This window comes from Oncorhynchus gorbuscha, linkage group LG19, assembly GCF_021184085.1.
Source record: "Oncorhynchus gorbuscha isolate QuinsamMale2020 ecotype Even-year linkage group LG19, OgorEven_v1.0, whole genome shotgun sequence".
Lineage (NCBI taxonomy): Eukaryota > Metazoa > Chordata > Actinopteri > Salmoniformes > Salmonidae > Oncorhynchus > Oncorhynchus gorbuscha.
In genome coordinates, this window is record NC_060191.1 from 15,277,440 (window position 1) to 15,349,528 (window position 72,089).

Consider the following 72,089-nt stretch of genomic DNA (forward strand, 5'->3'; position numbering starts at 1 on the left):
AAGCCTAAGAAATAGTCTTGTTGTTGTGCTTGTGAATGGAAAGGTTTTTTGACTGTCCTTCCGGTTGAATTTGACATACTAAGTGCACACTTGAAGAGGCATTTCCCTCTGTGTTCATGAGCTTTGATGCTTCAGGTTTCAATAGGACTTTTGCATTTCTAATTGAGTGTTGAACTCTTGCTATGTACTATTACAGTCATTGACTTCATGTCACCTCAAATCAACCTTTCTGAGCATGGGGTTCTGAATGAATGAAGGTCAACAACTCAGAGGAAGTTGGCCAAAGTAGTTTGATGTGTTGCACATCTTGACATCTAGAAGTCAGCGAGGGGAAACCTGGCTAAATGACATTTGGGTTTATTTATCTGGTCGTCGTGAGGAGGACTGCCATAATGCAATGAGAAAAGCTATAGGTTGTCAAAAGATCTGAACTGCGATAAGTTCAAGACATTGTGATGAATAGTCTGATCAAGCTGGAGACTGTTCTCTTTTTATCCCCGTCTTTCTCTCTCTCTTTCTCTCTACCACTCTCACTCTCCCTCTATCCATCTGTCTCCCCCTCTCTCCCTCTTCTTTACCCCATGACCCCCCTCTCTCACTCTCTCTCCCCCCCTCCCCCCTTCTCCCCTCTAACTGGCCTGTCAGTAAACGTTACCACACTACTGGGAGCCTCTCATCAGGAGTCTTGTGTGCGGCTGTATCATCATCCCTGTCAGAGGAGGGGGAACCTAAGGAGCAAATCAAATCGAATTGTATTGGTCACATACACATGGTTAGCAGATGTTAATGCGAGTGTAGCGAATTGCAGGCGCTTCTAGTTCCAACCATGCAGTAATATCTAATAAGTAATCTAACAATTTCACAACAACTACCTTATACACACAAGTGTAAACGAATGAATAAGAATATGTACATATAAATATATGGATGAGTGATGGCCGTGCAGCATAGTCAAGAAGCAGTAGATAGTATAGAGTACAGTATCTACATATGAGATGAGTAATGTAGGGTATGTTAACATTATATAAAGTGGCATTGTTTAAGTGACTATTGATACATTTATTACATCATTCTTTGTATTATTAAAATGACTAGAGATTTGAGTCAGTATGTTGGCAGCAGCTACTCAATGTTAGTAATGGCCTTGAGACAGAAACTGTTTTTCAGTCTCTCGGTCCCAGCTTTGATGCACCTGTACTGACCTTGCCTTCTGGATGCTAGCGGGGTGAACAGGCAGTGGCTCGGGTGATTGTTGTCCTTGATGATCTTTTTGGCCTTCTTGTGACACCGGGTGGTGTAGGTGTCCTGGAGGGCAGGTAGTTTGCCCCCAGTGATGCGTTGTGCAGACCGCACTACCCTCTGTAGAGCCTTACGTTTGAGGGCGGAGCAGTTGCCGTACCAGGCGGTGATACAGCCTGACAGGACGCTCTCGATTGTGCATCTGTAAAAGTTTGTGTGTTTTTGGTGACAAGCCAAATTTCTTCAGCCTCCTGAGGTTGAAGAGGTTGTGGTTGCGCCTTCTTCACCACACTGTCTGTGTGGGTGGACCATTTCAGTTTGACCGTGATGTGTACGCCGAGGAACTTAAAACTTTCCACCTTCTCCACTACTGTCCCGTCGATGTTGATAGGTGGCTGCTCCCTCTGCTGTTTCCTGAAGTCCACGATCATCTCCTGTGTTTTGTTGACGTCGAGTGGGAGGTTATTTTCCTGACAACACACTCCGAGGGCCCTCACCTCATCCCTGTAGGCCGTCTTATCGTTGTTGGTTATCAAGTCTACCACTATAGTGTCGATGAGCGTCATGTCATTGTCCTGGTGAGAGGAGGGGGAAACTAGGGGGAAACTAGGGGGGAGCAGCATCAAATGACTAATCAAAAAGAGTCTGTGAGCAGCAAAAACATGAAACAAAACTCCCCCCTCGCCAGCCACCATACCACCCCAAAGATTCTTCCATTCAATCAACTGTGAATCAGGGGGGTAGAAATTAGAAATGTGCGTGGCAGAGATGTGGTACAATGCAGAGTTGTTGCTGGTTTCCACAGCTTCACTCCACACTCTCCTGCTGAGTTAATACATCTGACCTCTGCTTGATTAGAATAACAGACTATCCTCCACTGAGAGAAAAGAGACAATTTGAGAATGATTCCAACTAATCGCTAATTAACATTCAGGAAAACAACAAGAAACCCATCATGAAAGATATATCTATTTTTAGTCATGCAGAGAGGGAGGGAGAGAGGGAGGAACCGTCAGAGAGTTATTCTGGCTAACCTAATAATGAACAAATACACTGTAAAACTCATGAAGCTAAGATCTGTTCTTGCTCTTGTGATGAGATGTTATCAAACACATAAGAAAGAGCTTGTAATGGATTCTAAACCAATTAACAATCATAAGGACCTAATATAGTAGTATGCATAGGAGCTAGAAGCAGAGCTTCTATGTCTATCGGCTCCGTTTTACAAACATATTACTTAAATACAGTTTAACATTCAACAGTATTTCATCATGAAAAAATGATCCTCTGTAAGGTTTTAGTTCATTATTGTTGTCACCATGTTCATTATAATGTTACTATTCTTGAGAAAACAACGGAAGGTGAATTGAGAGGGAGAGAACAATGGTCTCACGGCTCTAATTGTTGTTGTTGTTTTCTGCCATCTTGAATGCTGGCTGCCGCTGCCATGAGGACTGTAATACGCCAGTGTTCATGGCGCGTTAAGAGGATATCATTATCGTGTGTTTTAGGGAGTAAGCCGCAGATTTGGTTAAATATGGTCGTTTTCTTTGTTTCCTCTTCTTTTCATGGGTGTGTTTAAGCTGGGTCAAGCTGAAACCTCCCATGACAGTTCTCTCACATCAAGCCGCCAAAGCGCCTCCTCTTGCCACAAACACAGCCAATATCGATGCTATGCTCGAAAACTGATTGAAAAGAGACTTACATGTTTCAAAGCATGCTGGGAATTGGGGGCCAGGCGACAACCCAAAGTATTAAAGATTAGATACTGTAGTCACCAGTATGCTATAAAAAGACAGCATATGCCCACTTTGTACAGACTGACTGGTAGCCTACACACAAACCACTACATGTCAACTTTCCTTCCAAACAACACATCCAGAAAGTCTTTACAGAGAAATACACAGACACTGTAGTCCAGAGAACATTTTTTAGCTTCTGTCCTGTACTATGGCAAAATAACAGCAGACAGACAGATCTCCATATTCATGCACTAATAAAAGAAATGCTAAATAAATTAAGCTCCAAAATTGTCATAATTGAACTATTTAACTGTATCACAATTTTTAAAAACAGTCTCTCAGCTGCACTGAATTACACTGTAAATGTGGAGTATGTGATGCAATGTATTCTTCAACACCTCTCTTTACAACACACCATAAACATTTTATAAATCCTGTATTTTACATCCCCTCTTCACAGGTAAAAAAAAAAGTACCTCTCCAGAAATGAGGGAAGACAGCATTGCATCCACTTGTTATGTGGAAAGTCATGTGATGTACTTGTTGAAATGCTGTGATTCTATAGGGCTGCCTTTTTAAAACAGGACAGGGAGGACAGAAGGACAGGGAGGACAGAAGGAGAGGGAAGACAGGGAGGACAGAAAGACAGGGAGGACAGAAGGACAGGGTGGACAGAAAGACAGGGAGGACAGAAGGACAGGGAGGAAAGGGAGGACAGAAGGACAGGGAGGACAGAAGGATAGGGAGGACAGAAAGACAGGGAGGACAGAAACACAAGGAGGACAGGGAGGACAGAAGGACAGGGAGGACAGAAAAACAGGGAGGACAGGGAGGACAGAAAGACAGGGAGGACAGAAGAACAAGGAGGACAGGGAGGACAGAAGGACAGGGAGGACAGGGAGGACAGAAGGACAAGGAGGACAGAAGGACAGGGAGGACAGAAGGACAAGGAGGACAGGGAGGACAGAAAGACAGGGAGGACAGGGAGGACAGAAAGACAGGGAGGACAGAAGGACAGGGAGGACAGAGGGACAGGGAGGACAGAAGGACAGGGAGGACAGAGGGACAGGGAGGACAGAAGGACAGGGTGGACAGAGGGACAGGGAGGAAAGGGAGGACAGAAGGACAGGGAGGACAGAAGGATAGGGAGGACAGAAAAACAGGGAGGACAGGGAGGACAGAAAGACAGGGAGGACAGAAGAACAAGGAGGACAGGGAGGACAGAAGAACAGGGAGGACAGAAGGACAGGGAGGACAGGGAGGACAGAAGCCCAAGGAGGACAGAAGGACAGGGAAGACAGAAGGACAAGGACGACAGGGAGGACAGAAAGACAGGGAGGACAGAAGGACAGGGAGGACAGAGGGACAGGGAGGACAGAAGGACAGGGAGGAGGACAGAGGGACAGGGAGGACAGAAGGACAGGGTGGACAGAGGACAGGGAGGAAAGAAAAACAGGGAGGACAGGGAGGACAGAAGGATAGGGAGGACAGAAAAACAGGGAGGACAGGGAGGACAGAAAGACAGGGAGGACAGAAGGACAGGGAGGACAGGGAGGACAGAATGACAAGGAGGACAGAAGGACAGGGAGGACAGAAGGACAAGGAGGACAGGGAGGACAGAAAGACAGGGAGGACAGGGAGGACAGAAGGACATGGAGGACAGAGGGACAGGGAGGACAGAAGGACAGGGAGGACAGAGGGACAGGGAGGACAGAAGGACAGGGTGGACAGAGGGACAGGGAGGAAAGGGAGGACAGAAGGACAGGGAGGACAGAAGGATAGGGAGGACAGAAAAACAGGGAGGACAGGGAGGACAGAAGGACAGGGAGGACAGAAGGACAGGGAGGACAGAAAGACAGGGAGGACAGGAAGGACAGGGAGGACAGAGGGACAGGGAGGACAGAAGGACAAGGAGGACAGGGCGGACAGAAGGACAAGGAGGACAGAAGGACAGAAGGACAAGGAGGACAGGGAGGACAAAAAGACAGGGAGGACAGAAAGACAGGGCGGACAGTAGGACAGGGAGGACAGAGGGACAGGGAGGACAGAAGGACAGGGAGGACAGAGGGATAGGGAGGACAGAAGGACAGGGTGGACAGAGGGACAGGGAGGACAGGAAGGACAGGAAGGACAGAGGGACAGGGAGGACATGGAGGACAGAAGGACAGGGAGGACAGAAGGACAGGGAGGACAGGAAGGCCAGAAGGACAGGAAGAACAGAAAGGACAGGGAGGACAGAAAGGACAGAAAGGACAGGGAGGACATGGAGGACAGAAGAATAGGGAAAAGCCAGCAGACATGACAAGAAGTTTTGATTTTTAACACCAGAAGGTGTACATATGAATAATTGTGAATAGCTAACTATCAGTAACCAACACACCCAAATAACTATAACAGAAATATATTTAAAACACTGAATTATAATAAAAGTTATATATATATATTTCATGTGATATATCTACATCTCCAGATATTCTAACTGTGATCCCAAAAGACTTTCAGTCAGAGTATCTCCGAGGGAATCTGTGGTGCAGAGTGTATTAGTGGAGCAGTGCAGTAATATGATGGCATACTTATTCATCACATCACATCCATCTGTGCACATCTTCAGTAATGATCAACTAAAAGGAGCAGAGTATTATCATTGGGGGGGGGGGGGGTTCACTGAGGGTGTGAAATGATTCAAGTATATTCCTGAAATGCCTGAAAATGTATAAACATTAGTAAACAAAAGTATTCAGATTTGGCAGAAGTCATTGAATTCTTAACAAAAAATGTGCTGTTGGAAATGTGGATATGACTGAGCACTGTACCTCAATACAAATTAGGGTAACAAAACACAACAGTAAATTAAATCATTTAAAAAAGCTATTTAAAAATGTGAAATCACTTTTAATGGTGTAAGTATATAGTCATTGTTGGACAACTTTAACTTGTCCTTCCTTGACATATACACTGAGTGTACAATACATTAGGAACACCTTTTAGGAACACCAGCCTCAACTTGTCGGGGAATGGACTCTCCAAGGTGTTGAACGCGTTCCACGGGAATGCTGACCCATGTTGACTCCAAAGCTTCCCACAGTTGCGTCAAGTTGTCTGGATGTCTTTTGTTTGGTGGACCGTTCTTGATACACAAGAAAAACGGTTGAGCGTGAAAAACCCAGCAGCGCTGCAGTTCTTGAGACACTCAAACCGATGCGCTTGCCACCTACTACCATACCCCGTTTGAAGACACTTAAATATTTTGTCTTGCTCATTCACCCTCTGAATGACAAACATACACAATCCACGTGTCAATTTTCTAAACGCTTAAAAATCCATCTGTAACCTGTCTCCTCCCCTTCATCTACACTGATTGAAGTGGATTTAATAAGTGACATCAATAAGGGATCATGGTTTTGACCTGGATTCCCCTGGTCAGTCTATGTCATGGAAAGAGCAGGTGTTCCTAATGTTTTGTACACTCAGTGTATATAGAATCAATATGTTGGGAATTCACATTTGTGGGAATTTTACTCTGAAGTATTTAATACTGCATGGACTAAATCAAATAGAGTGCTCTGCTCAGCACTACCAATCCTTTGTGAATATTTTCCTGGAGAGAACAAACCCTGTGACATTTATAGAGGAAACGTGAGCTCATGTTTCACACCTCACGGAGAAAGCAGATGAAATATTATGTCAACTTAATGGCACTGGGAAATGTCCTCTTTGATTTCCACATGATAAACATGTAAATGTCAGTCTTTCTTTTTTAAACAGGGTGTTATTGCTCTTGACACTGTCTGGTTGAGAAGTCCATCGACCTCCACATCATCATTACTTTGGTTGCCCATCAATGTAAAGACAAGTAGACATGTATCTGTAACTGCATGTGTCATAAAGGTCCCCATATATCTTACATCAGCCTATACATATGTAAACTAACTCAATAAGGACACGAGGACTGCAAATTGTGTGGATATTCAAGTTGTGACAGACAGAGGACGAACCAGTTGAAACGTCACTCAATGGTGCCATCTAGTGGTTGGAATAACACCCTGTTTGAGACAGACGAAGATCCAAACCCTCTGGTAACATAGAAGTTTGAACAACAATCATCGGTTATATTTGCTGCATTAATTTGATTGCTTTGTCTACGGATTCATCTGCCTTGCAATTATAAGTGTAGCATTAAAACACTAATTAATTAACTCAATTGTGGGTACATTGATTAATTCTAAATAAACATGAGATTTGCTGCAGCAAACGAGCTCTGCGGCAGTGCGGAGACATCTGGGACTGAGAGGAGAAGACATTTTGATTATCTTCAGACACGTGTAGTTGCAAATCTTTTAATTAACATGAGTAGATAGTGAGGTTGTTGAACATCTACAGTAGCTGTCTGTTATGTGTTCTCATATTTGGTCACTTTATCAATGAGAAATGAGACAGTGGATTTAAAATGCAGTGGTACTAGTGAAGGGGATCGATCTATACTGGGGGCATATCCATCATCACCCTTCAAGATTACGATTTTTTTGAGTGGGGCCTGTATATGCAAATTCAGCTACCCAAAAATATAATTAAATTAAGACCAAACAAAGCAGATGGTCACATAAATCATCTTTTCACATGTTGGAATGTTGCCCTGATTACAGAACAATGACTCACATGATGTTTTGGAATAGTTTGGCCATTCTGCTCTTTATCAAATCTGACTATCAATAAATGTGTTGAAATAGAATTGGTTTGAAAATACAACAATTATTATAAAAATAGGGTGGTTAATAAGGTTATATTCAAGCTGAAGAAAACATATCATAACATAACATATCATGCTAGAATATTATGCTTTTTTCCCTTGACTTCTACCTACAGTACAGTGCAGCATCACATGCATCATTTCTCATGCCACAGAGTAGACTAACTAAGCTTGGTTCAGAACAGGGGTTCAGTGGAGGGCTTTGAACACTCTGTATCAATACAATCCAAGCCCTGGAATAGAGAGAGCAGTCAGTCAAAAAGCTCTCCTTTCTGAGGCTCTGTCAGCATCTGCACATACAGAAAAGCCTCATCAGAGAGATACTGCTAAAGTGCATGTAATACTTTAGAGATTTAATGCAGGTTTTTAATTGGATAGAGGCCCATTATTTTTCAATACAGAAGGGGCAGTGAGGCACATAAAGCTCTTGAATATTTTTGCAAATCGTGTTCAACAGCATAATGATTAACCATGGCACTAAATGTGCCTCACAAAATGAAAAGCAAACTTCATGCAAGGCGTAATTTAATTGTTTCCCTTCACATTTTCTGCCTCTCCATTGTTGGAAGCTTAACATTTTTAGAGTCTGCTTAACAGCTGCCTGCCTTGTGATGCTTGAGCTGCAACAATGTGGTTGACAAATGTTTTGAAGTACTGTTGTCGCAGTGCGTTTTCACCTCCAAACAGTCCCATTTTTTTCCACTTAGTTCTATTGATTACAGATCATCTACAGATAATTGATTGATCATTATGTATGGAGGACTGATCATTGGAAATCTCTATTTCAGTATCTGTGTGTTTCTAGGATTATGAAAGAATGAGACAAATGTATATTAGTCCTTTCAATGTCTTTGCAATCTGAAGAGAACACTGCCATCTGGGGCAACAATTAGTGGGAATGCAATCTACCAGTCTGGGTCTTATGGATGTCTGTGTTTCCTTAACACTTCTGAAACCTTACGGGGCAACGAACATACAACAAAAGATGAATCAGATTGAGAATGCACATATGCTTTCCCTGTAACGTGCATTCTTTCAAAATACTTTTTTGTAGACATCTGTTCGCATAAAAAAAGATGCTAAAGAAGTAGAAAAGATACTGCAGTACCAGGAAGAAGCAGGATCTCCCTTTATTAGAGCGCACAGAGGGAATGAAGGGGATCAATAGGATTAGGAAATAGTTTAAAGCATTTTCTGTTTTGCCACAACATTTTAAATTGAAATGGGAAAAGTGTAACTGTTATACCGGTAAATAATAAGTAAGTATTACAAAGATTGGAAAAATTAGGACATTCTGAGCTAAAACTAAGCACAATCAAATCACTTTGACGAACAATGGCCATTTTGGCACTTTTTAATTCATATCACCTTCTGCTCAGTTTAGCATTCCCAGGATATATTTTTTTTACAGATACACCTGACCTGTGTAGTACAGGGAACAAACAACAAGGCTCAACGGCAGCTTTCTAAATCCACCCTGAATCGGAACTTTCTTAATGCCGCATCGAGAGTTTCTGTTAGTAACAAGATGCCACTGCTGCCTCATTGGTTTGTCTCCTACTGATTAGGGCTCTCATCTTATGTAAATCCTCTTAAGTCACATGTTATTGTGTATTGCAGTACTGTGAAGGTTAGGTGTTTCCTAAGCCCTGTGCGCTGCCTTATCTCCCGGCCACATGCATCTTTGTCTCTCCAATTTCTCTTTTTTTTATTCTATTTTTAATACACTAATGGATGAAAAAAGTTGTGGGAACTGAACTGATGTGATGTTCTTGTTGACAATCAATCCACTGCACTGAAATGCTAATCTCTCCCAGTGGCTAACAACAAAAACAGTTCAGGAGACAAAGAGATGTGACGTGCTCCAGGAACATCACAATGTTATCTGACAGTCTGTGGTTTTAGTTTACCTACTGAATGCAAGTTTTCTGTCATTCTAAACATTTTGCCATGGGGTGGAGAGACATTTTTGCCATTTTAAAGCTAATTTCCTGAAATTCTACAACTTTTGCCATGACTTATGTTAATTTGATATCCGAATGAGAGTAACTAACAATATCAATGTGATCCCTCTGGAGATCAGGGTCCCATCATGCCTGGTCGGTAATTCAGCCAACTACAAGTTTAGATAGCTGCTGGGTAGACTATTTAACAATCTAAAAAATGTTAGCTGACGTGCTAATTGCGTGACAGTCGATGACTGACATAACAAGAGGAAAACTGCTGATGCACAACCAAATTTCCACCCTGTCTATTCTACTATTTTAACTCTCAACAGTAAGTTGAGACCCCAGCTGAGTTCCTAGCAGCCGGCATGAGGCCCTAGGCAACCGCCTATGTTGCTTAAGCACAGGGCTGGCTCTGGCTGTAACCTCAGACTAACCTCATGTCCTGGGAATGTTGGAAAGCAAGAAGTCAGCAATCCATTAATCATTTGCCTATTTGTGGGATGGGCCGACCGCCCAACATAAAATGAGTGGTCCCTGGAGCTTCATGGAAACACACTTTAGGCCTACTGCAAGTTAATTTCTTTGTCACTTTCTACCAGACAATTTTAACTTGCTCATGCTTGCCATCTGTGATCTGGATAAATTGAGTGATTTTTTTATAGTAGTAATGTCCTTGGAGACCACGGCCCTGCAAGTCTGGTCAAGTTTTCTAAATAGTGTGAAATCTAGGCTACTTCCTGGCAATGTCTTTTTTTCTTTTTCTCTTTTTGTGAGAGGTGTGTCTACTTGTGAAATATTTGTTTGTTGTGTAACCCATACCAAAGTGAAATTCTAGACCTACGCCCAGTGTGTCCCATACATAAGTGACATTTTAGACCTATGCCCAGTGTGTCCCATATCTAACTGACATTATAGACCGATGCCCAGCGCTTCTAAAAGGGAAAGAAACGATGTTAAACCAAAGCAGGATCCTTATAAAAGGAGGTAAAATTGTGAACGAGGATTGCTCCATTATCAGCGATGTCTACATTGAAGACGGAAGAATTAAAGAAGTCGGATTAAACCTCCATATCCCGGCTGGAGTTGCCGTTATAGATGCCACAGATAAACTGGTGATACCGGGTGGTATCGATACCCATACCCACATGGAGTTGGCATTTATGGGCACCAAAGCAGTAGATGATTTCCATATTGGAACTAAGGTGAGAATACTTTTGTGTTGCACTGTGTGTAGGATCTGGGTTAATTGAGCTTGCTTGATTTCATTGCATCAGGAAAATGCACAAGTAAAATCTGACAAAAATAATTACAGTTCCTCTGTCAAATTTGTTGTTAATCATTGCTAGACAACCATTTATAGGTATTGCTATAGATTTTCAAGTAGATTTAAGTGAAAACTGCAACTCAGGAATGTTCACTGACTGCTTGGTAAGCAACTCCAGTGTAGATTTGACTGTTTTAGGTTATTGTCATGCTGAAAGGTGAATTCATCTCCCAGTGTCTGGTAGAAAGCAGACTGAACCAGGTTTTCCTCTAGGATCTTGCCTGTGCTTAGCTCCATTCAGTTAGTTATTTATCCTGAAAAACTCCCCAGTTCTTAATTATTACAAGCATACTCATAACATGATGCAGCCACCACTATGCTTGAAAATGTTGTATTGGATTTGCTCCAAACATAACATTTTGTATTGAGGGCAAAACGAGGGTGAATTGCTTTGCCACAAGTTTAGCAGTATTACTTTAGTGCCTGGTTTCAAACAGGATGCATGTTTTGGAATGTTTTTATCCAGTATATAGTATTTAGGCTTGTCATAACAAAGTGGTTGAATACTTATTGACTCTATCAGGTTTCAGGTACGACCCAGATGCAGACAGTGTAGAAGAAACAAAAGTGTACTTCTAATGGAGGGGCAGGCAAACGACAAATCAAAGTCAGAGAGGATGCAAAAGGTCCAGAAAGGCAGGCAGTCTCAGGGTCAGGGCAGGCAGTCTCAGGGTCAGGGCAGGCAGTCTCAGGGTCAGGGCAGGCAGTCTCAGGGTCAGGGCAGGCAGTCTGAGGGTCAGGGCAGGCAGTCTGAGGGTCAGGGCAGGCAGTCTCAGGGTCAGGGCAGGCAGTCTCAGAGTCAGGGAAGGCAGTCTCAGGGTCAGGGCAGGCAGTCTGAGGGTCAGGGCAGGCAGTCTCAGGGTCAGGGCAGGCGGTCACAGGGTCAGGGCAGGCAGTCTCAGGGTCAGGGCAGGCAGTCTCAGGGTCAGGGCAGGCAGTCTCAGGGTCAGGGCAGGCAGTCTCAGGGTCAGGGCAGGCAGTCTGAGGGTCAGGGCAGGCAGTCTCAGGGTCAGGGCAGGCAGTCTCAGGGTCAGGGCAGGCAGTCTCAGGGTCAGGGCAGGCAGTCTCAGGGTCAGGGCAGGCAGTCTCAGGGTCAGGGCAGGCAGTCTCAGGGTCAGGGCAGGCAGTCTCAGGGTCAGGGCAGGCAGTCTCAGGGTCAGGGCAGGCAGTCTCAGGGTCAGGGCAGGCAGTCTCAGGGTCAGGGCAGGCAGTCTCAGGGTCAGGGCAGGCAGTCTCAGGGTCAGGGCAGGCAGTCTCAGGGTCAAGGCAGGCAGTCTCAGGGTCAGGGCAGGCAGTCTCAGGGTCAGGGCAGGCAGTCTCAGGGTCAGGGCAGGCAGTCTCAGGGTCAGGGCAGGCAGTCTCAGGGTCAGGGCAGGCAGTCTCAGGGTCAGGGTCAGGGTCAGGGTCAGGGTCAGGGCAGGCAGTCTCAGGGTCAGGACAGGCAGTCTCAAGGTCAGGGCAGGCAGTCTCAGGGTCAGGGTCAGGGTCAGGGTCAGGGCAGGCAGTCTCAGGGTCAGGGTCAGGGTCAGGGTCAGGGTCAGGGTCAGGGCAGGCAGTCTCAGGGTCAGGGCAGGCAGTCTCAGGGTCAGGGTCAGGGTCAGTCTCAGGGTCAGGGCAGGCAGTCTCAGGGTCAGGGCAGGCAGTCTCAGGGTCAGGGTCAGGGTCAGGGTCAGGGTCAGGGCAGGCAGTCTCAGGGTCAGGGCAGGCAGTCTCAGGGTCAGGGCAGGCAGTCTCAGGGTCAGGGCAGACAGTCTCAGGGTCAGGGTCAGGGTCAGGGCAGGCAGTCTCAGGGTCAGGGCAGGCAGTCTCAGGGTCAGGGCAGGCAGTCTCAGGGTCAGGGCAGGCAGTCTCAGGGTCAGGGCAGGCAGTCTCAGGGTCAGGGCAGGCAGTCTCAGGGTCAGGGCAGACAGTCTCAGGGTCAGGGCAGACAGTCTCAGGGTCAGGGCAGGCAGTCTCAGGGTCAGGGCAGGCAGTCTCAGGGTCAGGGCAGGCAGTCTCAGGGTCAGGGCAGGCAGTCTCAGGGTCAGGGCAGACAGTCTCAGGGTCAGGGCAGGCAGTCTCAGGGTCAGGGCAGACAGTCTCAGGGTCAGGGCAGGCAGTCTCAGGGTCAGGGCAGACAGTCTCAGGGTCAGGGCAGGCAGTCTCAGGGTCAGGGCAGGCAGTCTCAGGGTCAGGGCAGGCAGTCTCAGGGTCAGGGTCAGGGCAGTCAGTCTCAGGGTCAGGGTCAGGGTCAGGGTCAGGGTCAGGGCAGGCAGTCTCAGGGTCAGGGCAGGCAGTCTCAGGGTCAGGGTCAGGGCAGGCAGTCTCAGTCTCAGGGTCAGGGCAGGCAGTCTCAGGGTCAGGGTCAGGGTCTCAGGGTCAGGGTCAGGGTCAGGGTCAGGGCAGGCAGTCTCAGGGTCAGGGCAGGCAGTCTCAGGGTCAGGGTCAGGGTCAGGGTCAGGGCAGGGCAGGCAGTCTCAGGGTCAGGGCAGGCAGTCTCAGGGTCAGGGTCAGGGCAGGCAGTCTCAGGGTCAGGGCAGGCAGTCTCAGGGTCAGGGCAGTCTCAGGGTCAGGGCATGCAGTCTCAGGGTCAGGGTCAGGGTCAGGGTCAGGACAGGCAGTCTCAGGGTCAGGGTCAGGGTCAGGGTCAGGGTCAGGGTCAGGGCAGGCAGTCTCAGGGTCAGGGTCAGGGTCAGGGTCAGGGCAGGCAGTCTCAGGGTCAGGGTCAGGGTCAGGGTCAGGGTCAGGGCAGGCAGAGGTCAGTAATCCAGAGAGGGTACAAAAGGTCCAGGCAAATTTTTTAGTACATTTTTACTCCTGAACTTATTTAGGCTTGCCATAACAAGACATTTAAGCTATTCATTTTTAATTCATATGTAAACATTTTGAAAAACATAATTCCACTTTTATATTATGGGGTATTGTGTGTAAAAATCTAAATGTAATCCATTTTAAATTCCGGCTGTAACACAACAACATGTGGGTGTGAATACTTTCTGAAGGCACCGTATGTCTTTTCTGTATTTCAGGTGGGCTACATAAAACCCCATTTAATGAAGTTTAAAACATACGGTACCTTTACATAATTAAAAACATGTAGTATATTAAACAAAAAAAGCATTGTAAGTTGCAGTATATGCTGCAGATACTGTAAATAAAGTTATACCTGTGGATGTATTTCAAGGCATACCTTCAAACTCAGTGCCTCTTTGCTTGACATCAAATCAAAAGAAATCAGCCAAGACCTCAGAAACGCCTAAAGGTACCACATTCATCTGTACAAATAATAGTACGCAAGTATAAACATCATGGGACCACGCTGCTGTCATACAGCTCAGGAAGGAGACGTGTTCTGTCTCCTAGAGATGAACATACTTTGGTGCGAAAATTGCAAATCAATCCCAGAACAACAGCAAAGGACCTTGCTGGAGGAAACAGGTAAAAAAGTATCTATATCCACAGTAAAGTCCTCTATCGACATAACCTGAAAGGCAGCTCAGCAAGGAAGAAGCCACTGCTCCAAAACCGCCATAAAAAAATCCAGACTACGGTTTGCAACTGCACATGGGGACAAGGAGGCCTACAAACCTGACTCAGTTACACCAGCTCTGTCAGGAGGAATGGGCCAAAATTCACCAAACCTATTGTGGGAAGCTTGTAGAAAGCTACCTGAAATGTTTGACCCAAGTTAAACAATTTAAAGGCAATGCTACCAAATACTAATTGAGTGTATGTAAACTTCTGACCCACTTGGAATGTATGAAAGAAATAAAAGCTGAAATAAATCATTCTCACTACTATTATTCTGACATTTCACATTCTTAAAATAAAGTGGTGATCCTAACTGACCTAAAATTTTTACTAGGATTAAATGTCAGGAATTGTGAAAAACTGAGTTTAAATGTATTTGGCTAAGGTGTATGTATACTTCCGACTTCAACTGTATCTTTATCCATGGAACCTAAACCCTGTTCTGTGCATCTTTATCCATGGAACCTAAACCCTGTTCTGTGTATCGTTATCTATGGAACCTAAACCCTGTTCTGTGTATTTTTATCCAGGCTGCCCTAGAAATTGGCAGGAGGCACTATCATGATCCTGAACTACACTCTAAACCCCCTCCCCCCTATCCACCCCTCTCTAAACCCTAACCTATCTACAGTATACCCTATCCCTGCTCTCTGTACCCAGGCTGCACTGGTAGGAGGGACCACCCTACTGGATATACCCCATACCACCCCCTAAACCCTAACCCCCTCTCTAAACCCTAACCCTGCTCTCTGTACCCAGGCTGCCCTGGTAGGATGGACCACCCTACTGGATATACTCCATACCACCCCCTAAACCCTAACCCCCTCTCTAAACCGAAACCCCCTTTCTAAACCCTAACCCTGCTCTCTGTACCCAGGCTGCCCTGGTAGGAGGGACCACCCTACTGGATATACCCCATACCACCCCCTAAACCCCAACCCCCTCTCTAAACCCGATCCCCTCTCTAAACCCGAACCCTGCTCTCTGTTCCCAGGCTGCCCTGGCAGGAGGGACCACCATGATCCTAGACTTTGTGATCCCCCAGAGAGGCACGTCTCTGCTGGAGGCCTATGATAGGTGGAGGGTCACGGCTGACGCCAAGGTCTGCTGCGACTACTCCCTGCATGTGGCAGTCACATGGTGGAGCGACAAGGTAGTGCCCCCTGTTATATATATCATCTATTTTCTATCCTGAAAAAAAGTGCACATCAGACTCATGCTCATGTGTGACGAGGTAGCTTTCCCTGCACCATGTATTGCTTTACCAAGCGAGAGACCGGGGTTCAGATCCCACGGGTTACATTTGTGTAGATATTTACAAAAATGATTAAACATTCCTGTCTCAGACTGAAATGTTTCATTTATTTGTCTTGATCTGTGAATGCTTGTGAGATTGGGCAGGGTTTAGAACTTTGTTTGTTCTGGCCTGATGCCATCAAATCGACAGGGATTTTATAAAAGAGCAGACTTGTTTTAAAAATGAGGGACACTGTTACTGTAGATTCAATCCGATCAGTGTTATAGCACAGTTGACATTTAAAGGTAATTTCCGTTTGAGACAAAAAATGTGTTTATGGTGAATGCTGCCTCCTTCAATGTGGGAATGTTGCCTTTAAAAGGTGCATATCTGACAAATCCCAGCCTTATCCTCTGTAAAATCTACCTTAATTAAAAACTGAGTGGTTCGAGCCCTGAATGCTGATTGGCTGACAGCTGTGGTATATCAGACCATATACCACGGGTATGACAAAACATGTATTTTTACTGCTCTAATTACGTTGGTATACAGTTCATAATAGCAATAAGGCACCTCAGGGGTCTAAGGGCTGTATCCAGGCACTTCGCGTTGCATTGTGAGTAAGAACAGCCCTTAGCCGTGGTATATTGGCTATATACCACACCTCATCAGGCCTTATTGCTTAAATAACATCCCAACAGAAAATAGCATGTGGTAATAGACTCCATGGAGACCTGGGATGGACAGTATGTCAATACATGTTTTTTACAGAAATGTTAACAGTCTTATCTCTCAGCATTGAAAAGAAAAGCACGCTAAACTAAATGGCTTTTTGCTAAACCCATTCTAGGTCAAAAAGGAAATGGAGACGTTGGCCAAAGAGAAAGGTGTCAACTCCTTCAAGATGTTCATGGCATACAAGGATGTGTTCATGCTTCAAGACCATGAGCTGTATGCTGCGTTTTCCCAATGCAAAGAGATTGGAGCCATAGCCCAGGTGCACGCTGAGAATGGAGACCTTATTGCAGAGGTATTCCAAAACATTTCTGACCACAACACAGTCAATATGCCACATTGTGTAACGGTTTGTATTGATCCACACATTGCCTCCAAATGGTACACACCATTCATCAACAGCATTTGAGGTAAGTTTGCTACCGTGAGATGTGCCCTGATCAATTTAAGTGTGACCATTTGAAATCGTAAAAATCGTGCAGCAAACAATCCGGTAATTGCCATCTGGGTCACCATATTCACAATACTCTTCTACTGGTCGTTATGTACATTACTGCTTCTGTTGAATTTCTGTTCTGTCGCACCCGAGAAAAGACTATGGGTGTGTTAAAAAGGGACCATGGAGCCTTGTGGGTAACAATGTACCAATCCAATATCCCATGAACCAGGACAGAACAAAGGTTAACTAAACAACTGTTGGTGAATACATTATTTTTAAAGGGTCAGTCACGAGTTCCTATTAACTGTCCGCTTTGGTTTAGGTTAATATTTAACCCTGATGTAGCCTAATAGAAGACTAGACTAAAGATACACAAGCCAGGCAAATCGAACCCTATCCAAGCCATGTAAAACTAACCCTATCAAAGCCATGTAAAACTAACCCTATCCAAGCCATGTAAAACTAACCCTATCCAAGCCATGTAAAACTAACCCTATCCAAGCCATGTAAAACTAACCCTATCCAAGCCATGTAAAACTAACCCTATCCAAGCCATGTAAAACTAACCCTATCCAAGCCATGTAAAACTAACCCTATCCAAGCCATGTAAAACTAACCCTATCCAAGCCATGTAAAACTAACCCTATCCAAGCCATGTAAAACTAACCCTATCCAAGCCATGTAAAACTAACCCTATCCAAGCCATGTAAAACTAACCCTATCCAAGCCATGTAAAACTAACCCTATCCAAGCCATGTAAAACTAACCCTATCCAAGCCATGTAAAACTAATCCTATCCAAGCCATGTAAAACTAACCCTATCCAAGCCATGTAAAACTAACCTTATCCAAGCCATGTAAAACTAAACCTATGAAAGCCATGCAAATCTAACCTTATCCAGGCCATGCAAATCTACCCCTATCCATGCCTTGCAAAGCTAACCCTATACAAGACATGTAAAACTATGTCCAATCCATGTTAAACTAACCCTATCCAAGCCATGCAAAACTAACCCTATCCAAACCATGCAAAACCAACCCTAATCGAGCCATGCAAAACTAACCCTATTCAAGTCATGTAAAACTAACTCTGTCCAAGACATGCAAATATAACCCTATCCAAGCCATGTAAAACATACACTATCCAAGCCATGTAAAACTAACCCCAATCAAGCCATGCAAACCTAACCCTATCCAAGCAATGTTAAACTAACCCTATCCAAACCATTCATAACTAACCCTATCCAAGCCATGCAAAACTAACCCTATCCAAGTCATATAAGAGTGACTCTGTCCAAGCCATGCAAAACTAATCCTATCCAAGCCATACAAAACCAACCCTAATCAAGCCATGCAAAACTAACCCTATCCAAGTCATGTAAAACTAACTCTGTCCAAGCCATGCAAATATAACCCTATCCAAGCCATGTAAAACTAACCCTATCCAAGCCATGTAAAACTAACCCTATCCAAGCCATGTAAAACTAACCCTATCCAAGCCATGTAAAACTAACCCTATCCAAGCCATGTAAAACTAACCCTATCCAAGCCATGTAAAACTAATCCTATCCAAGCCATACAAAACCAACCCTAATCAAGCCATGCAAAACTAACCCTATCCAAGTCATGTAAAACTAACTCTGTCCAAGCCATGCAAATATAACCCTATCCAAGCCATGTAAAACTAACCCTATCCAAGCCATGTAAAACTAATCCTATCCAAGCCATACAAAACCAACCCTAATCAAGCCATGCAAAACTAACCCTATCCAAGTCATGTAAAACTAACTCTGTCCAAGCCATGCAAATATAACCCTATCCAAGTCATGTAAAACTAACTCTGTCCAAGCCATGCAAATATAACCCTATCCAAGCCATGTAAAACTAACCCTATCCAAGTCATGTAAAACTAACTCTGTCCAAGCCATGCAAATATAACCCTATCCAAGCCATGTAAAACTAACTCTGTCCAAGCCATGCAAATATAACCCTATCCAAGCCATGTAAAACTAACCCTATCCAAGCCATGTAAAACTAATCCTATCCAAGCCATGTAAAAGTAACCCTATCCAAGCCATGTAAAACTAACCATATTCAAGCCATGTAAAACTAACTCTGTCCAAGCAATGTAAAACTTACCCTATCCAAACCATGCAAAACTAACCATATCCATGCCATACATGAAAGGCACTTTTAGGTATTTGCTGTATGATCGATGAGAAACTCCATATTGCAAATGTACGATCCCTTACTAGACATCCGCAAATGTTTCTAAAATTCGCAGACGGCGGTAGGCCGTGCACCGGGGCCAGATCTTCCGGGAAGTCATCGAACAAAGTCTCTTGGACATTCCATGTTATACATTTTTAAAATTTTGGCCATTTTTCCGCTGTCCCGGTAAATTCCACCAGATGGCGAATATAATCTTATTGCAAATGTACAAAACATAACCAATCACGACATGGCCATTTCTCCTAAACGGAAAAGACTTCAAAGACTTCAAAGACTTTGTGAGCATAGGTTTGGCATAATGGGTAGTTAGCCCAGAAACAAGATGGTGTCGAGGCCTCAACACTTTTTGAGTTAAGGCCATTTTCCTGGGATTAAAGGTCAAAAACAAAAATAGAGCTCTAATTTGATCACTTCACTTCAAAGTACATTACATTTATATTTTACATTTAAGTCATTTAGCAGACGCTCTTATCCAGAGCGACTTACAAATTGGTGCATTCACCTTATGACATCCAGTAGAACAGTCACTTTACAATAGTGCATCTAAATCTTAAAGGGGGGTGAGAAGCATTACTTATCCTATCCTAGGTATTCCTTAAAGAGGTGGGGTTTCAGGTGTCTCCGGAAGGTGGTGATTGACTCCGCTGTCCTGGCGTCGTGAGGGAGTTTGTTCCACCATTGGGGGGCCAGAGCAGCGAACAGTTTTGACTGGGCTGAGCGGGAACTGTACTTCCTCAGTGGTAGGGAGGCGAGCAGGCCAGAGGTGGATGAACGCAGTGCCCTTGTTTGGCTGTAGGGCCTGATCAGAGCCTGGAGGTACTGAGGTGCCGTTCCCCTCACAGCTCCGTAGGCAAGCACCATGGTCTTGTAGCGGATGCGAGCTTCAACTGGAAGCCAGTGGAGAGAGCGGAGGAGCGGGGTGACGTGAGAGAACTTGGGAAGGTTGAACACCAGACGGGCTGCGGCGTTCTGGATGAGTTGTAGGGGTTTAATGGCACAGGCAGGGAGCCCAGCCAACAGCGAGTTGCAGTAATCCAGACGGGAGATGACAAGTGCCTGGATTAGGACCTGCGCCGCTTCCTGTGTGAGGCAGGGTCGTACTCTGCGGATGTTGTAGAGCATGAACCTACAGGAACGGGCCACCGGATTGATGTTAGTTGAGAACGACAGGGTGTTGTCCAGGATCACGCCAAGGTTCTTAGCGCTCTGGGAGGAGGACACAATGGAGTTGTCAACCGTGATGGCGAGATCATGAAACGGGCAGTCCTTCCCCGGGAGGAAGAGCAGCTCCGTCTTGCCGAGGTTCAGCTTGAGGTGGTGATCCGTCATCCACACTGATATGTCTGCCAGACATGCAGAGATGCGATTCGCCACCTGGTCATCAGAAGGGGGAAAGGAGAAGATTAATTGTGTGTCGTCTGCATAGCAATGATAGGAGAGACCATGTGAGGTTATGACAGAGCCAAGTGACTTGGTGTATAGCGAGAATAGGAGAGGGCCTAGAACAGAGCCCTGGGGGACACCAGTGGTGAGAGAGCGTGGTGAGGAGACAGATTCTCGCCACGCCACCTGGTAGGAGCGACCTGTCAGGTAGGACGCAATCCAAGCGTGGGCCGCGCCGGAGATGCCCAACTCGGAGAGGGTGGAGAGGAGGATCTGATGGTTCACAGTATCGAAGGCAGCCGATAGGTCTAGAAGGATGAGAGCAGAGGAGAGAGAGTTAGCTTTAGCAGTGCGGAGCGCCTCCGTGATACAGAGAAGAGCAGTCTCAGTTGAATGACTAGTCTTGAAACCTGTCTGATTTGGATCAAGAAGGTCATTCAGAGAGAGATAGCGGGAGAGCTGGCCAAGGACGGCACGTTCAAGAGTTTTGGAGAGAAAAGAAAGAAGGGATACTGGTCTGTAGTTGTTGACATCGGAGGGATCGAGTGTAGGTTTTTTCAGAAGGGGTGCAACTCTCGCTCTCTTGAAGATGGAAGGGACGTAGCCAGCGGTCAGGGATGAGTTGATGAGCGAGGTGAGGTAAGGGAGAAGGTCTCCGGAAATGGTCTGGAGAAGAGAGGAGGGGATAGGGTCAAGCGGGCAGGTTGTTGGGCGGCCGGCCGTCACAAGACGCGAGATTTCATCTGGAGAGAGAGGGGAGAAAGAGGTCAGAGCACAGGGTAGGGCAGTGTGAGCAGAACCAGCGGTGTCGTTTGACTTAGCAAACGAGGATCGGATGTCGTCGACCTTCTTTTCAAAATGGTTGACGAAGTCATCTGCAGAGAGGGAGGAGGGGGGGAGGATTCAGGAGGGAGGAGAAGGTGGCAAAGAGCTTCCTAGGGTTAGAGGCAGATGCTTGGAATGAACCCTACATGAACCTACGGTGTCAGGAAAAAAAGGACCAGCCATTTATCTATCGGAATTTAAGAGAAATTGTACAATGTACAATTGGTGATGCTCAAAGAAATGTGTTTTTTCCCCAAAAAAGTTACAGATCCAGTTGTGGCGTGTTCAGATGAATCCGTTAAGGTGGGTTTCAGAGCTCTGTGAGATTTCTGTGATTTTCTGAATTCACACACACTCATTCAACCCTCTGTAAATCAGTAAATTCTTAACGTAAAGACTTAAAACTCAAAATTCTGTAAGAGCCTACCCCAAGGACGATATGTGTTTCACTTTCAGCTTCCTGTGTCAACTGGAAGTGCCTTAAATTGGGAACATAGAGGCAGTTTCGAAGGGATAAAAAGGTCAGATCTTACAAAAACATCATATGTGTGATTAAGGAACCCTCATGAAGTGTAAATCAGTCATGTCTTCCATCAGATTTCCAAGAAAAACTCACTCACACACACACACACACACACACACACACACACACACACACACACACACACACACACACACACACACACACACACACACACACACACACACACACACACACACACACACACACACACACACACACACACACACACACACACACACACACACACACACACACACACACACACGCAGCAAGGACGATGTGACACAGTGTGGGACTTGCAGACACACAAAGCCTGCAATAGTTACCTTCATTCTAACTATCAAAGAACCGTCAGACCTAGAGTTCTGAAACTTTAGAAACCTGTTCTTGAGCTCACGTCAATAGTGTGTGGTGAGTTATGTGGCTCTAGAAGGTTCTCAGACCAAGAAACAGTCTTGTACATTTGCAATAACTTCAATTCATTTTGAAAATCACGAAAATTACAACATTTAGAAAAGTCCCAGAGTCGCAAGACTCGGTGCATTGAAACCGCCTCGGGCCCATAGAGACGGAACGTTTCTGTCGGTTAGCTCATTCAAGGACCCCGTAGAACCGCACGGAAAATGTGGATTTTCAGTACCAATTAAGGTCGCAGCTTGAGCCCCAAATGACCTATCGAACCGAAACCGAAACTTGGCATTCAGGGTCACCTCAGCTAGGCCTACACTTTAAACAATGCCACTTAATATAATGTTTAAATACCCTATTACTCATCTCATATGTATATGTATATACTGTACACTATATCATCTACTGCATCTTGCCATCTTTATGTAATACATGTATCACTAGCCACTTTAAACTATGCCACTTTTATGTTAACATACCCTACATTACTCATCTCATATGGATATACTGTACTCGATACCATCTACTGCATCTTGCCTATGCTGTTCTGTACCATCACTCATTCATACCTCTTCATGTACATATTCTTTATCCCTTTACACTTTTATGTATAAGGTAGTAGTTGTGGAATTGTTAGGTTAGATTACTCGTTGGTTATTACTGCATTGTCGGAACTAGAAGCACAAGCATTTCGCTACACTCACATGCTAGCCATGTGTATGTGACAAATAAAATTTGATTTTGATTTTTATTTTTTGTTTTGTTTTGATTTTACACACAATGTCAGAACTGGACCCGCAGCTCGAACATGTTTTATGTTTTTATTATGTGAAGGGCCTGCTCTGAAATATGTGATAGTTGGCTTCTAAACGAGTTGGAAAAAGTGGGTGTGGTGTTAGAATGCTATTTAGTTGACCGATGGGTGGTGACTTGCTGGCTGACTTTTTTCCATTTGCAATATGTTTAAAAAGTGATAGACCATCACCAAATGGATATTCTGAAATCAACACCAATGAGCAGTGGAGAGGAACCAGAATCAATGCCCGGCCATCCCGAGTTCATCGGGCCAGTCAATATCGCATTCCTGCAGTATTTTTGAGCACGTCAAATTCGTGATGGTAAATACCCATTGAAACATATTGCAAATGGACAACCGTGTGCCTGGTGATTGGAACGGGTTACCAAGAGCACTTAAAAATAAAAAAATGTATGCCTTTAAGGGGGTGCAAGTGGTTCACGGTTGGGTAGAGAGCACCCCCCACCCACGCACATCAAATAGGGGGTGCCCCTGGTCATTTTGTCATGTTTTGTCATTTATTATCTTGTCTTGTCCCTGTGCTTCCCATTCTATTCGTTTCCCTCTGCTGGTCTTATTAGGTTCTTTCCCTCTTTCTATCCCTCTCTCTCCCCCTCCCTCTCTCACTCTCTCGCTCTCTCTTCTCTCTATCGTTCCGTTCCTGCTCCCAGCTGTTCCTATTCCCCTAATCATCATTTAGTCTTCCCACACCTGTTCCCGATCCTTTTCCCTGATTAGAGTCCCTATTTCTCTCCTTGTTATTCGTTTCTGCCCTGTCGGTTCCTTGTCTAGAATTCACCGTGCTGTGTTTGTGTATCGCCCTGTCGTGTCGTGTTTTCCTCAGATGCTGCGTGGTGAGCAGGTGTCTGAGTCTGTTTGGTTCAAGTGCCTTCCCGAGGCAACCTGCTGTTCACCTGCTGTTCAAGATCGAGTCTCCAGTTTGTCCTCGTCATTTCGAGTGAAAGTTGTGTTTTTTGATTGTATTTACTTTACTGGATTAAAGACTCTGTTTTCGCCAAGTCGCTTTTGGGTCCTCTTTCACCTGCATGACAGAAGGAACCGACCAAGGAATGGACCCAGCGACTTCAGACGCTCGTTACACTGCCGTCGAGATCCAAGGAGCCATGCTCGGCAGACACGAGCAGGAATTGTCTGCTGCTCGCCATGCCGTGGAGAACCTGGCCGCTCAGGTTTCCGACCTCTCTGGACAGTTCCAGAGTCTTCGTCTCGTGCCACCTGTTACTTCCTGGCCTGCCGAGCCTCCAGAACCTAGGGTTAATAACCCACCTTGCTACTCCGGGCAGCCCACTGAGTGCCGCTCCTTTCTCACGCAGTGTGAGATTGTGTTCTCTCTCCAACCCAACACATACTCTAGAGAGAGAGCTCGGGTTGCTTACGTCATTTCACTCCTTACTGGCCGGGCTCGAGAATGGGGCACAGCTATCTGGGAGGCAAGGGCTGATTGCTCTAACAAGTTCCAGAACTTTAAAGAGGAGATGATTCGGGTTTTTGACCGTTCAGTTTTTGGTAGGGAGGCTTCTAGGGCCCTGGCTTCCTTATGCCAAGGTGAACGGTCCATAACGGATTATTCTATTGAGTTTCGCACTCTTGCTGCCTCTAGTGAGTGGAACGAGCCGGCGCTGCTCGCTCGTTTTCTGGAGGGACTCCACGCAGTGGTTAAGGATGAGATTCTCTCCCGGGAGGTTCCTCCAGATGTGGACTCTTTGATTGCTCTCGCCATCCGCATAGAACGACGGGTAGATCTTCGTCACCGGTCTTGTGGTAGAGAGCTCGCATCAACGGTGTTTCCCTGCTCCGCATCGCAACCATCTCCCTCCTCTGGCTCAGAGACTGAGCCCATGCAGCTGGGAGGGATTCGCATCTCGACTAAGGAGAGGGAACGGAGGATCACCAACCGCCTGTGCCTCTATTGCGGAGTTGCTGGACATTTTGTTAATTCATGTCCAGTAAAAGCCAGAGCTCATCTGTAAGCGGAGGGCTACAGGTGAGCGCAACTACTCAAGTCTCTCCATCAAAATCCTGTACTACTTTGTCGGTCCATCTACGCTGGACCGGTTCGGGTGCTACATGTAGTGCCTTGATAGACTCTGGGGCTGAGGGTTGTTTCATGGACGAAGCATGGGTTCGGAAACATGACATTCCTTTCAGAGAGTTAGAGAAGCCTACGCCCATGTTCGCCTTAGATGGTAGTCATCTTCCCAGTATCAGATTTGAGACACTACCTTTAACCCTCACAGTATCTGGTAACCACAGTGAGACTATTTCTTTTTTGATTTTCCGTTCACCGTTTACACCTGTTGTTTTGGGTCATCCCTGGCTACTATGTCATAATCCTTCTATTAATTGGTCTAGTAATTCTATCCTATCCTGGAACGTTTCTTGTCATGTGAAGTGTTTAATGTCTGCCATCCCTCCCGTTTCTTCTGTCCCTACTTCTCAGGAGGAACCTGGCGATTTGACAGGAGTGCCGGAGGAATATCATGATCTGCGCACGGTCTTCAGTCGGTCCCGAGCCAACTCCCTTCCTCCTCACCGGTCGTATGATTGTAGTATTGATCTCCTTCCGGGGACCACTCCTCCTCGGGGTAGACTATACTCTCTGTCGGCTCCCGAACGTAAGGCTCTCGAGGATTATTTGTCTGTGTCTCTTGACGCCGGTACCATAGTGCCTTCTTCCTCTCCGGCCGGGGCGGGGTTCTTTTTGTTAAGAAGAAGGACGGTACTCTGCGCCCCTGCGTGGATTATCGAGGCTGAATGACATAACGGTTAAGAATCGTTATCCGCTTCCCCTTATGTCATCAGCCTTCGAGATTCTGCAGGGAGCCAGGTGCTTTACTAAGTTGGACCTTCGTAACGCTTACCATCTCGTGCGCATCAGAGAGGGGGACGAGTGGAAAACGGCGTTTAACACTCCGTTAGGGCATTTTGAGTACCGGGTTCTGCCGTTCGGTCTCGCCAATGCGCCAGCTGTTTTTCAGGCATTAGTTAATGATGTTCTGAGAGACATGCTGAACATCTTTGTTTTTGTCTATCTTGACGATATCCTGATTTTTTCTCCGTCACTCGAGATTCATGTTCAGCACGTTCGACATGTTCTACAGCGCCTTTTAGAGAATTGTCTCTACGTAAAGGCTGAGAAGTGCTCTTTTCATGTCTCCTCCGTTACTTTTCTCGGTTCCGTTATTTCCGCTGAAGGCATTCAGATGGATTCCGCTAAGGTCCAAGCTGTCAGTGATTGGCCCGTTCCAAGGTCACGTGTCGAGTTGCAGCGCTTTTAGGTTTCGCTAATTTCTATCGGCGTTTCATTCGTAATTTCGGTCAAGTTGCTGCCCCTCTCACAGCTCTTACTTCTGTCAAGACGTGTTTTAAGTGGTCCGGTTCCGCCCAGGGAGCTTTTGATCTTCTAAAAGAACGTTTTACGTCCGCTCCTATCCTCGTTACTCCTGACGTCACTAGACAATTCATTGTCGAGGTTGACGCTTCAGAGGTAGGCGTGGGAGCCATTCTATCCCAGCGCTTCCAGTCTGACGATAAGGTTCATCCTTGCGCTTATTTTTCTCATCGCCTGTCGCCATCTGAGCGCAACTATGATGTGGGTAACCGTGAACTGCTCGCCATCCGCTTAGCCCTAGGCGAATGGCGACAGTGGTTGGAGGGGGCGACCGTTCCTTTTGTCGTTTGGACAGACCATAAGAACCTTGAGTACATCCGTTCTGCCAAACGACTTAATGCCCGTCAAGCTCGTTGGGCGTTGTTTTTCGCTCGTTTCGAGTTTGTGATTTCTTACCGTCCGGGTAGCAAGAACACCAAGCCTGATGCCTTATCCCGTCTGTTTAGTTCTTCTGTGGCTTCTACTGATCCCGAGGGATTCTTCCTTATGGGCGTGTTGTCGGGTTAACAGTCTGGGGAATTGAAAGACAGGTTAAGCAAGCACTCACGCACACTGCGTCGCCGCGCGCTTGTCCTAGTAACCTCCTTTTCGTTCCTGTTTCCACTCGTCTGGCTGTTCTTCAGTGGGCTCACTCTGCCAAGTTAGCTGGTCATCCCGGTGTTCGAGGCACTCTTGCGTCTATTCGCCAGCGCTTTTGGTGGCCGACTCAGGAGCGTGACACGCGCCGTTTCGTGGCTGCTTGTTCGGACTGCGCGCAGACTAAGTCGGGTAACTCTCCTCCTGCCGGTCGTCTCAGACCGCTTCCCATTCCTTCTCGACCATGGTCTCACATCGCCCTAGACTTCATTACCGGTCTGCCTTTGTCTGCGGGGAAGACTGTGATTCTTACGGTTGTCGATAGGTTCTCTAAGGCGGCACATTTCATTCCCCTCGCTAAACTTCCTTCCGCTAAGGAGACGGCACAAATCATTATCGAGAATGTATTCAGAATTCATGGCCTCCCGTTAGACGCCGTTTCAGACAGAGGCCCGCAATTCACGTCACAGTTTTGGAGGGAGTTCTGTCGTTTGATTGGTGCGTCCGTCAGTCTCTCTTCCGGGTTTCATCCCCAGTCTAACGGTCAAGCAGAGAGGGCCAATCAGACGATTGGTCGCATACTACGCAGCCTTTCTTTCAGAAACCCTGCGTCTTGGGCAGAACAGCTCCCCTGGGCAGAATACGCTCACAATTCGCTTCCTTCGTCTGCTACCGGGTTATCTCCGTTTCAGAGTAGTCTGGGTTACCAGCCTCCTCTGTTCTCATCCCAGCTTGCCGAGTCCAGCGTTCCCTCCGCTCAAGCGTTTGTCCAACGTTGTGAGCGCACCTGGAGGAGGGTGAGGTCTGCACTTTGCCGTTACAGGGCACAGACTGTGAGAGCCGCCAATAAACGCAGGATTAAGAGTCCAAGGTATTGTTGCGGCCAGAGAGTGTGGCTTTCCACTCGCAACCTTCCTCTTACGACAGCTTCTCGTAAGTTGACTCCGCGGTTCATTGGTCTGTTCCGTGTCTCCCAGGTCGTCAATCCTGTCGCTGTGCGACTGCTTCTTCCGCGACATCTTCGTCGCGTCCATCCTGTCTTCCATGTCTCCTGTGTCAAGCCCTTTCTTTGCACCCCCGTTCGTCTTCCCTCCCCCCCTCCCGTCCTTGTCGAGAGCGCACCTATTTACAAGGTACATAAGATCATGGACATGCGTTCTCGGGGACGGGGTCACCAATACTTAGTGGATTGGGAGGGTTACGGTCCTGAGGAGAGGAGTTGGGTTCCGTCTCGGGACGTGCTGGACCGTTCACTCATTGATGATTTCCTCCGTTGCCGCCAGGATTCCTCCTCGAGTGCGCCAGGAGGCGCTCGGTGAGTGGGGGGTACTGTCATGTTTTGTCATTTATTATCTTGTCTTGTCCCTGTGCTTCCCATTCTATTCGTTTCCCTCTGCTGGTCTTATTAGGTTCTTTCCCTCTTTCTATCCCTCTCTCTCCCCCTCCCTCTCTCACTCTCTCGCTCTCTCTTCTCTCTATCGTTCCGTTCCTGCTCCCAGCTGTTCCTATTCCCCTAATCATCATTTAGTCTTCCCACACCTGTTCCCGATCCTTTTCCCTGATTAGAGTCCCTATTTCTCTCCTTGTTATTCGTTTCTGCCCTGTCGGTTCCTTGTCTAGAATTCACCGTGCTGTGTTTGTGTATCGCCCTGTCGTGTCGTGTTTTCCTCAGATGCTGCGTGGTGAGCAGGTGTCTGAGTCTGTTTGGTTCAAGTGCCTTCCCGAGGCAACCTGCTGTTCACCTGCTGTTCAAGATCGAGTCTCCAGTTTGTCCTCGTCATTTCGAGTGAAAGTTGTGTTTTTTTGATTGTATTTACTTTACTGGATTAAAGACTCTGTTTTCGCCAAGTCGCTTTTGGGTCCTCTTTCACCTGCATGACACATTTTGGATGTTTTTCAAAGAATCGTTAAAAAACAAGAGTCCCACTTCTCTCTCATGACAAATAGACCATCTAGGTTAATTTATGGCTTAAAAATATGACAATAAAATATGACAAAAGTTTGTTCATACAGTTGTTATAAGTATAATTGACAAAAAAAATCGAAAGAATTTCAAAAAAAGGGAGCACTTTTTAAGGGGGTGATCAGTATTTGATTTTCAAAATTTGACCCTAGGGTATTGACTTGATGTGCATTTGCAATATGAAAATTTACAGTGGAGCGCGCTTGCCATCTATTGGATTTTTGCTGTGTGACACTTGGCATTTGCCATATGACATTTGCAACATCGTGTATATGTCTGTTGAAAGTGAGTCGGACCAAATGCAGCGTGGTGGTTAATCATGTTCTTTAATCAAATAGAACGATACATGAAATAACTAAGTAACAAAACAACAAACGGAACGCAAAAACCTATACAGCCTATCTAGTGAAAACAAACACAGAGGCAGGAACAATCACCCACAAAACACACAGTGAAACCTAGGCTACCTAAATATGGTTCCCAATCAGAGACAACGAGAATCACCTGACTCTTATTGAGAACCGCCTCAGGCAGCCAAGCCTATGCTAGACACCCCTACTCAACCGCAATCCCAATGCCTACAAAACCCCAATATGAAACACAAAATAAACCCATGTCACACCCTGGCCTGACCAAATATATAACGAAAACACAAAATACTAAGACCAAGGCGTGACAATATGTTTCATACGGTGCAAATAAGTTCCCATTCATTTTTGTCCATTTCAGGGGGGTATTCCCTTACACGCAAAACTAATCCTATCCAAGCCATGTAAAACTAACCCTATGCCAGCCATGCAAAACTAACTCTGTCCAAACCAGGTAAAACAAACTCAACCCAAACCATGTAAAACTAGCCCTATCTGTCAGGATTTGGCCAGGGTTGTTCCGGTTTTTGGTCACTAGATGCCCCCATTGTGCCTTTTGACCTTTTGTTTTCCCTTGATCCCCATTATTATTTGCACCTGTGCCTCGTTTCCCCTGATTGTATTTAAACCCTTTGTTTTACTCAGTTCTTTGCTCTGTGTTTGTATGTTAGCACCCAGCCCTAGTACTCTGTGAGCTGTTGTTGATGCCGGTGGACTCTCTTGTGGAGTTCTGTTTTTTTGTTCTTGTTTGTTTGTTTTTGAGTATCTTTTGAGGCTTTTTGTGCTGTGCCTTCCACCTTGTGGATTTGCCTTTTTGTCTTGGAGGATTGCCTTTGTTCTTTTGGAATTCATTTTGAGGTTGTGGAGTTACATGTTTTCAAGTACTGCTGTGTCTGCCTCATCTTCTGGGTTCTGCTGACTATTCGTGGCTCAGTTGGTTTAGTGACTGTTTCTCACTCCGGAGACCCGGGTTCGTAACCGGGTCCTGACACTATCCAAGCCATGTAAAACTAACCCTATCAAAGCCATGTAAAACTAACCTCATCCAAGCCATGTAAAACTAACCCTATCCATGCCATGTAAAACTAACCCTATCCAAGCCATGTAAAACTACCTCTCAAAGCCATGTAAAACTAACCCTATCCAAGCCATGTAAAACCAACTCTATCCAATCCTAGTCTAGATGATGAAGTTCTACTCTTGGTGATGTAAGATTTGACCGTTGGTTATAAAATACTTTGTCCCATGAATGTGTGAAATACCTAATGTGGGCTAAGGTACTGGTAAGAAATGTTTCCTCTGCGATTAGTAGAGTACCTATATTTTCATCTATCTATGCAGCACAGTATGTGCTTGAACTAGTTAACATTGTTTTCAAATCTTCACAGATGTGGATAGCTATCGATGTCTAGTTGTGTCTTTGAGTCTTTGAGACTCTTTGCCCATGTTGGTAAATAAGGTGCCCACACATTGATTCTATTGCAGCACCAACATAACTATGGAATGTCAAATCACATAATGTCTGACAGTAACATATAACACATGAAGATGTTTCACCATACATGCTGGTATTACAAAACCCACAGCAAACAGACACACAAGTCTTCTTCATCTTTATCTATCCTGCCCCCCCCCCATTCATCTCATGTACCTTATGTGTGTCATCAAGGTGCTTCCTGGAACACAGCCAACATACCCTTATCATTGGCGGTCATTTGGTCATGTCATTTATATAGGAGTATAAGAGTACCATTTACGTGTCATAGCCTACATAAAGGCACATGAACAGTAGCTCATTTCATTCGTCCATATGAGGTACGGGAACCAAACCAAACTTGTTTTGCAGTGTCATGTTTTGCAATCTCATGACACTGGAATTACAGTTCATAGCTTTCATTGTTGATCATTTTATAATTGATCATTTTACCCCTCTGTCATTCATTCTTTCGCGCATTTGAAAATGAAGTTATGTTGCCGAGAATGTTTTTATGTTGCTGCAATGTGGAAGCAAAGAGCACAATAAATGATTAACTAAGGGGGAACTATTTGACTTATTACTTAACTCTTATTTTGTTTGTTCCTTGTCAATTCTGAGGGGGAAAGGTTCATTACAGTAACTGTCCTCTGTTTTAGCTGAACAGGTGGGTTGGTGTTAACCTGAAATGATACTCAAAGCAGTGTTCCCTCAATACAATATCAGTTACACAAAAAGTCCAAGGATCAACACTGAGTTCCGTTTGATTCAGGTTGGAATGTTCCAGCTCTGGATTGTTAACTTTCTTTTCCAAGGTGAGGTCTGCAGAATAACCAGTAGAGGGCAGCAGATGACCAATCTGTAGTCTGTTTGTGGTGACAAAATATTCAGGAGATACATTTATTGTGAGCATGTTTAGAGTGAGTTTACAGATAACTTTTATGTAAACGATTAGCAACTAAACTTCCATAGAGTAGTATTCGTAATAAAACCATTGTCTGTTTTCAAAAAGCATGTAACATGTCAGCTTCCTCCCTCAACACTAGCTGAGGAAATCCTGTGTGCGTCATGGTGTAATATTCTTGGCTAATCTGCTCATGCTTGTATAACCTTTTGAAACTAAAGTTTATCTGAGTCACACAGGCAGTTTTTATTTTATTTGCCATTTAGGGGGCATTTTTTAAACTGACCTTCTCTCACTTGGCAGGGGGCTAAGAAGATGCTGTCCCTGGGCATCACAGGTCCGGAGGGTCATGAGTTGTGTCGTCCTGAGGAGGTGGAGGCTGAAGCCACCCAGAGAGCCATCACCATCGCCCACGCTGTCAACTGCCCGCTCTATGTTGTCCACGTCATGAGCAAGTCTGCCGCTAAGGTGGTGTCCAACGCACGCAGAAATGGTGAGGGGGGCCTGACAATGCCTGCTGGGAGGAACTGTAGGTGTGAAAGAATGACAGAGACAGAGAGAGTGAGAGAGAATGAGAGAGAGAGAGAGACAGACAGAGACAACGAGAGTGAGAGAGAGGCTCAACATGACATGGATGGTGTTCTGTGTTATGTGTGCATGTTTTTGGGATGTTTTTGCCACAACAGGTCGTGTGGTGTTTGGAGAGCCCATAGCAGCAGGACTGGGTACAGATGGCACCCACTGCTGGCACAAAGACTGGGCCCACGCTGCCAAGTTCGTCATGGGCCCACCTCTGAGGCCCGACCCCAGCACCCCGGGATACCTTATGGACCTACTGGCAAAGTATGTGGAGCCTTATACAATATCAACCTGCTCTCACTGTCCCTCTTCTGCCCTTTTCACTGAGTAAAGCATATTAGATTACACCTTCCATGCACCCTCTGTCACAAAAGTGCTCCATAACACTGTCATAACAATGACATAACAGATGTTATAAGCAGTCATGTCTAGTGCTATCAGCATATGATCCCAACAGTCATGACTGTTTATAACATACATCTCATAATATATGTCAGAGTGGAGTGCATGTAACACAGTGTTACCAACCAGCCAGGAACACAGGAACTGGGAAGGTGATCAACAGTGGAAAACACAGTGGAATCTTTGAAAAACAAAGGAAAGTGAAGTGAAACTGCTTATTGTCGGTGCAATAGAATGAATGACAGGCAGTAAAGATGGCTGCCTTACCGTTTAGTGATGTAGATGCTTCTGTTTCATTCTTCCAGTGATGACCTCAGCGTGACTGGGACAGACAACTGCACATTCTCTGTGTGTCAGAAAGCCCTGGGCAAAGACGACTTTACAAAGATCCCCAATGGAGTCAACGGAGTGGAGGACAGGATGTCTGTCATTTGGGAGAAGGGCGTTGTCAGTTAGGCCTCTCATTCTTCATATCACATCATTCTTTATTATACACACTAAAGGCCAGTTTCCCGGACAGATGAAGCCTATAGCCCTACACCAAAAAGCTTTACTCATGGAGATTCTTCACGGAAAGGGATGTTTTTGTTGTTGTCCAGGACAAGGATACAGGTCCTACAAAAAATGAGTGGTACTATTTTTAGACGGTTGATTAAGTTCTATTGTAGGACTTAAAAGGTGACAAGTGACATTTCTGCTGTGAGAAGAGAAGATAACAATTTAATGTTATGCTATTTATTATGTGCATCAAGGAGGTTTTTATCAGTCAGAATAAATCCAAACTGTCATAGTGGATGTAGCAGCAGGCTAGTTTTCTTTCTGTCCTTCTCTTTCCATTTCTTTCTTCCTCCTTTACTTCTTTCTGCCCTTCTCTCAGGATCAGTTGACCGGGAGGCCATTGCAAAAATTAACATTGTAAAACGCTGGCAAAAAATGACACGTTTTGATATTTGGAGTGAAACTTTGAATCGCTTACTGCACCGTTAAGCATTGACCTTTGGTAAATATGGAATTTGTCATTCATATCCAGAATATTGAAACTCAGTATTTTGTGTAATTACTTTCCGCAGCATAGCGGGAAAATGGACGAGAATCGATTCGTAGCTGTCACCAGCAGCAATGCAGCAAAAATCTTCAACTTCTACCCCCAGAAGGGAAAGATCGCTAAGGGATGTGATGCTGATGTGGTCATATGGGACCCTAAAGCAACCAGGTGAGACAAGGATAAAGACGGTTCTCGTTAAACACATAGTGAAATACTGATGTTTAGCTAAATAATGAATTGTTTCGATGATGCTACATTTGAAATCTTTGTGTATGCATATTATCCAACGAGTAGCATTCCATCACTACTATTAACGATGTCGTACACTGCAGATTGTGCAGACAAATCGAGCTTCCCACAAAGCCTGTTTTCAGGGTGAAAAACATTTGGCTAAATATGAAAATAGGTTCATGTTAACTAGCTATGGTACAGCCTGAATACAACGAGCTATGGTAGTACTACAGCCTGGATATATCTAGCTATGGTAGTACTACAGCCTGGATAAAACTAACTATGGTAGTACTACAGCCTGGATATATCTAGCTATGGTAGTACTACAGCCTGGATATAACTACCTATGGTAGTACTACAGCCTGGATATAACTAACTATGGTAGTACTACTGTCATGCAGGTGAAAGAGGACCCAAAAGCGACTTAACAGAAACAGAGTTTATTCAAGTCCAAACAGGGAATAACAGAAATCCTCTAGTCTGTAGAGGGGAATAACAGGAGAAGCGGCCACAGACTGCAGGTCGCTTCGGGTAGGCGCAGGCCGTAGTTGACAGAGACACCTGCTCACACGCAGCATCTGATGAAGGCAAAAAACACGACAGGACAGGGCGATACACAATCACAGCACGGTGAATTCTAAACAAGGAACCGACGGGACAGGAACGGAACACAAAGGAATAAATAGGGACTCCAATCAGGGGAAAGGATCGGGAACAGGTGTGGGAAGACTAAATGATGATTAGGGGAATAGGAACAGCTGGGAGCAGGAACGGAACGATAGAGAGAAGAGAGAGCGAGAGAGTGAGAGAGGGAGGGGGAGAGAGAGGGATAGAAAGAGGGAAAGAACCTAATAAGACCAGCAGAGGGAAACGAATAGAATGGGGAGCACAGGGACAAGACATGATAATAAATGACAAACATGACAGTACCCCCCCACTCACCGAGCGCCTCCTGGCGCACTCGAGGAGGAATCCTGGCGGCAACGGAGGAAATCATCGATGAGTGAACGGTCCAGCACGTCCCGAGACGGAACCCAACTCCTCTCCTCAGGACCGTAACCCTCCCAATCCACTAAGTATTGGTGACCCCGTCCCCGAGAACGCATGTCCATGATCTTATGTACCTTGTAAATAGGTGCGCTCTCGACAAGGACGGGAGGGGGGAGGGAAGACGAACGGGGGTGCGAAGAAAGGGCTTAACACAGGAGACATGGAAGACAGGATGGACGCGACGAAGATGTCGCGGAAGAAGCAGTCGCACAGCGACAGGATTGACGACCTGGGAGACACGGAACGGACCAATGAACCGCGGAGTCAACTTACGAGAAGCTGTCGTAAGAGGAAGGTTGCGAGTGGAAAGCCACACTCTCTGGCCGCAACAATACCTTGGACTCTTAATCCTGCGTTTATTGGCGGCTCTCACAGTCTTCCCCGCAGACAAAGGCAGACCGGTAATGAAGTCTAAGGCGATGTGAGACCATGGTCGAGAAGGAATGGGGAGCGGTCTGAGACGACCGGCAGGAGGAGAGTTACCCGACTTAGTCTGCGCGCAGTCCGAACAAGCAGCCACGAAACGGCGCGTGTCACGCTCCTGAGTCGGCCACCAAAAGCGCTGGCGAATAGACGCAAGAGTGCCTCGAACACCGGGATGACCAGCTAACTTGGCAGAGTGAGCCCACTGAAGAACAGCCAGACGAGTGGAAACAGGAACGAAAAGGAGGTTACTAGGACAAGCGCGCGCGACGCAGTGTGCGTGAGTGCTTGCTTAACCTGTCTTTCAATTCCCCAGACTGTTAACCCGACAACACGCCCATAAGGAAGAATCCCCTCGGGATCAGTAGAAGCCACAGAAGAACTAAACAGACGGGATAAGGCATCAGGCTTGGTGTTCTTGCTACCCGGACGGTAAGAAATCACAAACTCGAAACGAGCGAAAAACAACGCCCAACGAGCTTGACGGGCATTAAGTCGTTTGGCAGAACGGATGTACTCAAGGTTCTTATGGTCTGTCCAAACGACAAAAGGAACGGTCGCCCCCTCCAACCACTGTCGCCATTCGCCTAGGGCTAAGCGGATGGCGAGCAGTTCACGGTTACCCACATCATAGTTGCGCTCAGATGGCGACAGGCGATGAGAAAAATAAGCGCAAGGATGAACCTTATCGTCAGACTGGAAGCGCTGGGATAGAATGGCTCCCACGCCTACCTCTGAAGCGTCAACCTCGACAATGAATTGTCTAGTGACGTCAGGAGTAACGAGGATAGGAGCGGACGTAAAACGTTCTTTTAGAAGATCAAAAGCTCCCTGGGCGGAACCGGACCACTTAAAACACGTCTTGACAGAAGTAAGAGCTGTGAGAGGGGCAGCAACTTGACCGAAATTACGAATGAAACGCCGATAGAAATTAGCGAAACCTAAAAAGCGCTGCAACTCGACACGTGACCTTGGAACGGGCCAATCACTGACAGCTTGGACCTTAGCGGAATCCATCTGAATGCCTTCAGCGGAAATAACGGAACCGAGAAAAGTAACGGAGGAGACATGAAAAGAGCACTTCTCAGCCTTTACGTAGAGACAATTCTCTAAAAGGCGCTGTAGAACACGTCGAACGTGCTGAACATGAATCTCGAGTGACGGAGAAAAAAATCAGGATATCGTCAAGATAGACAAAAACAAAGATGTTCAGCATGTCTCTCAGAACATCATTAACTAATGCCTGAAAAACAGCTGGCGCATTGGCGAGACCGAACGGCAGAACCCGGTACTCAAAATGCCCTAACGGAGTGTTAAACGCCGTTTTCCACTCGTCCCCCTCTCTGATGCGCACGAGATGGTAAGCGTTACGAAGGTCCAACTTAGTAAAGCACCTGGCTCCCTGCAGAATCTCGAAGGCTGATGACATAAGGGGAAGCGGATAACGATTCTTAACCGTTATGTCATTCAGCCCTCGATAATCCACGCAGGGGCGCAGAGTACCGTCCTTCTTCTTAACAAAAAGAACCCCGCCCCGGCCGGAGAAGAAGAAGGCACTATGGTACCGGCGTCAAGAGACACAGACAAATAATCCTCGAGAGCCTTACGTTCGGGAGCCGACAGAGAGTATAGTCTACCTCGAGGAGGAGTGGTCCCCGGAAGGAGATCAATACTACAATCATACGACCGGTGAGGAGGAAGGGAGTTGGCTCGGGACCGACTGAAGACCGTGCGCAGATCATGATATTCCTCCGGCACTCCTGTCAAATCGCCAGGTTCCTCCTGAGAAGTAGGGACAGAAGAAACGGGAGGGATGGCAGACATTAAACACTTCACATGACAAGAAACGTTCCAGGATAGGATAGAATTACTAGACCAATTAATAGAAGGATTATGACATACTAGCCAGGGATGACCCAAAACAACAGGTGTAAACGGTGAACGGAAAATCGAAAAAGAAATAGTCTCACTGTGGTTACCAGATACTGTGAGAGTTAAAGGTAGTGTCTCAAATTTGATACTGGGAAGATGACTACCATCTAAGGCAAACATGGGCGTAGGCTTGTCTAACGGTCTGAAAGGAATGTTTATGTTTCCGAACCCATGCTTCGTCCATGAAACAACCCTCAGCCCCAGAGTCAATCAAGGCACTGCATGTAGCACCCGAACCGGTCCAGCGTAGATGGACCGACATAGTAGTACAAGATCTAGATGAAGAGACCTGAGTAGTAGCGCTCACCAGTAGCCCTCCGCTTACTGATGGGCTCTGGCCTCTTACTGGACATGAATTAACAAAATGTCCAGCAACTCCGCAATAGAGGCACAGGCGGTTGGTGATCCTCCGTTCCCTCTCCTTAGTCGAGATGCGAATCCCTCCCAGCTGCATGGGCTCAGTCTCAAAGCCAGAGGAGGGAGATGGTTGCGATGCGGAGCAGGGAAACACCGTTGATGCGAGCTCTCTTCCACGAGCCCGGTGACGAAGATCTACCCGTCGTTCTATGCGGATGGCGAGAGCAATCAAAGAGTCCACATCTGAAGGAACCTCCCGGGAGAGAATCTCATCCTTAACCACTGCGTGGAGTCCCTCCAGAAAACGAGCGAGCAGCGCCGGCTCGTTCCACTCACTAGAGGCAGCAAGAGTGCGAAACTCAATAGAATAATCCGTTATGGACCGTTCACCTTGGCATAAGGAAGCCAGGGCCCTAGAAGCCTCCCTACCAAAAACTGAACGGTCAAAAACCCGAATCATCTCCTCTTTAAAGTTCTGGAACTTGTTAGAGCAATCAGCCCTTGCCTCCCAGATAGCTGTGCCCCATTCTCGAGCCCGGCCAGTAAGGAGTGAAATGACGTAAGCAACCCGAGCTCTCTCTCTAGAGTATGTGTTGGGTTGGAGAGAGAACACAATCTCACACTGCGTGAGAAAGGAGCGGCACTCAGTGGGCTGCCCGGAGTAGCAAGGTGGGTTATTAACCCTAGGTTCTGGAGGCTCGGCAGGCCAGGAAGTAACAGGTGGCACGAGACGTAGACTCTGGAACTGTCCAGAGAGGTCGGAAACCTGAGCGGCCAGGTTCTCCACGGCATGGCGAGCAGCAGACAATTCCTGCTCGTGTCTGCCGAGCATGGCTCCTTGGATCATGACGGCAGTGTAACGAGCGTCTGAAGTCGCTGGGTCCATTCCTTGGTCGGTTCCTTCTGTCATGCAGGTGAAAGAGGACCCAAAAGCGACTTAACAGAAACAGAGTTTATTCAAGTCCAAACAGGGAATAACAGAAATCCTCTAGTCTGTAGAGGGGAATAACAGGAGAAGCGGCCACAGACTGCAGGTCGCTTCGGGTAGGCGCAGGCCGTAGTTGACAGAGACACCTGCTCACACGCAGCATCTGATGAAGGCAAAAAACACGACAGGACAGGGCGATACACAATCACAGCAAAAACACGACAGGACAGGGCGATACACAATCACAGCACGGTGAATTCTAAACAAGGAACCGACGGGACAGGAACGGAACACAAAGGAATAAATAGGGACTCCAATCAGGGGAAAGGATCGGGAACAGGTGTGGGAAGACTAAATGATGATTAGGGGAATAGGAACAGCTGGGAGCAGGAACGGAACGATAGAGAGAAGAGAGAGCGAGAGAGTGAGAGAGGGAGGGGGAGAGAGAGGGATAGAAAGAGGGAAAGAACCTAATAAGACCAGCAGAGGGAAACGAATAGAATGGGGAGCACAGGGACAAGACATGATAATAAATGACAAACATGACAACTACAGCCTGGATATATCTAGCTATGGTAGTACTACAGCCTGGATATAACTACCTATGGTAGTACTACAGCCTGGATATAACTAACTATGGTAGTACTACAGCCTGGATAGAACTAACTATGGTAGTACTACAGCCTGGATATAACTAACTATGGTATTACTACAGCCTGGATATAACTAACTATGGTAGTACTACAGCCTGTATATATCTAGCTATGGTAGTACTACAGCCTGGATATAACTACCTATGGTAGTACTACAGCCTGGATATAACTAACTATGGTAGTACTACAGCCTGGATAGAACTAACTATGGTAGTACTACAGCCTGGATAGAACTAACTATGGTATTACTACAGCCTGGATATAACTAACTATGGTAGTACTACAGCCTGGACATAACTAACTATGGTAGTACTACAGCCTGGATATAACTAACTATGGTAGTACTACAGCCTGGACATAACTAACTATGGTAGTACTACAGACTGGACATAACTGACTATGGTACACTGCAGATTGTGCAGACAAATCGAGCTTCCCACAAAGCCTGTTTTCAGGGTGAAAAACATTTGGCTAAATATGAAAATAGGTTCATGTTAACTAGCTATGGATATAACTAGCTAACTATGGGACAGCTTGGATATAACTAACTATGGGACAGCTTGGATATAACTAACTATGGTACAGCCTGGATATAACTAACTATGGTACAGCCTGGATATAAGTATGGAACAGCCTGGATATAACTATGGAACAGCCTGGATATAACTAACTATGGGACAGCTTGGATATAACTAACTATGGGACAGCTTGGATATAACTAACTATGGTAAAGCCTGGATATAAGTATGGAACAGCCTGGATATAACTAACTATGGGACAGCTTGGATATAACTAACTATGGTAAAGCCTGGATATAAGTATGGAACAGCCTGGATATAACTAACTATGGTAAAGCCTGGATATAAGTATGGAACAGCCTGGATATAACTAACTATGGGACAGCTTGGATATAACTAACTATGGGACAGCTTGGATATAACTAACTATGGGACAGCTTGGATATAACTAACTATGGGACAGCTTGGATATAACTAACTATGGTACAGCCTGGATATAAGTATGGAACAGCCTGGATATAACTATGGAACAGCCGGGATATAACTAACTATGGGACAGCTTGGATATAACTAACTATGGGACAGCTTGGATATAACTAACTATGGTAAAGCCTGGATATAACTATGGAACAGCCTGGATATAACTAAGTATGGTACAGCCTGGATATAACTAACTATGGGACAGCTTGGATATAACTAACTATGGGACAGCTTGGATATAACTAACTATGGGACAGCTTGGATATAACTAACTATGGGACAGCTTGGATATAACTAACTATGGGACAGCTTGGATATAACTAACTATGGGACAGCTTGGATATAACTAACTATGGTAAAGCCTGGATATAACTATGGAACAGCCTGGATATAACTAAGTATGGTACAGCCTGGATATAACTAACTATGGGACAGCTTGGATATAACTAACTATGGGACAGCCTGGATATAACTAACTATGGGACAGCCTGGATATTACTAACTATGGGACAGCCTGGATATAACTAACTATGGGACAGCCTGGATATAACTAACTATGGGACAGCCTGGATATAACTAACTATGGGACAGCCTGGATATAACTAACTATGGGACAGCCTGGATATAACTAACTATGGGACAGACTGGATATAACTAACTATGGGACAGCCTGGATATAACTATGGAACAGCCTGGATATAACTAACTATGGGACAGCTTGGATATAACTAACTATGGGACAGCCTGGATATAACTAAGTATGGTACAGCCTGGATATAACTAAGTATGGTACAGCCTGGATATAACTAACTATGGGACAGCTTGGATATAACTAACTATGGGACAGCCTGGATATAACTAACTATGGGACAGCTTGGATATAACTAACTATGGGACAGCTTGGATATAACTAAGCATGGCACAGCCTGGATATAACTAAGTATGGGACAGTCTGGATATAACTAAGTATGGTACTGCCTGGATATAACTAACTATGGTACAGCCTGGATATAACTAACTATGGTACAGCCTGGATATAACTAATTATGGCACAGCCTGGATATAACTAACTATGGTACAGCCTGGATATAACTATGGTACAGCCTGGATATAACTATGATACAGCCTGGATATAACTAGCTATGGTACAGCCTGGATATAACTAGCTATGGTACAGCCTGGATATAACTATGGTACAGCCTGGATATAACTAGCTATGGTACAGCCTGGATATAACTAACTATGGTACAGCCTGGATATAACTAGCTATGGTACAGCCTGGATATAACTAACTATGATACAGCCTGGATATAACTAACTATGGTACAGCCTGGATATAACTAACTATGGTACAGCCTGGATATAACTATGGTACAGCCTGGATATAACTAACTATGGTACAGCCTGGATATAACTAACTATGGTACAGCCTGGATATAACTAACTATGGTACAGCCTGGATATAACTATGGTACAGCCTGGATATAACTAACTATGGGACAGCCTGGATATAACTAACTATGGTACAGCCTGGATATAATTAGCTATGGTACAGCCTGGATATAACTATGGTACAGCCTGGATATAACTATGGTACAGCCTGGATATAACTAACTATGGTACAGCCTGGATAATATATAATAATAATAATAATAATATATGCCATTTAGCAGACGCTTTTATCCAAAGTGACTTACAGTCATGTGTGCATACATTCTACGTATGGGTGGTCCCGGGGATCGAACCCACTACCCTGGCGTTGCAAGCGCCATGCTCTACCAACTGAGCTACAGAAGGACCACATAACTAACTATGGTACAGCCTGGATATAACTAACTATGGTACAGCCTGGATATAACTATGGTACAGCCTGGATATAACTAACTATGGGACAGCCTGGATATAACTATGGTACAGGCTGGATATAACTATGGTACAGCCTGGATATAACTATGGTACAGCCTGGATATAACTATGGTACAGCCTGGATATAACTATGGTACAGCCTGGATATAACTATGGGACAGCCTGGATATAACTAACTATGGTACAGCCTGGATATAACTAACTATGGTACAGCCTGGATATAACTAACTATGGTACAGCCTGGATATAACTATGGGACAGCCTGGATATAACTATGGAACAGCCTGGATATAACTATGGGACAGACTGGATATAACTAACTATGGTACAGCCTGGATATAACTAACTATGGGACAGCCTGGATATAACTAACTATGGGACAGCCTGGATATAACTATGGTACAGCCTGGATATAACTATGGTACAGCCTGGATATAACTAACTATGATACAGCCTGAATATAACTATGGTACTGCCTGGATATAACTAACTATGGTACAGCATGGCTATAACTATGGTACAGCCTGGATATAACTAACTATGGTACAGCCTGGATATAACTATGGTACAGCCTGGATATAACTAACTATGATACAGCCTGGATATAACTATGGTACAGCCTGGATATAACTATGGTACAGCCTGGATATAACTAACTATGGTACAGCCTGGATATAACTAACTATGGTACAGCCTGGATATAACTAACTATGGTACAGCCTGGATATACATAACTATGATACAGCCTGGATATAACTATGGTACAGCCTGGATTTAACTAACTATGGTACAGCCTGGATATAACTAACTATGGTACAGCCTGGATATAACTAACTATGGTACAGCCTGGATATAACTAACTATGGTACATCCTGGATATAACTAACTATGGTACAGCCTGGATATAACTAACTATGGGACTGTCATGCAGGTGAAAGAGGACCCAAAAGCGACTTGGCGAAAACAGAGTCTTTAATCCAGTAAAGTAAATACAAACAAAAAAAACAACTTTCACTCGAAATGACGAGGACAAACTGGAGACTCGATCTTGAACAGCAGGTGAACAGCAGGTTGCCTCGGGAAGGCACTTGAACCAGACAGACTCAGACACCTGCTCACCACGCAGCATCTGAGGAAAACACGACACGACAGGGCGATACACAATCACAGCACGGTGAATTCTAAACAAGGAACCGACAGGACAGGAACGGAACACAAAGGAAGAAATAGGGACTCTAATCAGGGGAAAGGATCGGGAACAGGTGTGGGAAGACTAAATGATTGATTAGGGGAATAGGAACAGCTGGGAGCAGGAACGGAACGATAGAGAGAAGAGAGAGCGAGAGAGTGAGAGAGGGAGGGGGAGAGAGAGGGATAGAAAGAGGGAAAGAACCTAATAAGACCAGCAGAGGGAAACGAATAGAATGGGGAGCACAGGGACAAGACATGATAATAAATGACAAACATGACAGTACCCCCCACTCACCGAGCGCCTCCTGGCGCACTCGAGGAGGAATCCTGGCGGCAACGGAGGAAATCATCAATGAGTGAACGGTCCAGCACGTCCCGAGACGGAACCCAACTCCTCTCCTCAGGACCGTAACCCTCCCAATCCACTAAGTATTGGTGACCCCGTCCCCGAGAACGCATGTCCATGATCTTATGTACCTTGTAAATAGGTGCGCTCTCGACAAGGACGGGAGGGGGAGGGAAGACGAACGGGGTGCGAAGAAAGGGCTTAACACAGGAGACATGGAAGACAGGATGGACGCGACGAAGATGTCGCGGAAGAAGCAGTCGCACAGCGACAGGATTGACGACCTGGGAGACACGGAACGGACCAATGAACCGCGGAGTCAACTTACGAGAAGCTGTCGTAAGAGGAAGGTTGCGAGTGGAAAGCCACACTCTCTGGCCGCAACAATACCTTGGACTCTTAATCCTGCGTTTATTGGCGGCTCTCACAGTCTGTGCCCTGTAACGGCAAAGTGCAGACCTCACCCTCCTCCCAGGTGCGCTCACAACGTTGGACAAACGCTTGAGCGGAGGGAACGCTGGACTCGGCAAGCTGGGATGAGAACAGAGGAGGCTGGTAACCCAGACTACTCTGAAACGGAGATAACCCGGTAGCAGACGAAGGAAGCGAATTGTGAGCGTATTCTGCCCAGGGGAGCTGTTCTGCCCAAGACGCAGGGTTTCTGAAAGAAAGGCTGCGTAGTATGCGACCAATCGTCTGATTGGCCCTCTCTGCTTGACCGTTAGCCTGGGGATGAAACCCGGAAGAGAGACTGACGGACGCACCAATCAAACGACAGAACTCCCTCCAAAACTGTGACGTGAATTGCGGGCCTCTGTCTGAAACGGCGTCTAACGGGAGGCCATGAATTCTGAATACATTCTCAATAATGATTTGTGCCGTCTCCTTAGCGGAAGGAAGTTTAGCGAGGGGAATGAAATGTGCCGCCTTAGAGAACCTATCGACAACCGTAAGAATCACAGTCTTCCCCGCAGACAAAGGCAGACCGGTAATGAAGTCTAAGGCGATGTGAGACCATGGTCGAGAAGGAATGGGGAGCGGTCTGAGACGACCGGCAGGAGGAGAGTTACCCGACTTAGTCTGCGCGCAGTCCGAACAAGCAGCCACGAAACGGCGCGTGTCACGCTCCTGAGTCGGCCACCAAAAGCGCTGGCGAATAGACGCAAGAGTGCCTCGAACACCGGGATGACCAGCTAACTTGGCAGAGTGAGCCCACTGAAGAACAGCCAGACGAGTGGAAACAGGAACGAAAAGGAGGTTACTAGGACAAGCGCGCGGCGACGCAGTGTGCGTGAGTGCTTGCTTAACCTGTCTTTCAATTCCCCAGACTGTTAACCCGACAACACGCCCATAAGGAAGAATCCCCTCGGGATCAGTAGAAGCCACAGAAGAACTAAACAGACGGGATAAGGCATCAGGCTTGGTGTTCTTGCTACCCGGACGGTAAGAAATCACAAACTCGAAACGAGCGAAAAACAACGCCCAACGAGCTTGACGGGCATTAAGTCGTTTGGCAGAACGGATGTACTCAAGGTTCTTATGGTCTGTCCAAACGACAAAAGGAACGGTCGCCCCCTCCAACCACTGTCGCCATTCGCCTAGGGCTAAGCGGATGGCGAGCAGTTCACGGTTACCCACATCATAGTTGCGCTCAGATGGCGACAGGCGATGAGAAAAATAAGCGCAAGGATGAACCTTATCGTCAGACTGGAAGCGCTGGGATAGAATGGCTCCCACGCCTACCTCTGAAGCGTCAACCTCGACAATGAATTGTCTAGTGACGTCAGGAGTAACGAGGATAGGAGCGGACGTAAAACGTTCTTTTAGAAGATCAAAAGCTCCCTGGGCGGAACCGGACCACTTAAAACACGTCTTGACAGAAGTAAGAGCTGTGAGAGGGCAGCAACTTGACCGAAATTACGAATGAAACGCCGATAGAAATTAGCGAAACCTAAAAAGCGCTGCAACTCGACACGTGACCTTGGAACGGGCCAATCACTGACAGCTTGGACCTTAGCGGAATCCATCTGAATGCCTTCAGCGGAAATAACGGAACCGAGAAAAGTAACGGAGGAGACATGAAAAGAGCACTTCTCAGCCTTTACGTAGAGACAATTCTCTAAAAGGCGCTGTAGAACACGTCGAACGTGCTGAACATGAATCTCGAGTGACGGAGAAAAAATCAGGATATCGTCAAGATAGACAAAAACAAAGATGTTCAGCATGTCTCTCAGAACATCATTAACTAATGCCTGAAAAACAGCTGGCGCATTGGCGAGACCGAACGGCAGAACCCGGTACTCAAAATGCCCTAACGGAGTGTTAAACGCCGTTTTCCACTCGTCCCCCTCTCTGATGCGCACGAGATGGTAAGCGTTACGAAGGTCCAACTTAGTAAAGCACCTGGCTCCCTGCAGAATCTCGAAGGCTGATGACATAAGGGGAAGCGGATAACGATTCTTAACCGTTATGTCATTCAGCCCTCGATAATCCACGCAGGGGCGCAGAGTACCGTCCTTCTTCTTAACAAAAAGAACCCCGCCCCGGCCGGAGAGGAAGAAGGCACTATGGTACCGGCGTCAAGAGACACAGACAAATAATCCTCGAGAGCCTTACGTTCGGGAGCCGACAGAGAGTATAGTCTACTCCGAGGAGGAGTGGTCCCCGGAAGGAGATCAATACTACAATCATACGACCGGTGAGGAGGAAGGGAGTTGGCTCGGGACCGACTGAAGACCGTGCGCAGATCATGATATTCCTCCGGCACTCCTGTCAAATCGCCAGGTTCCTCCTGAGAAGTAGGGACAGAAGAAACGGGAGGGATGGCAGACATTAAACACTTCACATGACAAGAAACGTTCCAGGATAGGATAGAATTACTAGACCAATTAATAGAAGGATTATGACATACTAGCCAGGGATGACCCAAAACAACAGGTGTAAACGGTGAACGGAAAATCAAAAAGAAATAGTCTCACTGTGGTTACCAGATACTGTGAGGGTTAAAGGTAGTGTCTCAAATCTGATACTGGGAAGATGACTACCATCTAAGGCGAACATGGGCGTAGGCTTCTCTAACTCTCTGAAAGGAATGTCATGTTTCCGAACCCATGCTTCGTCCATGAAACAACCCTCAGCCCCAGAGTCTATCAAGGCACTACATGTAGCACCCGAACCGGTCCAGCGTAGATGGACCGACAAAGTAGTACAGGATTTTGATGGAGAGACTTGAGTAGTTGCGCTCACCTGTAGCCCTCCGCTTACAGATGAGCTCTGGCTTTACTGGACATGAATTAACAAAATGTCCAGCAACTCCGCAATAGAGGCACAGGCGGTTGGTGATCCTCCGTTCCCTCTCCTTAGTCGAGATGCGAATCCCTCCCAGCTGCATGGGCTCAGTCTCAAAGCCAGAGGAGGGAGATGGTTGCGATGCGGAGCAGGGAAACACCGTTGATGCGAGCTCTCTTCCACGAGCCCGGTGACGAAGATCTACCCGTCGTTCTATGCGGATGGCGAGAGCAATCAAAGAGTCCACATCTGAAGGAACCTCCCGGGAGAGAATCTCATCCTTAACCACTGCGTGGAGTCCCTCCAGAAAACGAGCGAGCAGCGCCGGCTCGTTCCACTCACTAGAGGCAGCAAGAGTGCGAAACTCAATAGAATAATCCGTTATGGACCGTTCACCTTGGCATAAGGAAGCCAGGGCCCTAGAAGCCTCCCTACCAAAAACTGAACGGTCAAAAACCCGAATCATCTCCTCTTTAAAGTTCTGGAACTTGTTAGAGCAATCAGCCCTTGCCTCCCAGATAGCTGTGCCCCATTCTCGAGCCCGGCCAGTAAGGAGTGAAATGACGTAAGCAACCCGAGCTCTCTCTCTAGAGTATGTGTTGGGTTGGAGAGAGAACACAATCTCACACTGCGTGAGAAAGGAGCGGCACTCAGTGGGCTGCCCGGAGTAGCAAGGTGGGTTATTAACCCTAGGTTCTGGAGGCTCGGCAGGCCAGGAAGTAACAGGTGGCACGAGACGTAGACTCTGGAACTGTCCAGAGAGGTCGGAAACCTGAGCGGCCAGGTTCTCCACGGCATGGCGAGCAGCAGACAATTCCTGCTCGTGTCTGCCGAGCATGGCTCCTTGGATCTCGACGGCAGTGTAACGAGCGTCTGAAGTCGCTGGGTCCATTCCTTGGTCGGTTCCTTCTGTCATGCAGGTGAAAGAGGACCCAAAAGCGACTTGGCGAAAACAGAGTCTTTAATCCAGTAAAGTAAATACAAACAAAAAAACAACTTTCACTCGAAATGACGAGGACAAACTGGAGACTCGATCTTGAACAGCAGGTGAACAGCAGGTTGCCTCGGGAAGGCACTTGAACCAGACAGACTCAGACACCTGCTCACCACGCAGCATCTGAGGAAAACACGACACGACAGGGCGATACACAATCACAGCACGGTGAATTCTAAACAAGGAACCGACAGGACAGGAACGGAACACAAAGGAAGAAATAGGGACTCTAATCAGGGGAAAGGATCGGGAACAGGTGTGGGAAGACTAAATGATTGATTAGGGGAATAGGAACAGCTGGGAGCAGGAACGGAACGATAGAGAGAAGAGAGAGCGAGAGAGTGAGAGAGGGAGGGGGAGAGAGAGGGATAGAAAGAGGGAAAGAACCTAATAAGACCAGCAGAGGGAAACGAATAGAATGGGGAGCACAGGGACAAGACATGATAATAAATGACAAACATGACAGGGACAGCCTGGATATAACTATGGTACAGCCTGGATATAACTATGGTACAGCCTGGATATAACTATGGTACAGCCTGGATATAACTAACTATGGTACAGCCTGGATATAACTAACTATGGTACAGCCTGGATATAACTAACTATGATACAGCCTGGATATAACTATGGTACAGCCTAGATATAACTAACTATGGTACAGCCTGGATATAACTATGGGACAGCCTGGATATAACTATGGGACAGCCTGGATATAACTATGGGACAGCCTGGATATAACTATGGGACAGCCTGGATATAACTATGGGACAGCCTGGATATAACTATGGGACAGCCTGTATATAACTATGGGACAGCCTGTATATAACTATGGGACAGCCTGGATATAACTATGGGACAGCCTGGATATAACTATGGTACAGCCTGGATATAACTAACTATGGGACAGCCTGGATATAACTATGGTACAGCCTGTATATAACTATGGGACAGCCTGGATATAACTAACTATGGTACAGCCTGGATATAACTATGGGACAGCCTGGATATAACTAACTATGGGACAGCCTGAATATAACTATGTTACAGCCTGGACACAATAGAAGGTGAAGGAAGTGACTCTTTCATTCAGTAGGTCCAACATATTCAAGTCCTTTATTTTCTATGGTGGAGTAGGTCAGGGCGTGACTGGAGGGTGTTCTAGTTTATAATTTTTACGTGTAGTCTAGTTTTTTTTATTTCTGTGTCGGTCTGGTATGGTTCCCAATCAGAGGCAGCTATTGTTGTCTCTGATTGGGGATCATATTTAGGTAGCCTTATCCCACCTGTTGTTTGTGGGATCTTGTTTTTGTATTGTTGCTTTTGAGCCCTACAAGGCTGTACGTTCATTTGTTTGTTTCTCTTTATTGTTTTTTTGCTGGTTCACATTTAAATAAAACATGATTAACCTAAATCATGCTGCGCCTTGGTCTACCCATTTCGACGAGAGTTACAGAATATCCCATCACAAACGGACCAAGCAGCGTGGCCAGGAGGAGCAGACATCATGTACATGGGAGGATATTTTGGACGGTAAAGGATCCTGGACGTGGGAAGAAATCATGTTCGGAAAGGATCGCCTTCCATGAGAGCAGACGGAAGCAGCAAGGGAGCATCAACGCCGACTCTGGGGTTCGCAACTGCGACGCAAGCACGAGAGGCAGCCCCAAAATATGTTTTTTGGGGTGGCACACGGGGTGGTTGGCGGAGCCAGGGTCCAGACCAGAGCCAATTCCCTGCACTCGCTTTGAGGAGCGTTTGACCATTCAGACACCATGTTATCCGGTGATACGCACTGTGTCGCCAGTGCGCCTTCACAGCCCAGTGCGTCCTGTGCCGGCGCCCCACACTTGCCAGGCTAAAGTGAGCATCCAGCCAGGATGGGTCGTGCCAGCTCTACGCTCTAGACCTCCAGTGCACCTCCACAGTCCAGTACGTCCTGCACCTCCTCCCCACACTCGCCCTGAGGTGCGTGTCATCAGCCCGGTGCCACCTGTACCGATCCCATGCATCAGGCCTCCAGTGCGCCTCAACAGTCCAGAGCTTCCGGCGCCAGTTCCCAGTCCAGAGCTTCCGGCGACAGTTCCCAGTCCAGAGTTTCCGGCGACTGTTCCCAGTCCAGAGCTTCCGGCGACTGTTCCCAGTCCAGAGCTTCCGGCGACTGTTCCCAGTCTAGAGCTTCTGGCAACAGTACCCGTTCCGGAACCTCCAACGACAGTCCACAGTCCAGAACCTCCTGAGACGGTCCACAGTCCGGAACCTCCTGAGACGGTCCACAGTCCGGAACCTCCTGAGACGGTCCACAGTCCGGAACCTCCTGAGACGGTCCACAGTCCGGAACCTCCTGAGACGGTCCACAGTCCGGAACCTCCTGAGACGGTCCACAGTCCGGAACCTCCTGAGACGGTCCACAGTCCGGAACCTCCAACGACGGTCCACAGTCCGGAACCTCCAACGACGGTCCACAGTCCGGAACCTCCAACGACGGTCCACAGTCCGGAACCTCCAACGACGGTCCACAGTCCGGAACCTCCAGCTCCATGGCCAGAGCCTTCTCCTGCGCCGATTCCCAGTCTAAGCATTGCATCCAGTCCAGCTCCTAGGTCAGAGTATTCTTCTACGGTGGTGCCCAGTGCAGGCACAGTGTCCAGCCCGGGTCCATGGCTGGGGTCCATTCACGGAATGAGCGGGTTCTTCGTCCCGCACCTGAGCCGCCTCCGATGCTGGAGGATCCACGGGATGAGAGGGTTTTTTGTCCCGCACCAGAGCCGCCACCGCACTAGAAACCCCCCCCAACCCTCCCTTTTGGTTTCAGGTTTTGCGGCCCCCTTTGGGGGGGGGTACTGTTACGTCCTGACCATAGAAAGCCTTTATTGTCTATGGTGGAGTAGGTCAGGGTGTGACTGGGGGGTGTTCTAGTTTTAGTATTTCTATGTTGGCCTGGTATGGTTCCCTATTTCTCTTTATTGTTTTGTTGCTGGTTCACATTTAAATAAAATATGATGAACCCAAATCCCGCTGCGCCTTGGTCTACCCATTTCGACGAGCGTTACAAACATACAGCACCTGAGACCATGCCCACAATTCACAGTGACATCACTGCTGCGTCATCTGCATCGTTCAAATTAAGATCATTTAAAAAGGAAGATTTGCACCATTTGGTCTCTTTTTGCACTGAATCCGTTTGGGCATATGTTTAATGTTTTGGGAAATTAAATAGTGGGGTTATGAATAATCCCAGTGAGCAATTCAACATGCTTATGTAAGCACTGATGTTTGATAGTAATATCCAGATAGGACATAGTAATTTTTTTATGTTGAGATTGTCTTCAAAACAATACAAAATACCTGAATGTTTAGATTTAAATAGTTATTTTAAGTCAAATATATGGTCTTGTTTAGGCCAAAGGGAATGGTTGCATAAGTGTCATTCCTAGAGTAAGAAAAAAACGAACATTTGTAATCTATATGAGGCCGCAGATGTGGAACTACACTCCCCAATCTCAACAGACAGAGATACAATATGTCCCTGTTGTGCACGTGTTTACCCCCTCCCCCCAAACACACACACACACACACATACACACCGTACATATCTCTACTAAGCAGTAAACTAGGCTAGCGTATGTGTGCATGCAAGGCAAGGAGCTAGCAACAGTCATAACAGGCTTACATAACCCAGCAGTAACAAGACTGCTCTCTTTCCTATGGAATCTGGGCCAGGTCCCTCAAGGCAAATCACAAAGTGTTGATGTGAGCTGAAGAAGGGATATGAAGGGGGATGAACCCCAGTGCCATTTTCCTGTCAATTAATTTCATGATAATGTGAGATGAGGCTCTTGTAAGTGTTGCTCAGCTCAGCTCAGCTCAGCTCAGACAGACCTTGTGAATATTACTAATGCATGTAGCTCTGAATAAGGAAGATATCTAGTCTCTACCTCCCCTCTTAGCCTTGATGACGATATCATGTCCAATTCTATTTCAGATCAATTTTAGTGTCCCAGGCTTGTGAGGTTGTCAATTCTCAGCACCCAGAACTAAAATCAGCTACTGGATTATGTATTTGAACATTTTAATGTTAGGGCTGTGATAAGAGACTAGCGGTTGTATAGTAATCCTATAGTATACAATTACATATTGCTGTACAATATAGTAGCATTGTTTGTTGTACAATATGTGTGCTACCACTGTGTTCTAGTCCTATAGTGGGATTGAGGCTTTGTAGCTCTTCGTGTTACATTTTTGTAACTATGAATTCATCTGTGAAACTACGTAATTATTTGGCCTAAATACGGCTTAAAAACACCAGAGTCCGGAGGCAAGACTCAGTTATGGACAACGAAGATACAGTAGGTCTGCATCCCAAATAGCAAAAATCCTTCTTTAATCTGTCTCCTCCCCTTCATCTACACTGATTGAAGTGGATTTAACAAGTGACATCAATAACAGATCATAGCTTTCACCGGGTCAGTCAAAAGCTATAGGAAGGCCTATATATATATATATTCAAGTCGGAAGTTTACATACACTTAGGTTGGAGTCATTAAAACTCGTTTTTCAACCACTCCACAAAACTCTTGTTAACAAACTATAGTTTTGGCAAGTCGGATAGGACATCTACTTTGTGCAAGTAATTTTTCCAGCAATTGTTTACAGACAGATTATTTCACTTATAACTCACTGTATCACAATTCCAGTGGGTCAGAAGTTTACATACACTAAGTTGATTGTGCCTTTAAACAGCTTGGAAAATTCCAGAAAATTATGTCATGGCTTTTTTTTTTCTTTTTTTTTCTGCCTCACACAGGAAGCAGCGCAGGTCCTAATCCAGGCACTTGTCATCTCCCGTCTGGATTACTGCAACTCGCTGTTGGCTGGGCTCCCTGCCTGTGCCATTAAACCCCTTCAACTCATCCAGAACGCCGCAGCCCGTCTGGTGTTCAACCTTCCCAAGTTCTCTCACGTCACCCCGCTCCTCCGCTCTCTCCACTGGCTTCCAGTTGAAGCTCGCATCCGCTACAAGACCATGGTGCTTGCCTATGGAGCTGTGAGGGGAACGGCACCTCAGTACCTCCAGGCTCTGATCAGGCCCTACACCCAAACAAGGGCACTGCGTTCATCCACCTCTGGCCTGCTCGCATCCCTACCACTGAGGAAGTACAGTTCCCGCTCAGCCCAGTCAAAACTGTTCGCTGCTCTGGCCCCCCAATGGTGGAACAAATCCCCTCCCGACGCCAGGACAGCGGAGTCAATCACCACCTTCCGGAGACACCTGAAACCCAGCCTCTTTAAGGAATACCTAGGATAGGATAAAGTAATACTTCTCACCCCCCCCCCCTTAAAAGATTTAGATGCACTATTGTAAAGTGGCTGTTCCACTGGATGTCATAAGGTGAATGCACCAATTTGTAAGTCTAATAGGCTAATAGGCTAATTGACATCATTTGAGTCAATTGGAGGTGTACCTGTGGATGTATTTCAAGGCCTACCTTCAAACCCAGTAACTCTTTGATTGACATCATGGGAAAATCAAAAGAAATCAGCCAAGACCTCAGAAAACAAATGGTAGACCTCTACAAGTCCGGTTCATCCTTGGGTGCAATTTCCAAATGCCTGAAGGTACCATGTTCATCTGTACAAACAATAGTACGCAAGTATAAACACCATGGGACCACGCAGCCGTCATACCGCTCAGAAAGGAGATGCGTTCTGTCTCCTAGAGATGAACGTACTTTGGTGTGAAAAGTGCAAATCAAATCCCAGAACAAAAGCAAAGGACCTTGTGAAGATGCTGGAGGAAACAGGTACAAAAGTATCTATATCCACAGTAAAACGAGTCCTATATCGACATAACCTGAAAGGCTACTCAGCAAGGAAGAAGGGGGAGGCTTGCAAGCCAAAGAACACCATCCCAACTGTGAAAATGGTTTGACCCAAGTTAAACAATTTAAAGGCAATGCTACCAAATACTAATTGAGTGTATGTGACTTCTGACCCACTGGGAATGTGATGAAAGAAATCAAAGCTGAAATAAATCATTCTCTCTACTAATATTCTGATATTTCACATTCTTAAAATAAAGTGGTGATCCTAACTGACCTAAAACAGGGAATTATTACTAGGATTAAATGTCAGGAATTGTGAAAAACTGCGTTTAAATGTATTTGGCGTATGTAAACGTACGACTTCAACTGTATATACATATTTTAACCGGTAATGTCCTCATTCAACACAGTATCTGACCAAGTAGGTTTGCATCTGCGTGTTTGTGTGTGTGTTTAGGAAGATCTCTGCAGCTACGCACCACCAGGCTGTGGATTACAACATCTTTGAGGGCATGGAATGCCACGGTGTTCCTGTGGTGACCATCTCCAGAGGGAAGGTGGTCTATGAGAGAGGTCAGCTGAAGACCCAGCCAGGACAGGGCCGCTTTGTCCCCAGACAGCCCTACGCAGAGTTCATCTACAAACGAGTCAACCAGAGGGAACAGGTCTGTCTCGATATGTCTTGTGACATATCGCTTTATTATAAGGTTTGATAATGTTCCATGACTACATCTATAATGTGCTATTCATGTATTTATAAGGCCCAATAACACAAGTGTTGTCGTTATACCTGTGTTATTAACTGTGGTTTTTAAAAAGCTGTTTGTTTGTTTTCCAGGTGGGACAACCTAGTCCTGTAATCAGGAAGCCTTATGATGGTGAAATCATCACCATATAAAGGAATGGATCTCATCATGAAAGAGACTGTTTAGCTCAGGATCTACATGCTGGACCAAGATAAAATGTATGTTTGTTTGAATGCAGATGCCAGTCAATGTTTTGATGCTGATGATATTATGTTGCCAAACTATTTTGTACAATTTATACAATTGCATAACATGTATTATGTTATTACTATGTGAAATAAACACTTGCATAGTTATATTTGATGATGGTGATGATGATTTAAACACTTAACTTCCAACAATATGTCTTTGTTACTGTCACTGTGTGTTTGTATCTGGCATGTTGGACATTGGATGAGAGTCTACCCTTACTTCCGTGTTAAACTATGAAGCGCACAGTGTTTCACATTGAAAGCCCATTTCCACATGAGCTGATATCCATAGCGTTTACCATGAACATGAGCTTCACAAACTCTGGGGGAAAATTGTCGGTAGTTCAGCGAGCAGTGCTGCAACGTGCCTGGGATTGCATCCTGGCCTTTGTAGAAAAGGCCCAGTGTTGTTGTCACACAGCATCACATTACACATTGGGATTGTCTCCTACTGGGCATGCTGACATGCTGGCGTGGTACTGAGCCGCTGGGGCTCTGCAGACATAATGTGAGTTTATCAGAGGGAACGCTACGGGTCAGTGGCAGCAGTGTGTGAGTCACAGTCGGCCCACTCATCTCTGTGCCTTCTCCTTCACTCTGCCTTCTCTTTCACTGTGCCTTCTCCTTCACTGTGCCTTCTCCTTCACTCTGCCTTCTCCTTCACTCTGCCTTCTCCTTCACTGTGCCTTCTCCTTCACTCTGCCTTCTCCTTCACTGTGCCTTCTCCTTCACTCTGCCTTCTCCTTCACTGTGCCTTCTCCTTCACTCTGCCTTCTCCTTCACTGTGCCTTCTCCTTCACTCTGCCTTCTCCTTCACTCTGCCTTCTCCTTCACTGTGCCTTCTCCTTCACTCTGCCTTCTCCTTCACTGTGCCTTCTCCTTCACTCTGCCTTCTCCTTCACTCTGCCTTCTCTTTCACTGTGCCTTCTCTTTCACTGTGCCTTCTCCTTCACTCTGCCTTCTCTTTCACTGTGCCTTCTCCTTCACTCTGCCTTCTCCTTCACTGTGCCTTCTCCTTCACTCTGCCTTCTCCTTCACTGTGCCTTCTCCTTCACTGTGCCTTCTCCTTCACTCTGCCTTCTCCTTCACTGTGCCTTCTCCTTCACTCTGCCTTCTCCTTCACTGTGCCTTCTCCTTCACTCTGCCTTCTCCTTCACTGTGCCTTCTCCTTCACTGTGCCTTCTCCTTCACTCTGCCTTCTCCTTCACTGTGCCTTCTCCTTCACTCTGCCTTCTCTTTCACTGTGCCTTCTCTTTCACTGTGCCTTCTCCTTCACTCTGCCTTCTCCTTCACTCTGCCTTCTCTTTCACTCTGCCTTCTCCTTCACTGTGCCTTCTCTTTCACTGTGCCTTCTCTTTCACTCTGCCTTCTCTTTCACTCTGCCTTCTCTTTCACTGTGCCTTCTCTCAGTAACAGACCTGGGTTAAAATAGTATACATTTTCTTTCAAACACTTACACTGCACTTTACTGAGTTGACCTGCACTTTACTGAGTTGACCTGCCTGGCACAATTGAGCAATGACATTAATACCACATACAATTGTGGTATTAGGCAACATTTTTCACAGGATCCTTTATCTTCATATACAGTGGGGTCTGACATTATTGAAGCTCTTGATAAAGATGAGCAAAAATAAATAATTCATATACTGTGCTCCCCAATTTTTTTTAAATTATATTATTTTATACTAATACACTTGAAGAGAAAAGGTAAGGGTAAATATCCTTAGTCTGCGTGTCACTTTCTGACCTTAAGTTATTTTATTATGTCTTTGTTTTAGTATGGTCAGGGCGTGAGTTGGGTGTGTTGTCTATGTTCTTTTTTATATTGATTTGGGATTGCTGTGTTTGGCCTGCTAAGGTTCTTGTTACGGTTTTCTTGCGGTGAAGGAGTGGCGGACCAAAATGCAGCGTGGTATTCTTGATACATGTTTAATGACGATGGAAAAAAAACGAACAATACAAAAACAATAAACGTAACGCGAAAACCTAACAGCCTAGCTGGTGCAAACTAACACAGAGACGGGAACAATCACCCACAAACACTCAAAGAATATGGCTGCCTAAATATGGTTCCCAATCAGAGACAACGATAATCAACCGGCCTCTGATTGAGAACCACTTCAGGCAACCATCGACTTTACTAGATAACCCTACTAAGCCACAATCCCAATACCTACTAAAACCCCAAGACAAAACACACCACATAATAAACCCATGTCACACCCTGGCCTGACCAAAATAATAAAGAAAACACAAAATACTAAGACCAGGGCGTGACAGTTCTCAATCAGAGGCAGCTGTCAATCGTTGTCCCTGATTGAGTATCATACTTAGGGAGCCTGGTTTCACTTTTGAGTTGTGGGTGTTTATTTTCCGTGTTAGTACCACACGGGACTGTTTCGGTTTGATAACTTCATGTTTATTGTTTTGTTCTGTCGCGAATCCCGTTTCCTGAGTCTGTTTTTTGCCTGTGTTCTGTCCTGGAGTGTTTTTTCCGGCGTCCTGGAACGCACCCTGTCTGGTTGCCGGGCAATGTAGCCACTTGGGAGTTCTGATTACCCGCACCTGTATCCCATCAGCTATCTGCACACCTGGTCCTGATCATCATTTCTCCTCTTCATAAGCCCGGACCTGACATCTATTTCCTGCCGGATCGTTAGCCATGAACATTACTCACCCGGATCATTTACCCCATTCCCACCTGGTCGTCGGAGGATTCCGCTACCCCATTGGATCCACCTATTTACTCCCATCAACTCACCACCGCTGCCCGCTATGCCACCTGGATATATCTACCCATTCACATTCACTTGTAAATAAATACTCACCTTCTTCCTACTCTCCTTGTCCTGGTCTGCTTCTGGGTTCGATTTTGAAAGAACGTGACATGTTCAGTGTTTATTACTTTATTAAAAAACATGAACACTTACCACGCTGCGCTTTGGTCCTCACCTTCCACCGTCGACGACCGTTACACTGCGCTTATGGACTGCCCTCTTCAATTCAAACCACGTTTTCAAATGAGGTTCATGTCATAGATTGCCATTGCAAAATGTAGATTTTTGTAGACAATTACCTATTTCTTTGTGGATTTTGAGTGCTTTGGGTTATTGTCTTGCTAGACGATCCACTTGAGGTCAAGTTTCAGCCTCCTGTCAGAGGCAACAAGGTTTTAGGCTAAGATATCCTTGTACTGGGTAAGGATCTTGATGGCATTGACAAGGGCCCCAGGACCAGTTGAGGCAAAATAGCTCCATAACATCAAAGATCCATCACCATATTTTACAGTGGGTATGGGGTGCTTTTCTGCATATGCATTCTCATTTATGAGTTCTATTTTCATGTCATCCAACAAATGTAAATGCCTGGAGTTTGCTAAATGGCATTGGCAATTGGATTGGGATATCAAGTATCTGGAAGTATTCTGTATTGAGAAATGGTTTAAGATCCCTCTCGATGTGTTCTCCAAATCATAAAACAATTTGGGAAAAGGCTCAGTGGCATTCTTGTAACGCTCGTCGGAAGAAGTGGACCAAGGTGCAGCGTGGTACGTGTTCATGATTCTTTAATTAATCCGAACACCAACCAAAACAACAACGACCGTCACGTTCTGAAGGCGACACAGAGCTAACAAAAACCAACATCACACAACCTAAGGTGGCAAAACAGGCTGCCTAAGTATAATTCCCAATAAGAGACAACGATAGACAGCTGTCCCTGATTGAGAACCATACCCAGCCAAAACATAAACACAAAACCTAGAAATAAAGAACATAGAATGCCCACCCAAATCACACCCTGACCAAACCAAATAGAGACATAAAAAGGCTCTCTAAGGTCAGGGCGTGACAATTCTTGCAAGGTGAGATATTGAAAGGTATTGTTATTAACAGGGGTGTCAATATTTTTTACCCCTAACTCTTTGAGAAAAAAAAATATTACTTGTTAAACAAAATTGTTCTCTCAGCAATTGTATTAGTATAAATACTATAATTTCCCAATTATTTGGAGTATAGAATGTAGCTCAGTATTTTAATGATTTATTTTATGCAGTCATCATTTTGAACCCCACTGTAAATACCTTGAGACAAAATAATTTGGTAAATGTCATATTTCAACGTTACGGAAGCTTAGAGGGGTACGTCTCCTGACTGACTGTCAGCATTCTGTGAAGGGGGATGTGTCACTGTCAGGACCCACTACAATCACTGTGGTAGATGCGCATTGTGGCGTCTGGATATAATGCTAATGGAGTGTGACTAAACACCAAGTGCATGATGGGAACTGAATAGTGGCGTGCACATTTAGGGAAGGTCTGGTTTGCGTGATGATGTCAGCACAACTGTCCCTGTCGTTTTTGATCGACATTAAACAACTGAAACAGATATCATGTTTTGCAGAGCTTTGTGTTCTCATTGCAGACAATTACCCTGTGCACTTATCAAATCAAATGAAATCAAATCAAATGTATTTATATAGCCCTTCGTACATCAGCTGATATCTCAAAGTGCTGTACCGAAACCCAGCCTAAAACCCCAAACAGCAAGCAATGCAGGTGTAGAAGCACGGTGGCTAGGAAAAACTCCCTAGAAAGGCCAAAACCTAGGAAGAAACCTAGAGAGGAACCAGGCTATGTGGGGTGGCCAGTCCTCTTCTGGCTGTGCCGGGTGGAGATTATAACAGAACATGGCCAAGATGTTCAAATGTTCATAAATGACCAGCATGGTCCAATAATAATAAGGCAGAACAGTTGAAACTGGAGCAGCAGCACAGCCAGGTGGACTGGGGACAGCAAGGAGTTATCATGTCAGGTCGTCCTGGGGCACGGTCCTTGGGCTCAGGTCCTCCGAGAGAGAGAAAGAAAGAGAGAATTAGAGAGAGCATATGTGGGGTGGCCAGTCCTCTTCTGGCTGTGCCGGGTGGAGATTATGTGGTCCTTCTGTAGCTCAGTTGGTAGAGCATGGCGCTTGTAACGCCAGGGTAGTGGGTTCTATTCCCGGGACCACCCATATGTAGAATGTATGCACACATGAGTGTAAGTCGCTTTGGATAAAAGCGTCCGCTAAATGGCATATATTATTATTATTATTATTATAACAGAACATGGCCAAGATGTTCAGATGTTCATAAATGACCAGCAGGGTCAAATAATAGTAAGGCAGAACAGTTTAAACTGGAGCAGCAGCATGGCCAGGTGGACTGGGGACAGCAAGGAGTCATCATGTCAGGTAGTCCTGGGGCATGGTCCTAGGGCTCAGGTCAGTTGAAACTGGAGCAGCAGCATGGCCAGGTGGACTGGGGACAGCAAGGAGTCATCATGTCAGGTAGTCCTGGGGCATGGTCCTAGGGCTCAGGTCCTCCGAGAGAGAGAAAGAAAGAAGGAGAGAATTAGCCCCCCGACACAAACTACTGCAGCATAAATACTGGAGGCTGAGACAGGAGGGGTCAGGAGACACTGTGGCCCCATCCGAGGACACCCCCGGACAGGGCCAAACAGGAAGGATATAACCCCACCCACTTTGCCAAAGCACAGCCCCCACACCACTAGAGGGATACCTTCAACCACCAACTTACCATCCTGAGACAAGGCTGAGTATAGCCCACAAAGATCTCCGCCACAGCACAACCCAAGGGGGGGCGCCAACCCAGACAGGAAGATCACATCAGTGACTCAACCCACTCAAGTGACGCACCCCTCCTAGCGACGGTATGAAAGAGCCCTAGTAAGCCAGGGACTCAGCCCCTGTAATAGGGTTAGAGGCAGAGAATCCCAGTGGAAAGAGGGGAACCGGCCAGGCAGAGACAGCAAGGGCGGTTCGTTGCTCCAGAGCCTTTCCGTTCACCTTCCCACTCCTGGGCCAGACTACACTCAATCATATGACCCACTGAAGAGATGAGTCTTCAGTAAAGACTTAAAGGTTGAGACCGAGTTTGCGTCTCTGACATGGGTAGGCAGACCGTTCCATAAAAATGGAGCTCTATAGGAGAAAGCCCTGCCTCCAGCTGTTTGCTTAGAAATTCTAGGGACAATTAGGAGGCCTGCGTCTTGTGACCGTAGCGTACGTGTAGTTATGTACGGCAGGACCAAATCAGAGAGATAGGTAGGAGCAAGCCCATGTAATGCTTTGTAGGTTAGCAGTAAAACCTTGAAATCAGCCCTTGCTTTGACAGGAAGCCAGTGTAGAGAGGCTAGCACTGGAGTAATATGATCAATTTTTTTGGTTCTAGTCAGGATTCTAGCAGCCGTATTTAGCACTAACTGAAGTTTATTTAGTGCTTTATCCGGGTAGCCCGGAAAGTAGAGCATTGCAGTAGTCTAACCTAGAAGTGACAAAAGCATGGATTAATTTTTCTGCATCATTTTTGGACAGAAAGTTTCTGATTTTTGCAATATTACGTAGATGGAAAAAAGCTGTCCTCGAAATTGTCTTGATATGTTCTTCAAAAGAGAGATCAGGGTCCAGAGTAACGCTGAGGTCCTTCACAGTTTTATTTGAGACGACTGTACAACCATTAAGATTAATTGTCAGATTCAACAGAAGATCTCTTTGTTTCTTGGGACCTAGAACAAGCATCTCTGTTTTGTCCAAGTTTAATAGTAGAAAGTTTGCAGCCATCCACTTCCTTATATCTGAAACACATGCTTCTAGCGAGGGCAATTTTGGGGCTTCACCATGTTTCATTGAAATGTACAGCTGTGTGTCATCCGCATAGCAGTGAAAGTTAACATTATGTTTTCGAATAACATCCCCAAGAGGTAAAATGTATAGTGAAAACAATAGTGGTCCTAAAACGGAACCTTGAGGAACACCGAAATTTACAGTTGATTTGTCAGAGGACAAACCATTCACAGAGACAAACTGATATCTTTCCGACAGATAAGATCTAAACCAGGCCAGAACATGTCCGTGTAGACCAATTTGGGTTTCCAATCTCTCCAAAAGAATGTGGTGATCGATGGTATCAAAAGCAGCACTAAGGTCTAGGAGCACGAGGACAGATGCAGAGCCTCGGTCCGATGCAATTAAAATGTAATTTACCACCTTCACAAGTGCCGTCTCAGTGCTATGATGGGGTCTAAAACCAGACTGAAGCATTTCGTATACATTGTTTGTCTTCAGGAAGGCAGTGAGTTGCTGCGCAACAGCCTTCTCTAAAAATTGTGAGAGGAATGGAAGATTCGATATATAGTTTTTTATATTTTCTGGGTCAAGGTTTGGCTTTTTCAAGAGAGGCTTTATTACTGCCACTTTTAGTGAGTTTGGTACACATCCAGTGGATAGAGAGCCGTTTATTATGTTCAACATAGGAGGGCCAAGCACAGGAAGCAGCTCTTTCAGTAGTTTAGTTGGAATAGGGTCCAGTATGCAGCTTGAAGGTTTAGAGGCCATGATTATTTTCATCATTGTGTCAAGAGATATAGTACTAAAACACTTGAGCGTCTCTCTTGATCCTAGGTCCTGGCAGAGTTGTGCAGACTCAGGACAACTGAGGTTTGGAGGAATACGCAGGTTTAAAGAGGAGTCCGTAATTTGCTTTCTAATAATCATAATCTTTTCCTCAAAGAAGTTCATGAATTTATCACTGCTAAAGTGAAAGTCATCCTCTCTTGGGGAATGCTGCTTTTTAGTTAGCTTTGCGACAGTATCAAAAATGAATTTCGGATTGTTCTTATTTTCCTCAATTAAGTTAGAAAAATAGGATGATCGAGCAGCAGTAAGGGCTCTTCGGTACTGCACGGTACCGTCTTTCCAAGCTAGTCGGAAGACATCCAGTTTGGATGACTTATGATCATCCAAACTCCATGGGCATGGTAACAATGAAGAAAATGCAGAAGTTAAAGACATGACATAGAGATACAAGACGTTTATATCTCAGTTACTGGGATTGATGGCTGTTTTTGTGGTGTTTTTATTCTTTAAAATTAAGTGTAATTTCGTACCAATTATTAATTGTTTGAACTATTATACATCTCACATTAGATTGCTTCAAAAAGTTGCTTGGAAACCTTGGTAACCTTCATTTATTCTTTAAAATTAAGTGTAATTTCGTACCAATTATTAATTGTTTGAACTATTATACATCTCACATTAGATTGCTTCAAAAAGTTGCTTGGAAACCTTGGTAACCTTCATTTAACCTTTATTTTTATTATTAAAAATACATTTTTTTAACCTTTATTTATACAGGTACGTGAATTAACAAACCAAAATACTGTATGTATTTACAATGACAACATGTCATTAGTCTAGATTAGAGTTGTTATATAATATAACGTGTTACATAACTCACATTTCACAATTCAAATTTTCAACAAAAAAAGGGTGTCTCACTTCTTCCTGTGGCAGCAGAAAGTCTAGCTTGCTTACTGAGTGGGGTCATCCTCCTGTGGTCTGTAGAGTATTGGACACCAGAAATCTGGCTGATGAAGAAAGTATGGATTAATCAAACAGTACATTAGTAATTTACCTATACTGTATCTATTGTTTTACTGAGAAATTAATCTGCACTTTTTCCCTGGGACAAATTATGTGTCACGCTCTGGTCGAAGTATATTGTGTTTGTCTTTATTTATTTGGTCAGGCCGGGGTGTGACATGGGTTTATTGTGGTGTGTTTTGTCTTGGGGTTTTGTTAGGTATTGGGTGTGTGGCTTAGTGGGGGTATCTAGCAAAGTCTATGGCTGTCTGGAGTGGTTCTCAATCAGAGGCAGGTGTTTATCGTTGTCTCTGATTGGGAACCATATTTAGGCAGCCATATTCTTTGAGTGTTTTGTGGGTGATTGTTCCTGTCTTTGTGTTTGCACCAGATAGGGCTGTTTTGGTTTTCACATTTCATGATTTTGTAGTTTCTTCATGCATAGTTTTTTCCTTCATTAAAATATCATGAATCATCATCACGCTGCATTTTGGTCCGACTCTCCTTCTCCACAAGAAAGCCGTTACATTATGACAATGTGCAGTACTGTATGCCACATAAGAACATCTATGTAATATACGGTATAATACCAATTTAAGATCTCCATCAATGTTTATCAATGATCTCTGGATTATACAGACCTTCTGAATGAGGGATCTCAGACTGCTTTCCTCAGCTTTCCTGTTCCCTTCCATTCTTGATCTCTTCTTCAGGATCTTAGCATGCAGAAACTCCACACTGTTCTCAACATTAGTGGAGAAGAACTGCTCACACACCATGAGCCTGATCTGTGTGAGCTTGGCAGACATCAGGGCCATGCTGAGAAGGTCAGCTAGTAACACAACCAGAGGCAGGATGGAGTCATAGAGTAGTAGTCTGGGTTTAGGCAACTCCTCTCAAAGATCGACACCTGGGAGGAGAAATCCCTCCTGTTGATCTCCTCTGAAATGGGGACACCAATAACAGTCATGTCTTCCTGAAACAACAATGGTTCAGTAGAGCAACAGGGTTATAGCCTAGTTGCTAGATTGTATTGAATGAATTAATGCAATAACTCATTGTCTAAGACTGTATCTTGTTGTGTGTTTTACTAACATAGCTACTTACATTTATGTTCATAATCAAAGGAACATGAAATGGTTCTAGCCCATGAAGCCGCGTTCTGATGACCTCAACTAACCAGAACATGAGTACAGCAACACCTATGAACAAGACCCAGGCTAGACAATGGGTGAACACTGGGAAACTGAATTTCAGCATGGCTTTCCCTTCCGTGGCACTGAGTCGAGGGGAAGGGATGGTAATGTAGTCTGGCCTCCTTCAATGTGAGGGGGAGCACTTCCTTCTGCCTTCTGCTTCTCATCAAAATGAATGAACATCCTGGTAATGTACACGTTTTCACATTTCTTATTGTGGCGGTATCTCCTCAAGTGCAGCACTGTGAAGCCCATCAGCAGGAGGAAGTCTCTGACCTATAGAGGACAGCATGTCCAACGTGGCCAAGATGCTCTTTGCAGTTCCATTCAGAGTCCTCTCAGCTCCAACCAGCCTCTCCATCAACTTCTCAGAGTCTCCTCTGGACGTGACCTCCAGATCGGAAATCAATTCCGCCACCCCGAAGTCTGTGAATGCTCTGAGATCGTCGCCGACCCATCTCAACATCCTGACGTAGTTACAGAGCGGCGTGGTGTCCATGGACACCCTCTTGGCCTGCAGGTTGCACACTATACTCCTACTGAGCCCTGTGATGTTCTCCAGCGTGTTCTGGACGTTCTTGAGAACCACCAAACTGGTCCCGGCGGTGATGAGAACATTCCGGCCCTGCCTCATCCCACAAGACAGCACAAACAGAACCCCAAGGCACCGCACCCTCTTAGAGAGGAACAGAGAGGCCCCCACTACCACCCAGCAGGAGCCTGCTATTCCAGCAACCACCATACTGCAGGACATAGAGCAGAGGTGGATGGAGGTGGATGGAGCTCAGGATGAGACAGAAGGTGAGACAGACGATCAAGAGGATTTCTCCAGCCCTGCCTGGTGTTTGTTGCGTACTGGTCTGCAGCAGCGGACCAGGAGTGATACAGGGTTTCTTTCAATTGAGGGCAAGTTGTTTTCATCATTGATGAAATCACAATACCTGAAAAAGGTAGAAAGACAAATATGTGTCTGATAATACTGTGAATCCTCGAAAAGTCTGTGATAAATATGTGTCTGATAATACTGTGAATCCTCGAAAAGTCTGTGATAAATATGTGTCTGATAATACTGTGAATCCTCGAAAAGTCTGTGATAAATATGTGTCTGATAATACTGTGAATCCTCGAAAAGTCTGTGATAAATATGTGTCTGATAATACTGTAAATCCTCGAAAAGTCATTGACTGAAATTGTCTCAGATTAATTAAGTGGCAAAAAAGTTGTTTAAATGAATCCAAAAGAAACAAGTACAGTGGCTAGAAAAGGGATGTGAACCCTTTGGAATTACCTGGATTTCTGCACAAATTGGTCATCACATTTAATCTGATCTTAGCAACAATAAATAAACAAAGTCACAACAATGGACAAACATAGTGTGCTTAAACTAATAACATACAAATGATTGTATTTTTCTTGTTTATATGTGTAGTGTATGTTGGAAAAAGTGAACCCCTAAGTCTAATGACTTCTCCAAAAGCTTATTGGAGTCAGGAGTCAGCTAACCTGGAGTCCAATCAATGAGACGAGTTTGGGGATGTTGGTTAGAGCTGCCTTGTCCTATAAAAAACACTCACAAAATTTGAGTTTGCTCTTCACAAGAAGCATTGTCTGATGTGAACCAATGCCTCGAACAAAAGAGATATCAGAAGACCTAAGATTAAGAATGATTGACTTGCATAAAGCTGGAAAGGGTTACAAAAGTATCTCTAAAAGCCTTGATGTGTGGAGAAAAAAGGCACAGCAGACTGTTTGTCTACTGTTGTGATCTCAAATTTTATAACCAATTTATGCAGAAATCCAAGTATTTCCAAAGGGTTCACGTACTTTTTCTTGCCACTGTAATTCATTAGGTTAAAACTGTAATTTCCATTCAACCATTTCATTTCTTCTTATTCTGAATACTTTCCTTGGTGCCCCGACTTCCTAGTTAATTACAGTTACATGATTATTCAGTTTAATTGCGTAATACTAATTACAGGAATCTTTGATAAAAACGAAGTCTTCAATTTAATGATAGTAAAGACACGACACCACTCTACACAGTTGAATAATGTGTGTTAAAAACAGTAAAAGAGGAAGTTTCTTTTTAGTTCTGTAGTAAAATGTATTCCTGGCTCTCTCCGAAAGTATAGGTTGTTCTTTCATCTGTAGTGTTGCCAAAGAATTTAGTGGAAGCACAACTCTGCACTCATATGAGGGGAAATGGAACTGACTGCTACTTCTTGTCTCTTAACTTCCCCCAGCTTGACCTAAGTCTTGATTTGTGCACATGCTGTATACAGTTCTGAAAGACAAAACAAATTATATGTAGCGTAGACTGTAGTATAGGTAGGAACCATTAGTGGGCCACAAAGGTTGTGACCTCCTTTTTACTCCCAATCTACCTGGAGAAATAAAGATAGTAATGTGTGGGTGTTGTGGAACAACCTACCTGGAGAAATAAAGATAGTAATGTGTGGGTGTTGTGGAACAACCTACCTGGAGAAATAAAGATAGTAATGTGTGGGTGTTGTGGAACAACCTACCTGGAGAAATAAAGATAGTAATGTGTGGGTGTTGTGGAACAACCTACCTGGAGAAATAAAGATAGTAATGTGTGGGTGTTGTGGAACAACCTACCTGGAGAAATAAAGATAGTAATTTGTGGAACAACCTACCTGGAGAAATAAAGATAGTGATTTGTGGATGTTGGGGAACAACCTACCTGGAGAAATAAAGATAGTAATGTGTGGGTGTTGTGGAACAACCTACCTGGAGAAATAAAGATAGTGATGTGTGGGTGTTGTGGAACAACCTACCTGGAGAAATAAAGATAGTAATGTGTGGGTGTTGTGGAACAACCTACCTGGAGAAATAAAGATAGTAATGTGTGGGTGTTGTGGAACAACCTACCTGGAGAAATAAAGATAGTAATTTGTGGGTGTTGTGGAACAACCTACCTGGAGAAATAAAGATAGTAATGTGTGGGTGTTGTGGAACAACCTACCTGGAGAAATAAAGATAGTAATGTGTGGGTGTTGTGGAACAACCTACCTGGAGAAATAAAGATAGTAATGTGTGGGTGTTGTGGAACAACCTACCTGGAGAAATAAAGATAGTGATTTGTGGATGATGTGGAACAGGAAATCGTCATGCCCAAATAGATAAAAATGCTCTTGTATGTTGATACTGTTCGCTGGTACTCAGTGTCAGTGTAATATCCATTTTTTATTTGAAAAATAACTTACATAAATCTCTGTACTCAACCATACTTCACCAAGACATAGCCTTGGCATAAACACATTGCACCAAAACAAAAGAAAGAAAAGGCATTCAAAGGGTAAATAACATGTCTTTGTCATCATGTGAGACATTATTCCTATTCCAAAATATTGTCATCTATTTGTGTTTGCTTGTTTTATTCAAATTTCTAATATGTACAATGTAAATCAAAAACGAAAGTATATAGCTTGTTATAGCGACAAGATATCGGATGGACATTAGAATGTATTGGTTTAACATGGAAAAGGAATAACGTCTCAGTTTATTTTCATTCAGACATAACTGTAAGATTCATATACCTCCCATACACAAGAAGCATTTACAATTACTAAAAATAAAAAATAAACTGGTCTTGGCTTATAAATAAACTAATAAAAATATATTAAATTAATTATATTTTCACAAAAACAAAAAAACTAAATTCATATTGTGTGGCAATATCCCATGTTGTTTGACCTTGTGTTTTTCCTCGTCCTCAGAAACAGTGCCTGAACTACACAGCAATATACAGGACATAAGTTGTATGTTTGCCGCTTCTTGCTTGGATATAAATATCCTTCTTGCTGTACCAATACAGATTATTTTTGCATGTTAGTTAACAATACTGAAATAAAATACACTCGCAACCATAACTTTTTTTGTCAACCTCCAATGAATATAAAATATTTTCCCTTGTCTTTTTTTTGTTGAAAAAGTGGAAATAAAATATGATCTAGGGGTTAGTGGAATGTTTTGTTAAAACGTTTTAATAGTTTGGCCATGAAAGTAACTAATGAATTTTCTGTAGAATTCAATTGAAGGTGAGGGGGGGGGGAGTAACGAAGTTGACATGCACTGTACAAGAAACTGCAAAACTCCCAAACATCCTCTTTATCAAAACATGCTGAGTTACTTTAAGGTGTGCCCAAGCCATGTTGCAGAAAATCCTTTTCAACATGCTTGTTCAACAAATCGCCCAAAAAGACATATTGAAACGATACAGAGCTGTAAAAGAAGCAACAGTCCTGAAACTCTGGACAATATCAGGGGGATGCCCTGGGACAAGGGAGAGAAAGAGACGTGTACAATTTGCACATAATGTTTATCTTTATAAGGCTTGTAAAACCTTTACAATGAAATAAATCATTTACATTTATTTTCATCATCACTTTGTCACATAAACAGTTTTTTTGTTAAATAACTCCAAAAGTTTTTATTTGAGTTTCTCTTACTGTATGTCTGCCAAACACAGACTTATGTTATGGATGGTCTAAAGAATGATAAACAATGTGTCTTTTTTTTATCACGCTGTTGCACTCACTCCCCTTTGAAAACCATGCACTAGTGAAATTTATATTTAAAAAATAATATAAATTGTTGAAAATGGCTGATGTGTTTTATTTGTTTTTCTTCATCTTTTTTTGCAAGTCGCAGCCTCAAGAAAATAATGGTCTTTTTTTGCAAGTCGCAGCCTCAAGAAAATAATGGTCTTTTTTTGCAAGTCGCAGCCTCAAGAAAATAATGATCTTTTTTTGCAAGTCGCAGCCTCAAGAAAATAATGGTCTTTTTTTTTCAGCTAAATTTTTGTGCATGCAAAAAAATCTTTTTTTTAAATCTTCATTTAAATGTCATACAATATATCAACAGAGAAATAATAATGTTAGGTCATAAAAGTTAGTCTTGTTGTGGGTTCTGATCAATAGATTCTGGAGTGTCGATAGTACAGTAGCCACTTCTGTATTGCCTTTAGTAACTTTAGTATTGTCTCTCTCTGGTGTGATCTACTACTATTTTGACTAGGGCCTTATATTCGGAGTCTGAGCTTTAGTTGGGACACCCCACCTCTCCAATTGCAATGATCCTCATAGTTCCATTTACACATCTAGCTAGGTCTGTTGGCGTGGCATGACCAAGCTTCTGGACAGGACAACACTGTCAGTCACCCCTTCAGGTATGCAAGTACATCGACAATAAAACAAACAAAAAAACAAAACAAATAATTATAAACAAAAACATGTATTTTTCATTCGAAAAGGGCTTCTGTAGAACTCATCGAGCGGGTTCCCAGTTCCGACCCCCATGGCTTAGATTGGATGAAAACCTGGAATCGCTCGATTTAGAGACCATTCCTGGTGCTAAGGAGTCCGTTACGGCCTTCTAATCCGAGCTGGTGCTCAGACCCGGCCGAAGGAGCGACGCTCGCTACGCACAATGTGTGCGACATTTTTGTCAAAACACAGGATCACGTTTGCACCCCTAGAAACAGGCTCAGAAGACACAACATCAAGCATGCAGTGTAACCGGGGGGCGTGACCTGTCTGTCGCAGCATGTTCAACCTCAACACTGGGTGCTGCTACAACAATGCTATCAGTCCACACACTGCTATGACCGGCTATCCAATGACGTTTGGGAAGCTCTTCTTGTCAAGGGGGCCAGGGTAGGGTCCACCAATGAGGAAGGAGGAAAGAGCTTGAACCAGCCAATCACCATGTTAGACAGGTCCAGCTCATCTAAAAGTATCTGAACTGCTCCCATAAAGGATTTATGGTCCATGCGTCCGTAGTCTCCCCATACAATGATCTGTGGAGAAGAGGGTTTATTAGACATGTTATTATAATATGTTAGAGGCCTGCATTTGTTTAGAAAGTATGTGTGAACTGTGAAGTATTTATCAAGGCCTGGTAGAACATAGTTTACCTGTAGAACTTTCCCTCCAGGAGCCTCTTCGAAAGGCAGTTGCTGCTGGTAAAGGGGATCCAAGGTTTTTCTTGCTACTTTTGTTTTCTTTTTGGCTATGCAGGCTCCGTTTTCCAAAAGATACACTTTTACATATGGTGCTATGAAGAGAGAGACAGACAGAATAGTTACAATACTATTGGCAGCATTATCAGTTGGTTCAAGCTCTGGTTACAGTAGTGACCAGTTGGTATTAGCATGAAGTTTGTGGCTGTGGGTTCTATTCTATTCTACTCACATACAGGATACAATTTTTTTTATGTACTCACGGTACTGTAAGTAGCTTTGGATATGTGTGTCTGCTAAATAGCATATATTAATATATTATACATCATGTAGTAAATTACCTGGCAGTGCCTTGGAACCTGGTTTTCCCACAAGGCCACGGGCTCGGATCACTTCCACCTCCAGCGCTCCTTTCTTGTCTACGATTCCAATCTGGATGTCACCTGAACAACACACACCACAGCCAACACAATGTTAACACTCCATTCACACAATACAGATATCCTTTCCGTATGGACTGGGGTCGCCAAAGGCGTCTTGACACGTAAACCAAATACATAATTCATTCAGAATCTCTTGACACAACATTGTTCCAGGAATCTGATCCACCCACCCATGGGTGGTGTAGCTAGCGTCTGTCGTCCAACCAGCTGGGCTGGGCCTAGTCCATCCAGGAAGTCAGAGAACTGGGCGTCGGAGGACAGTCTCACACCAGGGAAGATCAGGCTGGAACGGAAGGGAGAGAGGACACAGGTAACTAATGGAGACTGAAGAAAAAGGCCTCAAAGTTTGAACTTGCTTATTTAGAGTTGGCAAGATCCAAAAAAAGACTCAAATGAGCACCCCAAACCTACATTTGACCTGTTGATGACTTCAACGAGACTTCTCGTAATAAGTGAGAATGCTATGTCTACAATTAACCTACGCATACCAATGTGATAATGTACATTGGAGGGATGTACATTATCACATTGGTATGCATTAGACTTCACTTACTTTCCCTCGGAGCTGTAGCTGTTCATGCTGCCGTCGGTGGACTCCCTGCTGGCCTGCCGAGTCATCCTGCTCCTCATCTCTACGGCCAAGCCCGTCTCTGTGCTCCTCTGCACGGTGCTGCGAAGCTTCTTCCCACCTGCTTCTGGACAGAACAGAGGGACAGAGCGGCAGAAAGAGATAGAGCGAGGGAAAGGGAGAAAGGGGGAAAGAGAGAGGGAAAGAGAGCAGGGGGGAGAAATAGTCAATACATTGCTCTCAAGTGTGTGCTTTGCTTTCGAATTACATACAGTAGGTTATTGTAGACATAGCATTTTCACTTATTACGAGAAGTCTCATTGAAGTCCTCAACAGCTAGATCACACTTCCACTCTATGGCAATTCTACCATGAACTCTCTTCTCAGAGCACTGCAAGTTCCATGTGATCATTTAGCAAAGAGATTTATTAAACATAAAGTGCCATATTACAGAAATATTTTTTTAAACAGTTGTGTGCGTGTACGTGTGTGAGTGTGTGTATGTGTGTATGTGTGTTAGTGTATGAATGGGCTAAACAGAAGAAGACCATGTACATCCCTCTTCCTGCTATGCAAGAGCACCGGCTGC

The 72,089-nt window shown here is 45.1% G+C and overlaps 2 protein-coding genes across 2 annotated transcripts in view; one reads left to right on the plus strand and one right to left on the minus strand.

Moving 5' to 3' along the window:
* The first annotated feature begins 10,249 nt into the window (after positions 1 to 10,249).
* On the plus strand, positions 10,250 to 55,002 carry LOC124005899 (dihydropyrimidinase-like). Its single transcript, XM_046315541.1, has 9 exons — positions 10,250 to 10,879; positions 15,506 to 15,664; positions 16,599 to 16,778; positions 32,089 to 32,278; positions 32,472 to 32,628; positions 33,072 to 33,213; positions 33,837 to 33,979; positions 54,351 to 54,558; positions 54,732 to 55,002. Exons 1-9 carry the CDS (start codon positions 10,628 to 10,630, stop codon positions 54,789 to 54,791), a joined length of 1,491 nt encoding a protein of 496 aa, XP_046171497.1. The 5' UTR covers positions 10,250 to 10,627; the 3' UTR covers positions 54,792 to 55,002.
* A 12,692-nt stretch (positions 55,003 to 67,694) lies between these two features.
* The window catches only part of LOC124006088 (regulating synaptic membrane exocytosis protein 2-like), a 324,465-nt gene continuing 320,070 nt past the window's right edge, over positions 67,695 to 72,089 (minus strand). The window contains 5 exon segments of the mRNA XM_046315851.1: positions 67,695 to 70,327; positions 70,445 to 70,584; positions 70,831 to 70,932; positions 71,103 to 71,215; positions 71,486 to 71,627. Of these exon segments, the coding sequence (XP_046171807.1) occupies positions 70,130 to 70,327; positions 70,445 to 70,584; positions 70,831 to 70,932; positions 71,103 to 71,215; positions 71,486 to 71,627 (695 nt within the window). The 3' untranslated portion in view covers positions 67,695 to 70,129.

Bases quoted from the DNA above. Each gene is read 5' to 3' on its own strand.
- LOC124005899 (XM_046315541.1), top strand. From the start codon at position 10,628: ATGTTAAACCAAAGCAGGATCCTTATAAAAGGAGGTAAAATTGTGAAC. The intron at 32,629-33,071 runs GTATGTGGAGCC...TCATTCTTCCAG, and splicing joins CTTATGGACCTACTGGCAAA to TGATGACCTCAGCGTGACTG. The intron at 33,214-33,836 runs GTCAGTTAGGCC...TACTTTCCGCAG, and splicing joins TCATTTGGGAGAAGGGCGTT to CATAGCGGGAAAATGGACGA.